This window comes from Eleutherodactylus coqui, chromosome 8 (genome assembly GCF_035609145.1).
Source record: "Eleutherodactylus coqui strain aEleCoq1 chromosome 8, aEleCoq1.hap1, whole genome shotgun sequence".
Taxonomy (NCBI): domain Eukaryota; kingdom Metazoa; phylum Chordata; class Amphibia; order Anura; family Eleutherodactylidae; genus Eleutherodactylus; species Eleutherodactylus coqui.
In genome coordinates this window covers 39,802,101-39,874,189 of record NC_089844.1, presented here as the reverse complement: position 1 = coordinate 39,874,189, position 72,089 = coordinate 39,802,101, and the positions used below count along the sequence as shown (strand labels likewise).

At 45.9% G+C, this 72,089-nt stretch overlaps 1 protein-coding gene across 1 annotated transcript; it reads right to left on the bottom strand.

Moving 5' to 3' along the window:
• Positions 1-20,545: 20,545 nt before the first annotated feature.
• Positions 20,546-58,296, bottom strand: LOC136577468 (C-X-C chemokine receptor type 2-like). The gene is made up of 3 exons (XM_066577368.1): positions 58,254-58,296; positions 24,799-24,880; positions 20,546-21,877 (listed from the first exon to the last, which is right to left on the bottom strand). Exon 3 carries the CDS (start codon positions 21,860-21,862, stop codon positions 20,807-20,809), a length of 1,056 nt encoding a protein of 351 aa, XP_066433465.1. The 5' UTR covers positions 21,863-21,877; positions 24,799-24,880; positions 58,254-58,296; the 3' UTR covers positions 20,546-20,806.
• Positions 58,297-72,089: the final 13,793 nt, after the last annotated feature.

The following is a 72,089-nucleotide window of genomic DNA, read 5'->3' as shown; positions in this document are numbered from 1 at the left end:
TAGTGAGATATCATGTGCGGTACTTTAACTTGTCTTTGGCAGTCTCATAGCATTGAATGGAGTGGCAGTGTAGTGGCCCAGCATTAATGGGGCCCCTCTATGATGTTCTATGTCTGCCTCATGTCATTGTCTTGTCAGTGTTTTGTTTGTGAACCTGATTTACGTGGATTGAATGGTTGCAGGTCTGAGAGGGATAATGTCTACTATGTTCTGTCCTGTCTAGAAAATGTATCATATTCAGTGTATCATTTGTGGTCATGTGATTATGAGATATGTATGCGTTTGCAAGAATGCAAGGTGAGTGGAGTCACTCTAGTCTGGTCACATCTGTCAGTGAGGGAGGAAGAGTGAAGTCTGACAGAGAGTGAGCCACACAGACACCAGACAGATCGATCTGTGTGGGGAGCATGGAGGAAGCCGAGCAACTTCCTTACGCTCAGCCTGGCCCCTTTGACCCAGGAGACCTCAGTGCTTCTTCTGAGCACAGAGAGAAGGACAAACTGCTTCATAGTGAGAAGAAGAGTGAGAGTGAGTGAGTGTTTGCCGGTGGAGAGAGAGAGTTTGCCAGGAGAGGAATGTCACAGATAACTTGGACTGTGGACTATCCAAATGCCCTCAGAATCCTCCTGTTACTTTATCCAAAAATGGCAGCAGGAACGTTCAGGTGCAGTAAAACAGGTATCAAAATCTTTATTCCATCTTCAGTAATCACGCAACGTTTCGGCCGTTACAAACAGCTTTTGTCAAGCATGTTACATAAAACCACAACCCGCCTTATATAGTTTAAAACAAGGAGATTGCAAGTTCAACATTGGTTAATGAGTTGTAGTTCCTCCTACCATTTAATTAGCTATCAGCTGCGCCGTAGCCACTCCTATGTCCAATCAAGAATACTCCTGGGATCCAGAGACCTCCTCCCCGATCAGGCACGTCACCACCGAAGTCCCTGTCTCCGTTGACAGCGTCTCCATGGGAGCAGCGCTCACGCCGGCCTCCCGATGACGTCATCACGCTCCCGACATTCCTTCCAACAATCACATAAGCACGTCGTATCCAGGCAACCGCTGCACCTATCAGAATCCTCCTGGTTACGCCACTGTGATTTGTTTTACTGTACAAAGACTGTTTATGTGGATCTAAGTTCAAGCATTTTCAGTAAATGAATAGAATCGACCGTTCCCGATTCTTGTTCAAAAAGTTATCCTGTGTGTGGACTACTTTATTACATCTGAGAGATCCACGGCAGAGGATGGGATGGTGGCGTCACAAGTGACAACCAGGCTTACGGTAATCCCTGGTAACAACCTCTGTGATCTCCCCCAGCAGTAATGTGGTCGGGTCCCGAGCTACCCTCAGGGGAGGAGATGGTAGAGGCCCGTGACAAGGCCTTCCTCTACCCTGCTGTCTCCTCGGCTGTGGGCCTGATCCTCTGATGCTATAGGGTGGAGCTTTGGCATCACAAACAGGATGATTCCTCCGCGCCTTTGCTTAAAAAATGGAGAAGAAATGCCTCTGCCATTATTAGCCATGGAATATATGCCCGTGCCTGAGAAAATTGAAAGTTAAGTTGTTTTCGGTTTCAAGCCGTCAGAGCTCTTTAAGAAGTCCAGGACAAGATCCCTCCAACCCTCTGAGTTTTCTAAAAATTCTAGGACAAGATCCCTCAAACCCTCTGAGCCTAAGGAAATGAAAAAAGGGACAAGGTTGTGGTTCTTCTGAGCCTACAAGAATTAGAAGAACAAGGTTGTGGTTCCTTTGAGCCTGATGACAAACTGGAGAGACAAAACCAAGTCACCTGCAAAGATGCACAGTAAAAGTAAGGACTCTTACTCTTACTCTATGACTCTTTAATTAATCAAAAGTTGTATGAGTCCCAGATGCATTATTGTCTAGAAAGAAATTGTCTGTTATTGTTGGACAAGGTGGAACTGCACAGTTTACACTTTGCATCAGAAAATATGGAAGGTTCTGGGGAATCACAAAATGGTGCCCAGCCTTCTTCATCCCAAGAGATAGTCCAGCTCATGAAACTTTCCCACCATGACGTTCCTGCTATGGTTGTGATAAAAGTAAGTGGAGACACCCTCACCACGGAACAGCAGCAGAGTGCTGAAGATCGCCCCGAGGACGAGCTATTGGGCTGGTGAGTGAGACATCTGAAACCACCCAGCAGAACAGCGAGAGCACCCGTGCAGGCGAGATGGCGACAAGAGTGGTGAGAGCCCTTCCTGCTAGATATATGCCACCCAGGCCATAATTTTACTGGGGTGACAAACCAGAGGTACTGGAGCTACTACCTCATATTTCCTCCGCTTCACCTCCACCTGAGGAGAGAATTGAAGAACTGCAGAACCAGCTTCTGAGATCAGATGGGAGGACTTGACTGTGCCAGTCATTGCCACCAATTCCACTTCTACTACCTCCTCAAGGACTTTCACTTTCCTCTTACCTGCCACAAGGGACCCGTTAGCAGGGAGACTTGTCTGGAGAAATACCTCTGCAGATTTTTCCGCGGCCAGGAAAATGGACTTAACCCCCAAAATGTATTGTACCCATGACAAATTTGTTTCCTCACACTATCCACCGTGGATCCTAGTCCTCTCTTCTGCTTTTTGCCCTTTATTGCCTAGAACAGTGATGGAGAACCTATGGCACGCGTGCCAGATGCGGCACACAGAGCCCTCCCAGCTGCCACGGGCGCTGATGGCTGCTCATCATGGTAGTGAATACAATCTAGGTTGCCACGGCTCCCCTGCTAGTATTCACTCAGCGGCGCTGATCCCAGGGGTACACTGTGACGTCAGTGTGCACCTGTGATGCTCTTCATCTTACACCTCCTCGTTGGTTCTGCGAGAGCAGAGGAGAAGAGGCGTCGAGACACACACAGTATGTCACTGTCTGCATCTGGGAGCTGCACCGAGGGGGAGGGGGTAAGTATATGGATCTAAGGGGGGCACTATTACCTCTGGGGCTGATATAGGGGATACTTTTAGTAATAGTGTCCCCTAAATCAGCCCCAGTAGTAATAGCATTACTACTAGGGCAGCTGTGGAGGTCACTCTTACTACTGGGTCTACTGTGGGGGTCACTATTACTACTGGGGCCACTGTGGGGGTCACTATTACTACTGGGGCCGCTGTGGGAGGGGGGCACTATTACTGCTGGGGCTGCTGTGGGGGGGGGGGTCACTATTACTGCTGGGGCCGCTGTAGGGGGGTGTCACTATTACTATTGGGGCCACTGTTGGGGGAGTCACTATTACTGCTGGGGCTGCTGTGGGGGGTCACTATAACTGCTTAATCTACTGTGGGGGTCACTATTACGACTGGGGCTGTTGTGGGAGTCAACATTACTGTTGAGGCCATTGTGGGGGTCACTACTACTGCTGAGGCCACACACTCTGCACCCCACAGTATCCCCCACACTCTGCACCCCACAGTATACCCCACACTCTGCACCCCACAGTATCCCCCATACCCTGCACCCCACAGTATCCCCCACACCCCATACACCCTAATATCTATACATACACAGATGCAGACTGATGAGGAGCTTGTACAACTTTACATATACTACCCTATTTATGTAAAAGATGGCCAAACCATGGCAAGCACTGCTACCTTTTGTGTCACCCAAATTTCCTCAGTGTAAGCCTTTCGGTCATCCCTATTACAGAGTGTATGCTCTTGTGTCACCCCTATTTTGTCAGACTAAGCTTTTGGTTGACTCCCATTTCTTCATTGATTGTGAGCTCCTATGTCACCCATATTTCTCCATAGATTGTAAGCTCTTGTGTCCCCTTATTTTGTCATAGATTGCAAGCACTTGTGTCATCCCTGTGTTAGCCCTATTTTGTCAGACTATAAACTCTTGGTTCACCCATATTTTGTCATAGACTGTAAACTCTTGTGTCATCCCTGTTTCTTCTTTGAAAATGTAAATGTACCTTTACACGGTACGACTGTCAGGTGGATAAATGATTGACGATGAGCTGATCGCTCAGTGTAAATAGCAGCCATTCATTATTGAACGGCCGCTATGTTAAGTGAATGGAGTGGAGCAAGGGGAGAGTGAGGAGAGAAATCTTCTCCAGCCTCCCCGCTGTGAGTCGTCAACACTAGCTCCGTGCAGCAGCACCAGAGCTAGTATGTGCAGGGACGAGTGTCGGACACCGCTTGCCTGACACTCATCCCATATAAATGGGCCTTAGGTCTTTCCACCATGGATGGAGATTATTTGCCACATGACTGCAATCACCTGTCCCTGGTGCCTATATAGGAAAAGGGTACTAAAATACAATGTCAGAGGTTCTCGCATATTTGGTGTCATGGGGATAACAGGCACAAGTTTCTGCAGTGTGGAAACCACATACAAGGAACACAAAGCCTTTACAATATACAGGGACACATACAGACATTATATCAGCACTTTTGTGTCACACACTGTTTCAACGTAATGCCTAACCGCAGGTTTTTGATGAATGAGGGTAGACTGCTGGGACCCCCACACATCCTGACAATGGTGGTCCTGTAGAGATGAATGAAGCAGCAGTGTGCATGCTCGGCTGTTGCTCCATTCATATAGTTGAACATGGGACCCCCATTCTTGTGATTAGTAGTGGTCCTAGCATTCGGACCCCACCAATCAGACACTTATCTTCTTTACTATGGATATCTCATATCTTATATCCCTGAGATAACCCTTTAAAGGGGTCTCTACTGTTACAAACAAGCATTGGCATGTTTTGCTAATACACCCTATAAGTAGTGTTGAGTGAACCAAAACATTCATACCCTGTTATCACTTAAACTTTGCTCAAACGTCGGTTCAGCGCAAACCCAAACCTCAGGCCGTTCATCTCAACCGAACCCATAAAGAAGAAGGGAAAAGAGGAAGGAAAAATAATCTTTTTCCTTGTTCTTCTTTTTCCTTCCTCTTCCTCTTCTTCTTTTCCCCTTTCTTCTTTTTCCTTCCAATTTTACTTTTTCCTTCTTCTTTTACTTTGTCCTTTTTTCTTCTTTTTCTTAATTAACTTTGCATTTAAAACAGCTCAAGAGTACTAAGATACCCTCCTAGGTGACCTCCAAATGTGATATACGGAGCTTTTATGGCTCTTAGACCATGTTATGCACCAGTTTTAGGGGGATTGGTGAACTAATTCGGACTGAACAGAACTTTTTATAGTAATTCAGCGAACCAGTTGAACCAAACTTTTCAAAAGTTTGCTCCTCACTATCTACAAGGTTATAATGATCCACTTGGTTACTGTAGAACACCCATAATCAAACCCAACTCTTCTCTCCACTAGGGGGCACAAGTGTCTGTAAGTGGAGCATCGGAGAATCTTAGGAAAATGTTCCAGATCCTTCATGTTGTTGGTTTAGTAAAGAAAAATGGTAACTTTAGAATCACTTTAATTCTTCATGTTGTATCACAATAAAACCAAAGTCGCCCCCACGATCTGGGGACCTTTGTGAAAAGTCAGCGGATTAAGTGCCTCTCTCAGGCCTCTTACAGGACTCTCTGGGCTCAGGTCCATCAGCGATTAGCATTGTTGGCAAGACAAGAAGCAAAGTCTTGAAAGGCAGAGTGTTCGAGGCAGATAGATCTCTCCTCACAGCAATCTCTATCCAGGATGGAAAGGAAGACGACAGAGGAGAACACAAGGAGACGAGGGGGAGACTTCTGATAGGGAAAGAGGGGAAGTGGAAGGACTGATAACAAAGCCAACTTTATGATATGCCCTTTGGATAGAGGGGTAGGTACTAGGTATATGTCCTGAGTATACTAGGCAGGGTATACATGTGTATTGCAGACCCCTTCCCACCTAATAAAAGGATCTCCTGTAAGTGTGGGTCCCTGAGATGCCATCAATATACTGTTGTGAGGTTACTAAGTATCAAATGTTGGGTGACCACCTCATAGCTGCTATTCCAGTTACCTTAGAAGTTGTCACTCAGCTTTGCATAGATCCAGAATGGTATATTATATGTGTATCTATTACTGCTGTGTCTATGTAAGCATCGGGAATCAGGAACTAGTTACTACATTATTTATTGCGCAACCAAACGTCCTGGAACTGTTTGTATACTTAACTTTTAAAAAACTTCTGGCATGACATAATGACACTTCAGAAGTTTTGATCGGTGGGGGTCCAGAAACAAGACCCTCGCCAGTTACTGAAATGAATGGTCTGACTGCAGTCTGCAGCATTATATTTCCATCCCAAAAAATGAAAAAATTAATGGAATGGAGGCACAATGAAGCCTTTCTGTTTGCTTTCCGTTTTTTTTTTTTTTAACTTCATTGAAATCAATGGGAAAAAACAGATCCGTTTTTTTCTATTTTGTTTCAGTTACTCTCCTCCAAAAATGGAGCAGAGAGACAAAAACTGATCTGAGCCTTAACGCAGGCATGAAAGCAGCCAAAGGCCTCGTTCATACAAGCATAGGCGTAATCACGCTCGCCAAAGGAGGACCTGATTGAGCTCTGAATGGAGCCCTATCCCATCCACTGGCGAGCGGATACACGCTCCTTACTAATCTTTTCTCCGCTACCTGCGCCATCTTTGAACAGTTGGGGCATTCTAATGAGTAGGCGGACCAGCCTAATTAGTCTCCGGTGTTATTGATTAACACCACAAAATTGTGCTGGGTCCATTTGCGCGCAACACAAACATCTATGAAGCCTCGGGGGTGCAAATGCAGCCCAAAATAAATCGTGTCACGTATTTTTGCTGGCGGTGAAAATTTGCACCGGAAATTGGCCAATGGGGGTTTAATGGTTGTGGTTTCTGTGTCCGATTTCCTGCACTCAAAAGACTGTGCAGTAGCGCTCGTGTGAAGGAGGCCTAAGGGCAGACACCCACTGGCGTTTTTTTCTCCACTGTGCTGCGAGAGTAAGTGAAAACTCTCGCAGCGCAGTGCGAGAAAAAACACAGGATCACGCCGGGATATCGCCAGTCTTTTCAATGGGGCCAGCGGCAGTAGTGCTAGCCCCATTGAAAAGATATGGAGAATACAGCGGACTTCTGCCACAGCTGTCACAGCTGTGACAGCTGTGACACAAGTGCAGCATGCGATCCCATTGCTTTGAACGATGGATGAGAACCATTCGCTATTCATCTAATGCAGCATAAAAATCACTGTCGGCTCATTCGCTTATCATTCGGTTTAAACAGCGCTCATTCAGTCTCTCTCATTCGCTTATATATAGGGACTGGACTCTTCCCGTTTGAATGAGCCTACAATGTATTAGCCCTTCTAAATAGTCTGCAGGAGAGCGAAGCAACTAGCGGTAACGCCACTCGCCCGTTAGCTCATTCAAACAAGAATTGGTTCATCTAAAAGGATCCTTAGACTGGGTTCACCTGAATTACCGCGGAATTTCCGTGCAGACTTTCTGAACGGAAATTCCGCCTGCAATTTTTATCCCGGGATAATACAGCAAAGTGGACGAGATTTGCAGGCGATCCACTCCAGCCAAGCTGCACGGAAAGTGACATGCGGCGCGGAAATCAAAGCTGTGGCTTGTCAATTGTATTACCGTTCCCGCGGCGGCCTCTCTATGGGGAGCTCTGGCCACAGTGGAATAAGCAGCTTGAAAACCCGCGCCAAATCCTGTGGGATTTCAAGCTGCAGAAATTTCGCAAAGTTTCCATGCGTTCCCAATGCTGACATTCCGCAAGATTTCCGCCCGTGTGAACCAGCCTTACTGTAAAACAGCTTTCATAAATGAAGCCCGATCTGCGGCGAAACTCAGCAAGTTCCCAGCATCAGAGCAAAGAGCAACGTAAACCAACTGCAGGCGGCCAGGACTAGATCAGCGTCCGGGGTTATATAAAAGTATCTGATGATCCCCCTTCACATTCTGCAAGACGAGCTGAGAGGATGGGAGAAAAGTAAAGTTGCTTTTGTTTCCAGAGTTGAACTAATCCCATTATCTGCACCGCTTACATAATTGTAACAGTTTTCTGCTTTCTTTTCTTTTTCCTTCTTTCCGGGGGAGAGAGAGAAGCAGGATATTTAGTAAATTGGAAATGATTGTAATGAAGACAGGTATAACAGCGCCACCTGCTGGTGACAATCCGACATTACGCCGCTTTTATTGAAGATAAAAGAGTTGCACATCTCCGCGAAAATAATGGGGGTTTGGTACAGTGTTAACCAGTAGAGCAAAGTGTGATTGTTCTCAGTGAGAAACCAAGTACTCTTGTAGATAGGATACCTTTAGATGGCTAACAAAAATACATGATGTTACAGCGAGCTTTTGGGTTCTTATTATTGACCCTTTATCAGACTCAAAAAATGAAACTGGTTTGGATGGGGCGCATATATAATATACAAATGCAGAGATTGATTGAAATGCAGATGTGCCCCATCCAAACCAGTTTCACTTTAGCCTGATGAAGGATGGATAGAAGACCCGAAAACTTGCTGAACATCATGTATTTTTGTTAGCCATAATGTAATAAACAGAGGGATATTCACCCCTCTGAAGACGCTGGGATCCAGCGCTGCAGCCTGCTGCAGTGTTTGTTGGGACAGATGAAATCCTACTGTCAAAGCCCTAAACTAAGCCATAGCTGCAATAAAAAAAACCCACATACAACACCTTAGAAGCTGTCCGGCTCCGGACGGTCTTCTCCACCGATCCCTGGCAGTTGTCTTCAGCATCTCTTCTGGCCAGGGATTAGAAAATCTCCGCCTTCAGAAAGTGCTGCTTCTAATTGGCTGAGTGCCTCAACTCAGACAATCAGAGCCAGCACTCGATGAATCATTCACAGCCAATGAATGGCTGTGATTGGTTCATCGAGCGTTGGCTCTGATTGGCTGAGCTCCAATGTACATAACGTCCCTGACAGCATATATGGTGCAAACAAAATTCTCTCCTTATTCCTTCATATAAGCGACGCTTCGACCGCTATGGATCTTTATCAAGCTTTACCACTGTGATACCACTGTGACGATTCTGATTGGCTGAGCGTCACAGCACTCAGCCAATCAGAGGCAGTGTTTCCTGGAGGCGGGGATTTTCCAATCTTTGACCAGAAGAGATGATGTAGAGCAGTGCTGGGGACAGGGAGAAGTTGGGCCGGAGCCGGACAGCACTTATTAGGTGATGTATTCTTTTTTTTTAAAAATTCTGCAGCTAGGGCTTATGTTTGGGGTAGGGCTTATATTTTAAGCCCCCACTCCCCCCAAAAAATCGTTCCAAGTGGTGCTACAAAGTCGCGCAACTTTGTAGCGTCACAAAATTATGGTATTGCCACGAGAAAATGCAGCGATATTGCACGGACCACCGATGCAACATTGTTGCGATTTTCTCACGGTGATATCGTGTCACCCGTGTGAAAGAGGCCATAACAGCAGGCGACCAGTTCCAGCACTAAGGCCTCTTTCATACGGGTGACAGCGATATCGCTGCTATGTACACACGATTTTGTAGCATCAGTGATGCTTTTTTCCTGGGAAGATGTAGCATCCCGTCGCTGCTACCCGCAATTTTGTCAGGAGAAAGTTAATAAGTCTTTCTAATTATAAAATCGCATCACACGAAAATTGCAAGTTCGCGCTATACGATACGATAAACAAGGAGGCTCCATAAGGAAACATGGGCTACAAGAAAGAGCGCAAAAATTGTATCACTGAGCAGAGGAAAAACATCTCCTGGTCAGATGGATCCAGATTTCTGTTGCTGATGGAAGGTCAGGATTTGTTACAAGCAGCATGCACCGATGACCCCTTTCTGTCAGCTAGTCAGGACATGCCAACACCTCCATCTAATCTTACAACTACAAGACACTACCTGTCCACAGGGGCCGATATTCCAGCAGAACAATCTTATCATCTAGTGGAATCTACGCCACGATGAACTGTTGCGATTTCGAAGGCCAACGGAGGTCTAATGCTCTACTAGATGGCGGTCTCTAATAAAGGGACCATTTAGTGTACTCTCGTATCTGTTTTCTTGATCCAATGCACAAATTGATTAAATTAACGTTTTCGTACACAGCTCCTATTTTGAGGAAAATGTCTCCATGGTTACAGGCTACAAACTAATCCTGAGCAGTTTGATCCTGCTGTCCTATGTCATTCTTTTTCATCTGTCTCCACTAGACACATAGGTCTGCATAGGAGCTGTATACACAAAACGGTAGATGTTTTTTTTTTTATCATTAAAGCTGTATGGAAAGTTGCTAAATTTTACTTTTTTTAATATATCGGAGCAGCCTGGTAATTCTTGGCATCGCTCTCATCTCAGGACAAGCTGATGGGTTTTATCTCCTCCACCGGAGTATCGTTGTGGTTTTCTCCAATGACTCACTGCGGAAGTAAGTTTAGATACATTATGGGAGCCGTCCTTAGACGGGGGACACTTTAATTACATGGAATCACAAAGCCATACTTCTCCGCGTGTTCTCGGACCGCTCTCAGGTACCGGCTTGCTGAAAGGATTGACCTTGTTTTCAACTTTGATAAAATTCCCAAACTTTGTAAAGCTTCTTTCTTTCCAAAAAACGTCAAAGATCACTTGGCTGTTCCTACAGAGGAATTATCTATCACTTGTAATGGGGCTCAAGTCAGCAAGGCAGGATTAGAGGGGTGATGAAATCCACTGTGCGGCTCTTTGTATGGTTGTTTGTATTATGTTTGCTGAGGTCCTTCAGCAGCATGGTGCATTTTAGGAGAGGACTGTGGTGACCTATCCTCTCATGTGATGATGTTAGTGCTGACCAATGCCGGCCTCCGGTTAGATGGCACCTTGTGCAGAAAAATTTTTGACACCCGTTGTCATAAAAAAAATTAAAAACGTGTAGCACTGATACAGAACACCTATGACAATACTTATCCCTGTTCTGCCTATGCTTATGAAGAAAGCGGCAAGATAAGCAGCAGATCCACACCGAAACCGCTCAGTGAATAAATACGGTACCAGAACCAAACTAATAACATAAATACAGCACTGACTAACCTTATAATATAAATACAACATGGACAGACCTCAGTACATAGATACAACACTAGAGCCAAGTTCATAACATAAATACAGCACCAGAACTGAGCTAATAACATAAATACAGTAGCAAAACAGCAATTGTTTTGCAGGGGGTACCAATGGGCTGATTGGCATGCCATGGAATACGGGAAGAGACAGAGGAGGAGGAGGATTTATGCAGTTCCACGAGACGCTTCCACAAGGAGGAAGAAGGGACCATGGGGGCTATGCTGGATCGGCATGACATCCAATTGGTGAGCACTGCGCAATTCTTATTGTGCCCCATTACCAACCCTTAGCCACTTTTTAAAAGTCTCAAAAAATCCCTTTAAGATGTTACATAGTGCAAGGAGCAGGATCCTCAGTAACACAAACACAGCGTATTTCAGGAGAGGAGAATAGTGGTCTTGAGGGACAAGAAGGTGAGAGACATTGCAGAAATGCTGCAGATTTATTGCAGAATTTCCACTGTGGATCTAAAGCAAAACTGCAGGTTAGTATTGTGTAGTGGCCCAAAGTTAACGGGGCCCCTCTATAAGTATGCGTGTGGTTGTCTCATGTCATTGTATTGTCAATGCCTTCCATGTGTGTGCATTTGATATGTATTGCACCTCTGCAACACTGAATGGGTTAACGTCTGGGTTATGTCTGAAAAATGTGTTGTGGGAATAATATCATATTCCAGAAGATTTCACCAGTCTGCTCCAAATTGGTTATAATGAGAAGCTTCATGCATGAAAATGTATTTGAGTCTGACTCATGTTATCAGTCACTCTCTAATACCCTTCTGATTTATTTTTAATATCACAATACGGATATAGTTGGCATCCATTACATGTCCACCACCAACATCATAACAACTATGATTGGCTTAGTATGTAATGACTCTATGATTAACATACGTTAACGCTCCATGTATATGCCGTTACCAAACATGTAATTCTTATATACCCAAGTAGCATAGACTTTATCAATATTCCTGCCTGGACCAAAGGAATGCAATAATAGATAAGAAGTCCCGTTCCCCCCCCCCCCCCCCCCTTGTGAGCCAGTGCACGGAACCATGCGTAGGGATCAACAGCACAGAATCCAACACACCAGTGTACAATATTGAACCAGTTAACCATTTAACTGCTAGCTATATTCTATCAAGGTAGATATATGAATATATATATATATATATATATATAGTGGCAAGTTAGGGTCTGCTTGCCACAGGATTGCCCACTTTGTGATACTGGAATGGCCACCTCACACAAAATATGCTCCAGCAACAGAAGCTTTTCTTCTAATCTGGCTGCTGCCAGCCTTTATTTACAGCATACAACTACGTGAAGTATATACAGTCCACAAAAGCATGGAGTTCATAACCCACAGGGCTCTGTCACTAACCCCTCCTGGGGCATCCGGAGGGCATCTCTTCCTCTGTCAGACGATGTGACAGACCCAACTGGTCCACACTGGACCTGAGCTTGCAGCCTGTCCTGCACTGCCAAGCTGTAACTTCCCCCTGAGTTTGTTGGAAACTGAGCTTTTATCTAGTTCCTGCTCCATCCCTTGGTGTTAACCCTAGCACCAGAAGTCCTGTCTGCAGCCCTCTACAGGCCCTTCTGAGTACTGTACTACTACAATATATATATATGTTTACCCAGGCTGATGTATGAAACACATTTATATTATTACTACGGCAGTCCCTGCTTTTTGTTTCTTTAGAGCAGCCAGGCATACATCTAGCCAGATACTTACAAATACCTTAGTGGCAAGTGCTGGTATTCCTACACGACTTCCCCAGATCCCCCAACTGACATTCCCATAACATGCATAAACAAAAAGTATCATAGGAAGGCACTGCAAGAAGGGAGGGTTGATCAAAAGCAGATTCAATTTCAGAGACAGTAGTCAAAGGCAAAGCATCATCATACATAACAGGGACAGCTTTGTCAATAGTCTTTGGGAAAAAATCCTTGAACCTGTAAAGGTAGATATATATATATATATATATATATATATATATATATATATATATATTTATATATATATATATATATATATATATATATATAATGTGTGGCCTAGGTTGATGTAAGAACTACATTTATATTATTACTACAACAAATGTATCTTGTTGTGTGTCACAAGATCGTGTTCTATATATCTGTTTTGCAAGCTGTAGTGTGGGGGAGTCGTCTTCTTGCACGGGAGAGAGTTGGTCTTGCCAGAGTTTGAGTTGAAGACTTGGGAAGAGAGAGCATTTTTGCGAGTAAGAGACACTGTGCCTCATATTACGAGGATCCCCAAGATGGAAGAGGTTGAGCGATGGCCTAATATCTGCCCTGGGAGCAAATCACCCAGGCCTTCTCAGTACTAATTTGGAGGACTGAGAGAGAGAATGAGTGGAACCGCCAGGCAGCGCTGAGTGTAACAACTAACTGTGAGTGTGTACCGGTAGACAGCTGGAAAGAGAGTAAGGAGTGTTGCCGGGAGCAGAACCCCACAGATAACTGGGACTGTGGATTTGTCTTCAATCCTGTGAATCCTCCCTGTCACACCACTATTGTGTTCGCACCAGTGTCCTGCTGGCTGATGTAAAGTTTGTGAACTGTTGACCATTTATTCAAGTAAACGAACTCTACCGACCATTCCCGTTTTGCTCAGAAAGTTATCTCAGTGTGTGGACTACTTTATTCCAATGTCTGGATCCACTAGAGAAGACGGAACGGTGACGTCACGAGTGACAAAACGGACTCTAAGGTAAACTGCGGATTGGATTTTTCTATGAAACTCCCCCAGCAGTAACTTGGTTGGGTCCCATGCTTCCCCGAGGGGAGAGGATGGTAGAGCCCCGTGACAAGGCCTCAATCTACCCCGCTATGTCCTCGGCTGTACAGCAATGCAATGCAATGTATTTTTCTCACTAAATGCATCAGAACCACAGGCAAAGATCGCTCGTTTATAGCTTCTATATCGGTCCGAATTTCTCAAATCGATATGGCACTCGCTCGTGTTATTACGCTATTATTGTATTGTCAGAAGTTGCTGTATTTTTTACTTCTCTCCTTTGCTTCTTGTTGGATAATCCTGCTGCCCCATCCTGGAACTCAAAAAGTTTGCTGCTCCATTGTGTATTTTTTCATGGTTCCTCACGAGTCATAAACCACTGTTAGCCAAGCTTATTCTGCATCACTTATGGCAAACAGTCAATGTTGACATCACAGACGTCAGGCACTGAAATATCTATAGGGGTTGCAGGGGTCGCAATTGTGACCCAGCAACTAAGCCAGGGGATCCCAGAGGCCCCCCTCATGCTAAGGCTGCCTAATGCTACACCTAGGTCCTATACACAGCACGCCAGATAAGAGCACTGCACACGTTCTTCTGCATGGTGATTGATTGTTAAAACTTCATCCCAGCTCCATTTGTTAGCCATTAAAAGGTATCATGTCTAAAAGATTACTTGGTTTCTCTTACTGAGAACAATCACCTTTAAATTCTGCAGAAACGTGTGGTGTCTAGAAGTAGTTGTCATGGCAGTCTGGGCCAGGTACACGTAAAAAACTAAAGTAAATGATACTAATCAGATAAGATGTCACTAATCTGGAGGTAACTGCACTGTAATCACTATCACTGTGCAGAACTGGTATCTGACCATTATATGCTAAGTTTACTATTAGAAGTACACTAGAGCCAAGCAGTATCTGAGCCTAACATGGTATGAAAGTTATCTTATGTAGTCTTCAATGTGTATTTATAGTATATTTTTGCTCTTTTCTCGAGGCTTGTGCTGCATTCATGAATCGCTTAAAAAGCCAGCCAGTGATGCTGCTAAAAGTGATGGTCGAGGCACGGCCATGAAGTGAAGTTGCCGGGGCGGTCCCCAAGCTGATCTTTTGCACCCGAGCCTACAAGCCTTTAGCAACGACCCTGAAAGTCAGGATTGTGGTACATAAACTTCATCACTAAGCAGCAACTTCCTCATTGTACACATATTTATGTTATTAGCTCCAGCCTTACTCTTCATCAGTTGAAATGCACACTCATTGTCAAAATTCCGCAAGCAAACTTAAAAGGAGGCTTTAGTTCCCTGTTGTACCGCCTCTAGCTTGGATACAAGATGTGATACAGGCAGGCATGGAGGCTATAGTACCTTGTTGAGCCGCCTCTAGTTTGGATACAAGATGTGATATGGGGGGGCATGTAGGTTCTAGTACCCTGTTGGGCCGCCTCTAGCTTGGATACAAGATGTGATATGGGCTGGCATGGAGGCTCTAGTGCCCTGTTGGGCCGCCTCTAGCTTGGATACAAGCTGTGAAACGGGCAGGCATGGAGGCATACAGGTTCCGTATCATATCCTGTGGCATATCGCTCCACGTTTGCTGTAACTGAAATTATAAATCGGGCAAAGTAGTAGGCTGTTAAATTTGACATCCTAGATGGTCCCATACATGTTCTATTGACGATAAATCTGCCGACTAGAAAGGCGCCAGAAGTGTGGCAAAGTTGTGGAGACATTCCTGTGACCCCCATTGTGTTTGCAGTCAAGCATGGCTTTTAGAAGTCGACATGAGAGGAACATATGTGGTTGCAGTATGTGCTGAACGTATCGCTGAGCTGTCATTGTCCCTCGTACCACTACAAGGGGTGACCGACTGTCATATGTGATGGCCCACAAGACCATCACACAAGCAGAGGGGACTGTGTGCTGCCCCTTAACAAAGGCAGGATTGAGGTGGTCAACCCAAGGTCTCCAGACACAAACACGGCTGTCGTCTGTACCCAAACTAAACCTGGCTGTCAGGTTGTGTTGCTGGGATCTGTTGTTCTACATGGATTTCCAGCAGCATAGCTGTGGGATAATTGAGCTGGCTGGGTGTGGAGTTTCTCCAGCCAGCCAATCCCTGCTGGTCTGTTGCACATATATACCAGCTCCTCCAATTACAGGATGCTGGTCATTTTATCCATTTTGTCTTATTCCCACTCAGAGCTGGATGTTATGCTTATTAGTCTGAAGTGTTTCTCTCTCCTTCCCTAAGGATGGTCTGGACACCTGTATTCCTGTCTGCATCTTATGCAGACCCCCTCTCCTCTTCCCTTTGTCAGGTGCGGCCTCCAGAGATTTGATGTCTTGTGTGTGTTCAGGTGGGTGATGCCTGACATGGTTCCCTCACTAGGGTGTCTGACTCTTTCCACTTGGTGTGAGGACACTTGGACTAGCTATGGTTTGCTATCTATATGCATGTGAGTTCTGGGTGGGGTTCCTGTTCTGTGTGGTATGCATTACCTGGTGTGTTGACATCAACAGTGACGTGTTTTGTGTGTCTGTGCTGATGGCCAGACATTAAGTGTGAACAGCCCTGTTCTGTGTGTAGGTTTGAGCAGTGACATGTTTTGTGCATTTCTCCATGTACCTCTGGGGATAGCCAGGTCCGAGGTGAAGACCGTGGGGCCATCCTTGTTGGGACGCCTACCCTGCTCTTTGGCAGGGGTTCCCCACTTTCCCTGATTAGTAAGGGACAAGTTTCCTTCTATCTTTGCCTAGAAAGGTGTAATCTGTCCTTGCCAATACTGTGAGTGTTGTTGCGATCTTGTTAGGACAACATCTTGCGTCTGTGCTGAGGCATGGTGCGCCCGGCGGATGTAACACTGACTTCATTGATGAAGACAACCCGGTTCCACTCTGTAGCAATTCAGTTTCGTAGTAAATAACACCACTTTAAAAGTAAGTGATGGTGGTTGTCAAAGGCCGTACACGTAATGAGTGCCATGAGACCAAATGTCCTTCAGCCAAGCACCTGGAAATGGTTCTGACAGACACATTGGTATAACGATGGTGCCACCTGTCTGAATAGCAAACAAACAAAATAGCTGTCAGAGAATCAGACACTCCACTCTACCAGTGGTCTGTCGGGGGGTCCTGGGCCCGGTCACCTTGTGTGCCCTCACACATTCACTAGTCCCAACACCTCCTAACAGTCTGGTCAGACGCTCCTCTCTACTGGTGGTCTGTCGGGGGGTCCTGAGCCCGGTCACCTTGTGTGCCCTCACACATTCACTGGTCCCAACACCCCCTAACAGTCTGGTCAGACTCTCCTTTCTACTCATGGACTGTAGGGGGCGTCCTGAGCCCGGTCATCTTGTGTGACCTCACATATCAACTGGTCCCAACACCTCCTAACAGTCTGGAAAGAATGGCCCGATGGGGGACAATTCATCGATACGACCATCCAGCTTCTCCCATCCCAATAATGCGCCCCTCTCAGACTCTAGTAACGGTGTGAAATCTCTTCTCTGAGTCGTAGAGGCGTCTAGTGGTCAACAAGCTCTACACAAGCGGAAGAAGACGTTACTACACACAAGGAGCCTCCGAGAGCCTCTTATAGCTAAGGGAGGAACCACTTTTAAAGTCTTAGGTGGCAAGACCATTCATCTAATCATATCACAACTCTCATCATTTACAGATCTGCCTAAGATGAAACTGCATGCCAGGTTTTACAGCAAAATGACAACTTCTAGTGTAGTACCCCAGAGTTAGGGTCTCACAACATTTCTATAGCTACCTCATGTCGAATGTGTATGTGTATGTGTATGCATACGTGAACTAATATTTAGTTATGTTAATTGGCCTTGAAAGGGTCACAAAGGGTTAATGTCTGGTGTCTTTACTAACTAACTCTGCATGGCTATGCAGAATACACCCTAATCCACTCTATTACCTATCAATCGCCCCTAGCTAGGACTAGGATTGGGTAGGAGGATTCCCCTTAACTCAGGATTGGTTAGTGGGGAGGATATAAAAGACAGGCATGGGTGGGGTTAGGAGGAGAGTGAGTGTGCTTGAGTAAAGAGGAAGCATCTAGCTTCCACTAGCCTAGCTAGGCTAGTCTAGTGCCATCCAGGGCAGGTCTGGAGAAGAGGAGCTCAGACATGGAGGAAGCCTAGTAGTGGAGTAAGCAGGAGAAGAGTGCAGGAGGCCAGAGAGGAGTCTTTTTCAACCCTGCCAGGAGGAATCTGAGACAGGGCAGACCACGTGGAGCCTGGCAAGAAAGCAGACATCGCAACTGTAAGTTAAAGGGGTTGTCCCGAGGCAGCAAGTGGGTCTGTACACTTCTGCATGGCCATAATAATGCACTTTGTAATGTACATTGTGCATTAATTATGAGCCATGCAGAAGTTATAAAAAGTTTTATACTTACCTGTTCCGTTGCTGGCGTCCTCGTCTCCATGGTGCCGACTAATTTTCGCCCTCCGATGGCCAAATTAGCCGCGCTTGCGCAGTCCGGGTCTTCTGCAGTCTTCTATGGGGCTCCGTGTAGCTCCGTGTAGCTCCGCCCCGTCACGTGCCGATTCCAGCCAATCAGGAGGCTGGAATCGGCAGTGGACCGCACAGAAGAGCTGCGGTCCACGGAGGAAGAGGCCATCTTCAGCGGTGAGTAGAGAAGTCACCGGAGCGCGGGGATTCAGGTAAGCGCTCCGGTGAGCTTTCTTTACCTCCCTGCATCGGGGTTGTCTCGCGCCGAACGGGGGGGGGGTTGAAAAAAAAAAAAACCCGTTTCGGCGCGGGACAACCCCTTTAACTTGTTCCTGCAGTCAGAAGTTAGTGTGTCCACAAGAGAGTCTGTACTATTCTGCCCATTCCACCACAAATAACTTCCTCGCACAGCAACCACTCAACTCAGCCTGGCAGCTTCACCTTTTAGGAGAGAACCAAAGTGTAAATGTATTGCAGTGTATATGCGTAAGAAGTCGTTGGAAGTTTCTACTGCCTGCTAAACTGCCAAGTGTGAATATTATATTTAATCTGCGAGTTCCAGTAAGCTGAGTGCCTTCGCTTTTACTGATGCTTCCATGAACCTGTCTCTTTAATTTGTCATCGCAAAGACACCCTTATTCAAAGGCACTGGCGTCACACCGAACCTACACTAATTACTCCTGCCAAGAAATCCCTATTGCAATCCCACCTATAGCACGAGCCACCATTTTAGGCAGAGTAGCAACCACCGTGAGATGGTCATAGTTTGTGAACCCACTTGGGCTATGCCTGCCAACTCCAGCTTGATGTACTAGGTGCTTAATTTTTTTTTTGCAAAGAGTGTATGTTCTCCGTGTACTGCCCACATTGAGGGGATCGTCCAACAGTTATCTGTGTGATTTTCACTCCCAGCAACTCTCTCTCCCTCTACCAGTCAACACTCACTCTCACTTTCTCCTCTTCTCGCTAGGCACTGAGGATTCCTGGGTAGAATGGGCCCAGGCCAAGCACAAGGAAGTCGCTCTGCCTCCTCCATACTCCCCACACACAGACCGATCTGTCCAGTGTCTGCGTGGCTCACACCCTGACTCACTCCTGACAACTCTCCTTCCCCGCTTTGAATTCTTGCAAACACATATACATATAACATTATCACATGAAAACAAATTATGCATTTCCAGACAGAACAGAACATACCAGACATTAACCCATTTAGTCCTGCAACCATGCAATCCACATAAATCTGATGCACTCCATAAACATGACACTGGCAAGACAATGGCACGAGACAGACATATAACATTATGGGGGGGCCCTATTAACTCTTGGCCACTACACCTGACGAAAGTTCCCTATCTACACAAGCCCCTTTCTATTTTCCGGAATAGCATTGCTAGGCCTATATGTCTCCTCACACCTACTAGTGGTATACATAAGGAGAAACAGTTTGGATATTGACTTATAAGAAAATGACCTTCCTATAGGTAGTTCTGCAGATCCTTGGTTCCATTGCATATTGCGCATTACATATGAGAGTGACTGTTCCTAGAACTGCAGCCGAACTCATGCTGTGAACTGCTAAGAAGTTATCTCTACAGAAGGAAGTGTCAGTTGTTATCAGGCTCAGTGATCAGCGTGAGAACTGCTAGATTTCAGGATTACTTTTAAAATAAAGATAGTGCCATGGAAACTTGTTTTTAAAAAAAATCACCAAAAATGTAAAAAAAATTATTAATATAGAAACTTGATGTAAACAATATGTCACTTTCTAACAAAACATTCACTTGAAGTTGAAAAAAAAGTGGCAGGTGTTTAAAAGGTAATGTTTTAAAGGAATTTTTTGGTTATGAAAAAATTTTGAAAAATCCCAGATATGAAAAGGTGTTTGTGTGCTGTTTTTGCACAGCTATTTAAGGGTATAAATTGCGCAGCCGTTACCTTTTTACTCTGTCCTACCTTTATGAAGTTTCTCTGCATCACTGTTTTCCAAGATGGCTGCTGCATCCCTGCTAATATACAGCTTGAAACTACATTTCGCACAATTCCCCTCTCTGTACTTTGTTCCTGTGCGCTTCCCCGCTAAGTGCTGACCTGCTATTGGATAGCAATTCGGTCCCGAGAGCTGAAGAGAAAGAAAGCCATCCCTGGGGGTTCCTACTGGGCAAGTCTGACCTTTAACACTGGAATGCCTACAGGTCGAGCACCCTGTGAATAAAGACTTCTGAAGTTCCAGGAGAAGGCAATGGTTTATAGAGCTACGGGCAAAAATATTCAAAGTAGAACCTTATTACAAACTTTAGTAACATTTGATTAGCTTTATTTGGCAGCAACTTTGTGTAGCTGGAATACCCTTGTAAAGATAAAAGCACGCTGTAAGGCTCCATGTAATAGGACTGCAGGAATTCCCACCAATTACACCAAACTACCATTACCTTTAAAAAAATATTACACATTGACCTTAACAGTCCCTTAACATTTGCTCTTTTTACTTTAGTCCAAAATTTGTGGTCTTTTCTCCCTAAAGCAAGAAGTGAATGTAGATGCACGAATGCATTGGCAGCACTAGATTGTGGTGGACGTATGTGCCGAAGAGGACATGACAGAGAGACTCCGGCCATAACTAGACAGTCTTTCCTTGCTGATCATACCCCTATTGGCAAGAATAGTCAGGAAATTGTGTCGAAATTTATGTCCTATGAATGCATACAGAATTGGGTTAAGGCAGCTGTGGGTGAACCCAACAACTTCAGTGGTATACAGAGCAGTTTCCAAATGATTTCTTAGCGAGCACGTTTCGTTGATATGTTTTGTCCTCATGAGAGAGTCCACGATGGAGGTGATGTTGTGGGGAAGCCAGCAGATCAGGAAGACAAAAAACACAGCGAGGATGACCTTCATAGCTCGGTGCTTCTGGCTATTTTTGGCCTGAAAAAGGGTCTTAATGATGAAGCCATAACAGAAGAGCATAACGAGCAATGGGAGAAAGAATCCCATCAAGTGGCGTCCAATCCTAATGTTGATCATCAACTGCTCTGTATCTTCCCCCAGGTTCTCATGGCAAACAGCTGCTCTGTTTGGTATTACAAACACATCTCTAAACCAAATGGTTGGAATAGACAAACCAAAGGAAATGGTCCAGATGCCAATGGTGATAAACTTTACCCAATGCTTCTTCTTTGTAAAGAATTCGGTGGCATGGACAATTGCCAGGTAGCGGTCTATGCTTATGGCAGCCAACAAGAAAATGCCACTGTAAAAGTTGACTTCTTGTAGTATGGAAACAATTTTGCACATGGTGATGCCGAACACCCACTCATTGACTCTGTATGCAGCCCAGAAGGGTAACGTTATGGAAAAAAGGAGGTCAGCAATGGCCAGATTCAGGAGGTAAATATCTGTGGATGACCTCTTCAGTTTGTTGTAGCAAACTACAAGAATCACAAGGCTGTTGCCAACTATATTGAGTAAGAAAACAGTGGAATAAATCACAAGAACGACATATTTGTTGGCAGGTAATGAAACGGGGCATGGCGCTGTATCGGGAGATGGGACGTAGGTGTTGGCATCTGTGAACTCGTAGAAGTCATAACTGTCAAAGTTAATATGTATGCTTGCCATGTTTGTCTTTTGAGCCTGTGGGAAAAAGAAGAGTAAAAAATATTTTATATAAACCCATTAAATGAGCTTCTCCGCATCCTAAGGTTCTTTGAACAGGAATTTGCATGGTGGGCGAAATCAAACGTCAACATTTTAAGACTAAATTACCACCTACATAAACGGAAATACCAGTGAGAAAAAGCAAAAAGGAGCAGCTGGTCAGAAACCAGTCCAGTACTCCATCTTTGTCTTGACACATCTGGCCGCAGCCATGTCATAGTCTTAACTTCTCATATTCTGTGGTCAGCAATAGTGTTAAGACCTGAAGGAAGCTATAGATGTAGAATAAAGTTTGAATATTCTGACTTGGCCTTAGAGCTCTTGTGATGCCCAAACACAAAAAGACCAACTGAGCAGGATTACTTTGTCTATACAGGTGAACAAGTAAGAAGGGACAGTTGACCCAAAGGCTCCAAAGCTGCAGGTTATCTTAAAGTAACCTATAGTTTTTTGCCTTCAAAATTTCCCTTGAGATCAACATTAAAAGACATCATATTTCTCCTAAACCCAGCATCCTGAATTCTCAGCAGGACTATGATTCAAAATTGTGTATTAGCTGGATGACGCATTCTAATGATTTTGAACGTCCTTAATGCTGATGTAATGATTAGTGACCATGGAGCTGAAAATTTTTAAAAAGTAGGAGATGCAATTTTTTCCTAAATGGTGAGCTTGAGGGTAAGAAAAGGGGTTGACAATTAAGACATTAATAGCAAATCTGATCGTTCATGGTTCGACTTGTGGAATCCATGCCAATCATTGGCACAAAGTGTCAACAGCAATAGGAAAGTATTGGGTCCCTGGAGCTGTTGTCGAGTGCACTCAATCTTTTTGCCACATGGCTACATGGTCAGATCATTTCAGTCAACAAGTGATCATGCAGTTTACAAAAAAGGTGAAAGGGCGCAGTTCCATACTAGTTATTGGTAGAGGAGTCACAGCAGTTAGACGCCATAATAATCCATCAATGTCATAATAAAAAAAAATTCTCCCTAGAAGGCCCTGGCAGCTTACTAATAATGCCTATTTTATTTTTAACCCATTTTTAATAAAGTTTTCTACATTTATAACAAACCAACATGTCAAAAGTACAGCGTATAAAATGCTTTATACAATGGGTATAGGTGGTTTCACTTGCACTGGGGATTCCGTTTTCCTGCTCCGTTCAGGAAGCAGGAAAGGTGGATCCCAACAGCTGGTCGTTTCAGTCTCTGAATGGAACCGAACAGCGCTAGGTGGACTCCATTGACTATAATGGGGTTCGCCTACTTTCTGCCCAGCTGCCTTGTTTTGGGACTGATGAAAAAGCACTGCATGCATTTGCCCAACAGTACCACCTTGCCGGGATTTTATAATCCTCCCTAGTCAGTGAGGACAAGGTATACCATGAGAAATAACACAGTCCTATAATATTAGTAAAGAGATGTAGATAGAACTCTTGCATTAGGGCACAACCCTCCAAAAAAACCTATTGAAGAACCAGTTAGGTGGAAGGAATTTTGGGGGGGGGACGAAATTAAAAACAAGCAAAAAATGTGTTTCAAGGAACAAAGCTTCTTTCACAGTTTGGCTGGGTTAAGCCGCCTGCACACGAGCGGAAATCCCGCCGCCGGATTTCCCGCGGGATTTCCACCGCTGAAAGTTTGCATAGGAGTGCATTAAAATACGCACTCCTATGCAGACGGCAGCGGTTTGGCTGCGCAAAATCTCGCGTGGCAAACAAACCGCGGCATGTCCTAATTTTCTGCGGGGCACGCACTCACCCGGCCGCCGGCTCTGGTCTGCGCATGCGCCGGCTGCGCGGCAGCCGGCACATGAAAGAGCCGGGGCCGCCAGGCGCGGGTGAGTACGCGCTCGTCCCTGCAGGCGCTCGGGTCGGATCGCGCGGCGAGAATTCTCGCTGCCGGATCCGACCCGCTCGTCTGCAGGCGGCCTTAAAGTATGTACCACAACTTTTTCTGAACCTTCTCTAGCTCCAGGTCGTGGCATTTTTTTGTGGCCTGGACTGATCCAGAGACAGATCAATTAATTTACAGATGGAAGGGGCAGCAGAGACGCTTGTTCTGCTGGGGTTGTATCTGGCCGGGAGCAGAGGATATAAGATAGCATCATGTTTACAAGTAACCAGTTCACCTTCCCATTTACTAAAAAAAGGGGCTATAATACGTGTGCAATAATGATGCGGGAGCCCCTCTTCTTAGGCCTCATGTCCACAGGGAAAATCAGATCCGCTGCGGATTTGTAACGCGGATTTGGGCTGCGGATGCAGTGCGGATGCACTGTAATTCTCTTTTATTTTTCATGCAGGAGATCAATTGAGCTATGTGCTCTATGAGCTCCCGCATGCGTGATCCGCACTAAAATGGAGCATGTCCATTTTTTTTCATGCTCCAGAAATTTTTTATTTATCATCCGCGGGTATTTATCTACCCGCAGATGGTCAATGCATTCCTATGGGGCACGGATCCGCGTGCGGGAAAAACGCTGCAGATTTTAATTCTTATTTTCCCCGTGGACATGAGGCCTTAGAGCTCTGCATTATTGGGTTATTCTATTATTGCTACTGGAAATGTATGGATAAACGGAGGTGTCATCATTCCCCTAGTCAGTAGGGTGTGTGCCAATATGAACTGACAAAGTTGGCACAATGGAACAGTGCCAGACTTTGTAAGAGCACACCCTAGTGACAGGGGGAATGGTTACACCCAGTTGTCAATTTATTAATACATTTCCAGAGGGAATAAGTGGAACAGTACTACTGAGAGATCTAAGAAAAGGTCCACTAGCATTGCTATTTCATGGGGAATTCAAGTATCAACTAGAATAGAACTGTCAGGAGAGATGACTGGATCTGCTTAATTCAATTTGATATCTCCTTCCATCAAAGTTGTACTCACAAGGCTCCAGGAAGCAGGGGTCCGGGCTGCTGTATGCAGGGTCTTCACACTGAAGGGGTGGATTAACTGCCTCTAAGAACGCCTGTAAAGAAAAAAGTTGACTCCACTGAATTTCTAAAATTAAAGGTAAAGGAATTCACCAGTGACTGATTATCTGTCTCCCAAATTCAGTGGGAAAGTTATAGATTTTGGGGTCTTTCCCGTTATCCCTGGAGGCAGAAGACAAGTCACACATGGCTGGCTGAGAATGAATCTTTATATATAAAGCTGAAAGCCCTCACTGACTCACTGACTCACTGACTCGCCAAAAGTTCTCCAACTTCCCGATGTCGTAGAAACTAGAGATGAGCGAACACCAAAATGTTCGGGTGTTCGTTATTCGTAACGAACTTCCCGTGATGCTCGAGGGTTCGTTTCGAACAACGAACCCCATTGAAGTCAATGGGCGACCAGAACATTTTTGTATTTCGCCGATGCTCGCTAAGGTTTTCATGTGTGAAAATCTGGGCAATTCAGGAAAGTGATGGGAATGACACAGTGACGGATAGGGCAGGCGAGGGGCTACATGTTGGGCTGCATCCTAAGTTCACAGGTCCCACTATTAAGCCACAATAGCGGCAAGAGTGGGCCCCCCCCCCCCCCTCCCAACAACTTTTACTTCTGAAAAGCGCTCATTAGCATGGCATACCTTTGCTAAGCACCACACTACCTCCAACAAAGCACAATCACTGCCTGCATGACACTCCACTGACACTTCTCCTGGGTTACATGCTGACCAACCGCCCCCCCCCTCCCCCCCACAGCGCACACCAAAGTGTCCCTGGGCAGCCTTCAGCTGCCCTCATGCCACACCACGCTCATGTCTATTTAGAATTGCGTCTGCCATGACGAGGGACCGCAGGCACACACTGCAGAGGTTGGCACGGCTAGGCAGCGACCCTCTTTAAAAGTGGCGGAGCGATAGCCCACAATGCTGTACAGAAGCAATGAGAAATAGAATCCTGTGCCACCGCCATCAGGAGCTGCACACGTGGGCATAGCAATGGGGAACCTATGTGCCACACACTATTCATTCTGTCAAGGTGTCTGCATGCCCCAGTCAGACCGGGCTTTTTAATTCATAGACACAGGCAGGTACAACTCCCTATTGTGAAGTCCCTGTCGACCCACAGCATGGGTGGCTCCCTGGAACCCACCGGTGGTACACAGAAATATCCCATTGCATTGCCCAACACAGCTGAGGTAGTAATGTCGTGCTTAATGCAGGTGGGCTTCGGCCCACACTGCATGCCCCAGTCTGACTGGGGTTCTTTATAAGTGTACAGATGTAGTAAAAACTCCGTGTGCACCTACAGCATGGGTGGGTGCCAGGAAGCCACCGGCGGTACATAGAAATATCCCATTGCATTGCCCAACACAGCTGAGGTAGTAATGTTGTGCTTAACCCTTTCCAATCCAATTTGTATATGGTTTTCCTAGGGGGCTTACTCTTTTTCTGCCGTTATACAACGGCGCTATATGCTGGCTAAAGCCAGTACTGCATGAGCTGACACGTAGGATAGGCTCCGACAGCAGAGAGGCTGGCAATATACAGTAAGAGAACCCCGACGGACGTCTACCAACAACGGAGCTGTACAGCCTTAAACCCTAATGTCTTCACAGGTCACACAGTGGACTGGAAAGGGTTAATGCAGGTGGGTTTCGGCCCACACTGCATGCCCCAGTCAGACTGGGGTTCTTTACAAGTGGACACATGTAGGTTAAACTCCCTGTGGACCCACTGCCTGGGTGGGTGCCAGGAAGCCACCGGCGGTACATAGAAATATCCCATTGCATTGCCCAACACAGCTGAGGTAGTAATGTTGTGCGTAATACAGGTGGGCTTCGGCCCACACTGCATGCCCCAGTCAGACTGGGGTTCTTTAGAAGTGTACAGATGTATTAAAAACTCCGTGTGCACCTACAGCATGGGTGGCTCCCTGGAACCCACCGGCGGTACACAAAAATATCCCATTGCATTGCCCAACACAGCTGAGGTAGTAATGTCGTGCTTAATGCAGGTGGGCTTCGGCCCACACTGCATACCCCAGTCAGACTGGGGTTCTTTACAAGTGGACACATGTAGGTTAAACTCCCTGTGGACCCACTGCCTGGGTGGGTGCCAGGAAGCCACCGGCGGTACATAGAAATATCCCATTGCATTGCCCAACACAGCTGAGGTAGTAATGTTGTGCGTAATACAGGTGGGCTTCGGCCCACACTGCATGCCCCAGTCAGACTGGGGTTCTTTAGAAGTGTACAGATGTATTAAAAACTCCGTGTGCACCTACAGCATGGGTGGCTCCCTGGAACCCACCGGCGGTACACAAAAATATCCCATTGCATTGCCCAACACAGCTGAGGTAGTAATGTCGTGCTTAATGCAGGTGGGCTTCGGCCCACACTGCATACCCCAGTCAGACTGGGGTTCTTTACAAGTGGACACATGTAGGTTAAACTCCCTGTGGACCCACTGCCTGGGTGGGTGCCAGGAAGCCACCGGCGGTACATAGAAATATCCCATTGCATTGCCCAACACAGCTGAGGTAGTAATGTTGTGCGTAATACAGGTGGGCTTCGGCCCACACTGCATGCCCCAGTCAGACTGGGGTTCTTTAGAAGTGTACAGATGTATTAAAAACTCCGTGTGCACCTACAGCATGGGTGGCTCCCTGGAACCCACCGGCGGTACACAAAAATATCCCATTGCATTGCCCAACACAGCTGAGGTAGTAATGTCGTGCTTAATGCAGGTGGGCTTCGGCCCACACTGCATACCCCAGTCAGACTGGGGTTCTTTACAAGTGGACACATGTAGGTTAAACTCCCTGTGGACCCACTGCCTGGGTGGGTGCCAGGAAGCCACCGGCGGTACATAGAAATATCCCATTGCATTGCCCAACACAGCTGAGGTAGTAATGTTGTGCGTAATACAGGTGGGCTTCGGCCCACACTGCATGCCCCAGTCAGACTGGGGTTCTTTAGAAGTGTACAGATGTATTAAAAACTCTGTGTGCACCTACAGCATGGGTGGCTCCCTGGAACCCACCGGCGGTACACAAAAATATCCCATTGCATTGCCCAACACAGCTGAGGTTACGTCAGCTGTAATGCAGGTGGGCTAAAAATTAATTTGATTACACTGTAGGCGAGGGCCCACAAAAATTGCTGTATCAACAGTACTAATGTACATCCCAAAAATTGGCCATGGCCAGCCAAGAGGGCAGGTGAAACACATTAATCGCTTTGGTTAATGTGGCTTAAGTGGTAACTAGGCCTGGAGGCAGCCCAGTGTAACGAAAAATTGGTTCAAGTTAAAGTTCCAATGCTTTTAAGCGCATTGAAACTTTTAAAAATTGTTCTGAAAAATTATTTGACTGAGCCTTGTGGCCCTAAGAAAAATTGCCCGTTCAGCGTGATTACGTGAGGTTTCAGGAGGAGGAGCAGGAGGAGGAGGAGGAGGAATATTAGACACAGATTGATGAAGCAGAAATGTCCCCGTTTTGGATGGTGAGAGAGAACGTAGCTTCCATCCGTGGGTGCAGCCTACGTATTGCTTACGTATCGCTGCTGTCCGCTGGTGGAGAACAGAAGTCTGGGGAAATCCAGCCTTTGTTCATCTTGATGAGTGTTAGCCTGTCGGCACTGTCGGTTGACAAGCGGCTACGCTTATCTGTGATGATTCCCCCAGCCGCACTAAACACCCTTTCCGACAAGACGCTAGCCGCAGGACAAGCAAGCACCTCCAGGGCATACAGCGCGAGTTCAGGCCACGTGTCCAGCTTCGACACCCAGTAGTTGTAGGGGGCAGAGGCGTCACCAAGGATGGTCGTGCGATCCGCTACGTACTCCCTCACCATCCTTTTACAGTGCTCCCGCCGACTCAGCCGTGACTGGGGAGCGGTGACACAGTCTTGGTGGGGAGCCATAAAGCTGGCCAGGCCCTTAAAGACTGTTGCACTGCCTGGGATGTACATGCTGCTCGATCTACGCACATCCCCTGCTACCTTGCCCTCGGTACTGCGCCTTCTGCCACTAGCGCTGTCGGCTGGGAATTTTACCATCAGCTTGTCCGCAAGGGTGCTGTGGTATAGCAACACTCTCGAACCCCTTTCCTCTTCGGGAATCAGAGTGGGCAGGTTCTCCTTATACCGTGGATCGAGCAGTGTGTACACCCAGTAATCCGTCGTGGCCAGAATGCGTGCAACGCGAGGGTCACGAGAAAGGCATCCTAACATGAAGTCAGCCATGTGTGCCAGGGTACCAGTACGCAACACATGGCTGTCCTCACTAGGAAGATCACTTTCAGGATCCTCCTCCTCCTCCTCCTCCTCCTCAGGCCATACACGCTGAAAGGATGACAGGCAATCAGCCGGTGTACCGTCAGCAGCGGCCCAAGCTGTCTCTTCCCCCTCCTCCTCATCCTCCTCATGCTCCTCCTCCTCCTCCTGTACGCGCTGAGAAATAGACAGGAGGGTGCCCTGACTATCCAGCGGCATACTGTCTTCCCCCGCCCCCGTTTCCGAGCGCAAAGCAGCTGCCTTTATGGTTTGCAGGGAATTTCTCAAGATGCATAGCAGAGGAATGGTGACGCTAATGATTGTAGCATCGCCGCTCACCACCTGGGTAGACTCCTCAAAATTACCAAGGACATGGCAGATATCTGCCAACCAGGCCCACTCTTCTGAAAGGAATTGAGGAGGCTGACTCCCACTGCGCCGCCCATGTTGGAGTTGGTATTCGACTATAGCTCTCCGTTGTTCATAGAGCCTGGCCAACATGTGGAGCGTAGAGTTCCACCGTGTGGGCACGTCGCACAGCAGTCGGTGCACTGGCAGCTTAAAGTGATGTTGCAGGGTGCGCAGGGTGGCAGCGTCCGTGTGGGACTTGCGGAAATGTGCGCAGAGCCGGCACGCCTTTACGAGCAGGTCTGACAAGCGTGGGTAGCTTTTCAGAAAGCGCTGAACCACCAAATTAAAGACGTGGGCCAGGCATGGCACGTGCGTGAGGCTGCCGAGCTGCAGAGCCGCCACCAGGTTACGGCCGTTGTCACACACGACCATGCCCGGTTGGAGGCTCAGCGGCGCAAGCCAGCGGTCGGTCTGCTGTGTCAGACCCTGCAGCAGTTCGTGGGCCGTGTGCCTCTTATCGCCTAAGCTGAGTAGTTTCAGCACGGCCTGCTGACGCTTGCCCACCGCTGTGCTGCCACACCGCGCGACACCGACTGCTGGCGACATGCTGCTGCTAACACATCTTGATTGTGAGACAGAGGAGGAGGAGGAGGGTGCTTTAGTGGAGGAAGCATACACCTCCGCAGATACCAGCACCGAGCTGGGGCCCGCAATTCTGGGGGTGGGTAGGACGTGAGCGGTCCCAGGCTCTGACTCTGTCCCAGCCTCCACTAAATTCACCCAATGTGCCGTCAGGGAGATGTAGTGGCCCTGCCCGCCTGTGCTTGTCCACGTGTCCGTAGTTAAGTGGACCGTGGCAGTAACCGCGTTGGTGAGGGCGCGCACAATGTTGCGGGAGACGTGGTCGTGCAGGGCTGGGACGGCACATCGGGAAAAGTAGTGGCGACTGGGAACTGAGTAGCGCGGGGCCGCCGCCTCCATGATACTTTTGAAGGACTCCGTTTCCACAACCCTATACGGCAGCATCTCAAGGCTGATGAATTTTGCGATGCGGACGGTTAACGTTTGAGCGTGCGGGTGCGTGGCGGCGTACTTGCGCTTGCGCTCGAACACTTGCGCAAGCGACGGCTGAACGGTGCGCTGAACTACACTGCTGGATGGGGCCGAGGACAGCGGAGATGAGGGTGTGGGTGCAGGCCATGAGGCGGTAGTGCCTGTGTCCTGAGAGGGGGGTTGCATCTCAGTGGCAGGTTGGGGCACAGGGGGAGAGGCAGGGGTGCAAACCGGAGGCGGTGAACGGCCTTTGTCCCACCTTGCGGGGTGCTTGGCCATCATATGTCTGCGCATGGTGGTGGTGGTGAGGCTGTTGGTGTTGGCTCCCCGGCTGAGCTTTGCGCGACAAAGGTTGCACACCACTGTTCGTCGGTCGTCAGGCGTCTCTGTGAAAAACTGCCAGACCTTAGAGCACCTCGGCCTCCGCAGGGTGGCATGGCGCGAGGGGGCGCTTTGGGAAACACTTGGTGGATTATTCGGTCTGGCCCTGCCTCTACCCCTGGCCACTGCACTGCCTCTTGCAACCTGCCCTGCTGATGCCCTTGACTCCCCCTCTGAAGACCTGTCCTCCTGAGTAAGCGTTGCACACCAGGTGGGGTCAGTCACCTCATCGTCCTGCTGCTCTTCCTCCGAATCCTCTGTGCGCTGCTCCCTGGGACTTACTGCCCTTACTACTACCTCACTGCAAGACAACTGTGTCTGATCGTCATCGTCCTCCTCACCCACAGAAAGTTGTTGAGACAGTTGGCGGAAGTCCCCAGCCTCTTCCCCCGGACCCCGGGAACTTTCGAATGGTTGGGCATCAGTGACGATAAACTCCTCTGGTGGGAGAGGAACCGCTGCTGCCCAATCTAAGCAGGGGCCCGAGAACAGTTCCTGGGAGTGCTCCCGCTCCTGAGCAGGTGTTATTGTAGTGGAGTGAGGAGGCTGGGAGGAAGGAGGAGCAGCAGACAGAGGATTCGGATTGGCAGCAGTGGACGGCGCAGAACTGCGGGTAGACGATAGGTTGCTCGAAGCACTTTCTGCCATCCAGGACAGGACCTGCTCACACTGCTCATTTTCTAATAACCGTCTCCCGCGTGGACCCATTAATTGGGCGATGAATGTGGGGACGCCAGAAACGTGCCTCTCTCCTAATCGCGCAGCAGTCGGCTGCGACACACCTGGATCAGGAGCTTGGCCTGTGCCCACACCCTGACTTGGCCCTCCGCGTCCTCGGCCGCGTCCACGTCCTCTAGGCCTACCCCTACCCCTCAGCATGCTGTATTACCAGTGATTTGATTTCACAGGCAGGAAATAAATTGGCGCAAGACTGCAGGCCAAATATAATTTTTGCCCTTTTTGGAAAACGAAAGGCCCCACTGCCTCTAGTGAATGAATTATCTAAGTTTAATAACTGTGCTGTGTCCCTGCTTATGTGTCACAGAACGTGAGGGTAGCAGAGTTATTATAACTCTGGCAGAGCAGGTATTTTTTTTCCCAATTAAGGAAAGCAAATGGCGAAGCCAGCAGTAAAGCGTAGCTGGGTGCGTATGATTTAGCACTGTTCTTCACGCAGCTCACACGTCTCCACCGCCCGTAAGGACGGACAGAGGCTGGACAAATAGATTTGTTTTCAGTTTTTTCCCACCAAAAGGCAGCACTGCGTATATTCTATGAACATGAGAAGTTTAATAACTGTGCTGTGTCCCTGCTTATGTGTCACAGAACGTGAGGGTAGCAGAGTTATTATAACTCTGGCAGAGCAGGTATTTTTTTTCCCAATTAAGGAAAGCAAATGGCGAAGCCAGCAGTAAAGCGTAGCTGGGTGCGTATGATTTAGCACTGTTCTTCACGCAGCTCACACGTCTCCACCGCCCGTAAGGACGGACAGAGGCTGGACAAATAGATTTGTTTTCAGTTTTTTCCCACCAAAAGGCAGCACTGCGTATATTCTATGAACATGAGAAGTTTAATAACTGTGCTGTGTCCCTGCTTATGTGTCACAGAACGTGAGGGTAGCAGAGTTATTATAACTCTGGCAGAGCAGGTATTTTTTTTCCCAATTAAGGAAAGCAAATGGCGAAGCCAGCAGTAAAGCGTAGCTGGGTGCGTATGATTTAGCACTGTTCTTCACGCAGCTCACACGTCTCCACCGCCCGTAAGGACGGACAGAGGCTGGACAAATAGATTTGTTTTCAGTTTTTTCCCACCAAAAGGCAGCACTGCGTATATTCTATGAACATGAGAAGTTTAATAACTGTGCTGTGTCCCTGCTTATGTGTCACAGAACGTGAGGGTAGCAGAGTTATTATAACTCTGGCAGAGCAGGTATTTTTTTTCCCAATTAAGGAAAGCAAATGGCGAAGCCAGCAGTAAAGCGTAGCTGGGTGCGTATGATTTAGCACTGTTCTTCACGCAGCTCACACGTCTCCACCGCCCGTAAGGACGGACAGAGGCTGGACAAATAGATTTGTTTTCAGTTTTTTCCCACCAACAGGCAGCACTGCGTATATTCTATGAATAATAACTGTGTTGTGGCCCTGCCTATACAATTCTTTCCCTGCAGTATCAATGGAGGGTGGAATGCTCTGCAGAGGCGATTTTGAGAAGCCCAAAAAAAATGCAGCACAGCTAACAGCAGCCTGGACAGTACTGCACACGGATAAATATGGCCCTAGAAAGGACCGTTGAGGTTCTTGAAGGCTACACTCACTCCTAACACTCTCCCTGCCTATGCAGCACTTCTGTCCCTAATGCCAGGTGCAACGGTCTGCAGAGGCGATTTTGAGAAAAAAAAAATCCCACTGCTAACAGCAGCCAACACACAGCTATCAGTGGCCCTAATAAGGACCTTTGGGGGGTCTTGAAGCCTACACTAACTACCAATTCTTTCCCTACAGCAGCTCCGGTATAAACAGCACTGTCCCTCATCTAACTCACACCGCATCTGAGGCGAGCCGCGGGAGGGGCCGACTTTTATATTAGGCGAACACCTGATCTCGCCAGCCACTCACAGCAGGGGGGTGGTATAGGGCTTAAAGGAGATGTCCCGCGCCGAAACGGGTTTTTTTTTTTTTTTAAACCCCCCCCCCGTTCGGCGCGAGACAACCCCGATGCAGGGGTTAAAAAAACCACCCGCACAGCGCTTACCTGAATCCCGGCGGTCCGGCGTCTTCATACTCACCTGCTGAAGATGGCCGCCGGGATCCTCTGTCTTCGTGGACCGCAGCTCTTCTGTGCGGTCCACTGCCGATTCCAGCCTCCTGATTGGCTGGAATCGGCACGTGACGGGGCGGAGCTACACGGAGCCGCTCTCTGGCACGAGCGGCTCCATAGAAGACTGCTGAAGACCCGGACTGCGCAAGCGCGGCTAATTTGGCCATCGGAGGCCAAAAATTAGTCGGCACCATGAAGACGAGGACGCTAGCAACGGAGCAGGTAAGTAAAAAACTTTTTATAACTTCTGTATGGCTCATAATTAATGCACAATGTACATTACAAAGTGCATTAATATGGCCATACAGAAGTGTATAGACCCACTTGCTGCCTCGGGACAACCCCTTTAAACGTTGCAGGGGGAAGTTGTAATGCCTTCCCTGTCTTTCAATTGGCCAGAAAAGCGCGCTAACGTCTCAGGGAAGGAAGTGAAAGTAACCAGAACACCGCATGGTGTTCGTTACGAATAACGAACATCCCGAACACCCTAATATTCGCACGAATATCAAGCTCGGACGAACGCGTTCGCTCATCTCTAGTAGAAACATGAAATTTGGTGCAAGCATAGATTATCTTCAAAATAGAAAAAGAAATTGGGTCCCAACTCGATTATTCAATTCTAGCGCAAAAGAATTGGCGTCGAAATTTAACGTACATAATCTAAATCACTCACTTCCCAATGTCATAGAAACGGGAAATTTGGCACGAGCATTGATTATGTCATAAATAAGAAAAGCTAATGGGTCCCAACTTCATTATTCAATTCTATGCACAAAAGAATTAGCGTCCAAATTTTACGTACAGAATCTAATTTTCTCACTTTCCAGTGTCATAGAAACAGGAAATTTGGCACGAGCATTGATTATGTCATAAATAGGAAAAGCGAATGCGTTCCAACTCAATTATTCAATTCTAGCGCAAAAGAATTGGCGTCGAAATTTTACGTGCGGAATGTAATTTTCTCACTTTCCGGTGTCATAGAAACGGGAAATTTGGCACGAGCATTGATTATGTCATAAATAGGAAAAGCTAATGGGTCCCAACTCGATTATTCAATTCTCTGCGCAAAAGAATTAGCGTCCAAATTTTACGTGTGGAGTGTAATTTTCTCACTTTCCGGTGTCATAGAAACGGGAAATTTGGCGCGAGCATTGATTATGTCATAAATAGGAAAAGCTAATGGGTCCCAATTCTATTATTCAATTCTAGTGCAAAAGAATTGGCGTCGAGATTTTACGTGCGGAATGTAATTTTTTCACTTTCCGGTGTCATAAAAACAGGAAATTTGGCACGAGCATTGATTATGTCATAAATAGTAAAAGTTAATAGGTCCCAACTCCATTATTCAATTCTATGCGCAAAAGAATTAGTGTCCAAATTTTACGTACGGAATCTCATTTTCTCACTTTCTGGTGTCATAGAAACGGGAAATTTGGCACGAGCATTGATTATGTCATAAATAGGAAAAGCTAATGGGTCCCAACTCGATTATTCAATTCTATGTGCAAAAGGATTAACGTCAAAATTTTACATGCGGAATGTAATTTTTTCACTTTCCGGTGTCATAGAAACAGGAAATTTGGCACGAGCATTGATTATGTCATAAATAGTAAAAGCTAATTGGTCCCAACTCCATTATTCAATTCTATGCGCAAAAGAATTAGCGTCCAAATTTTACGTACGGAATGTAATTTTCTCACTTTCCGGTGTCATAGAAACGTGAAATTTGGCACGAGTATTGATTATGTCATAAATAGGAAAAGCTAATGGGTCCCAATTCCATTATTCAATTCTTTGCGCAAAAGAATTAGCATCCAAATTTTACGTGCGGAATGTAATTTTCTCACTTTCCGGTGTCATAGAAACGGGAAATTTGGCACGAGCATTGATTATGTCATAAATAGGAAAAGCGAATGGGTCCCAACTCGATTATTCAATTCTATGCTCAAAAGAATTAGCGTTCAAATTTTACATGCGGTATGTAATTTTCTCACTTTCCGGTGTCATAGAAACGGGAAATTCGGCACGAGCATTGATTATGTCATAAATAGGAAAAGCTAATGGGTCCCAACTCCATTATTCAATTCTATGCGCAAAAGAATTAGCGTCCAAATTTTACGTACATAATCCAAATCTCTCACTTCCCAATGTCATAGAAACATGAAATTTGGCACATAAATATGAAAAGTTAATAGGTCCCAACTCGATTATTCAATTCTAAGCGCAAAAGAATTGGCGTCCAAATTTTATGTACGTAATCTAATTCTCTCACTTCCTGATGTCATTTTATATGAAGGAAACGTCGCATGGTTACCTCCACGTGGTGTTTCCTGGGTAACGCAAAGAACTATGCAAAATGGTGAACATATGTTTTTCCTCAGTATCTCTAAAGTAACCACGACTTCATAAGATTTTCCGTGTGAACACCAGATAAACACCAGTACCAAATTAACTCGGGCGAAGCCGGGTATATCAGCTAGTTAAAATATAAAACAGTCTAGACTCACCCCTTTCACTTTCTAAAATGTGTGGGATAACACGACTCTGGTTCCGCCACTCACTTCTGGGTAGCACGATCACATGACTTTAGCACATGATTGCTGCGGCCAATCACTGGCCTCAGCTGTACCAACGTTAAAGTCGGGGATTGGCCACAGGGATTTTGCTACACTAAAGTTTGCGGGGAACAGGAACAGGGCAGTAGAGGGAGCGAAAGAGGGTTTTTGAAAATGTTCTTGCATAAAGGGCGCATTATTACTGAGGGGGGTATTCATGAGCACTATTAAGCACGGCATTATTACTGAACAATATGCAGGGGCATGTGGTGATATTATTACTAAACTGTGCCACTATTACTAAGGGGGAGCATTCAGAAGCATTATTAAGCAGGGGCATTAGTGATAAACAATAGCATGTGGGGTGATTTTTGAGTGGGGGCATGCAGTGACAATTATTCCTGAGGGGGACATTATTCCTGAGGGGGGCATATTATTACTATAAGGGGGTCACTGAGAGGGGCTATTTATGTGAGAGGGTCACTAACAGGCACTATTGCTGTGAAAGGACACAAAGACCATGGCTTACCATAAAACGGGCATGGTCTAACATAAAAAAAGTTTCTACATTGCATGCCGCCACAATTGTCCCTCTTTTCATTGTTCAGGTTGCCCTGTTTATCAGTTACAGGCACAAAGACAATGTTAGTGTAGTACCCCAGAGTTGGGGTTCCACAGCATTGCTATTATTACCTCATAACTTTACATGGTCAAGCAAGTGTTAGTGTCTGGTGTTTCTACTACCTAGCACTGCATGACTTTGCAGACTACACTCTAACCTGCTCTCACACCAGTCAGTCACCCCTAACTAGATTGAGGATTGGCTAGTTAGCTTTCCCTTAGCTCAGGATTGGTAGACAAGAAAAGTATAAAAAGTGAAGAGTGGGTGTGGTTGGTCTGTCTAGTCCTGGAGCCTAACCATGGAAGATGTCTAGTCCTGGAGTTAGCTGAGAGGAGAGCCAGAGATAGAGACCAGGGAGGAACAAGGTGAACATCCTAACAAAGTCTTCTAAAGAGGAGAACATTTATAATAGTCAGTGGGATGGGGAGCTAGACTATCTAAGTGTGAGTACCTAAAGCAAAGTTGTGTTGGAGTGTTAGCAGTGCAGAGATAGGGAGAAAGGACAGCAGAGACTAGAAAAGAAAGGAGATCAAGTCAGCAAGTCTTTAATGTAACAGTCAAAACCAAGGAGGAAAAATCTGGAAGTTAATGTTATTAGAATCATAGAGCGGTAGAGTTGGAAGGGACCCCCAGGGACATCGGGTCCAACCTCCTGCTCAGTGCAGGATTCACTAAATCATCTGAGACAGATATTTGTCCAGCCTCTGTTTGAAGACTTCTATTTAAGGAGAACTCCCCACCTCCCGTGGTAACCTGTTCTACTCACTGATCACCCTCACTGTCAGAAAGTTTTTCCTAATATTTAATTTGTGTCTCATCCCTTTCAGTTTCATCCCATGCTTCTAGTCATTCCTTGTACAAATCAGAATTGGGCTGATCCCTCTGCACTGTGACAGCCCTTCAGATATTTGTAGGCAGCTATTAAGTCTCCTCTCAGCCTTCTTTTTTGCAAGCGAAACTTTCCCAGATCCTTTAACCGCTCCTCATAGGACATGATTTGCAGACCGCTCACCATCTTGGTAACTCTTCTCTGAACTTGCTCCAGTTTGTCTATGTATTTTTTAAAGTGGGGTGCCCAGAACTGGACACAGTATTCCAGATAAGGTCTGACTAAGGAAGTGTAGAGAGGGATAATGACCTCACATGATCTAGACTCTATGCTTCTCTTAATACATCCCAGAATTGTGTTTGCCTTTTTTGCTGCTGCATCACATTGTTGACTCATGTTCAGTCTATGATCTATTAGTATACCCAAGTCTTTTTCACATGTGCTGCTGCTGAGCCCAATTCCTCCCATTATGTATGCGCTTTTTACATTTTTCTTGCCCAGATGCAGGAATTTGCATTTCTCCTTGTTAAATACCATTCTGTTAATCGCCGCCCACTGTGCAAGCTTTTCTAGATCTTTTTGAATACTCTCTCTCTCTCTTCCCTAGTGTTAGCTATCCCTCCTAGTTTTGTGTCATCGGCAAATTTGATTAGTTTCCCATCAATTCCCTCCCCTAGATCATTTATAAAAATGTTGAACAACACTGGGCCTAGGACAGAGCCTTGTGGTACCCCACTTGATACATTCTTCCACTTGGATGTGCAGCCATTTATGACCACTCTTTGAATACAATCACTCAGCCAGTTGTGAATTTCCCTGACAGGAACAAGGTCTAGAAGTGTGTGCTAAGCTCATCAAGGTGTGCCAGTGTAATTTCAATTCGTCATCTACCTCAGTTAAATGCAATGTAATTCAGTAGTCAAATACCCTCTCTCCCTGCAGTAAAGAGTTAAATTTGTTTTCATCATCTGAAAGTCTACTCCCTGGAGTGATTCCCACCACCTACAACAACTGCACTGAACTACCACACTACACTACAGTAGAGTCAGGACTACTACTACTATTTTTAGTTTTGTCCGGCATGGGTCCCTACCCATATACAGACTGGCATGACGACAAATCAACATCTTACCCTATCCAACTCTGCGGGTAGCAGGCTACAACAACTACCTATTTTATTTATCATTTTTACTACCGGTGCAGCTCGACCGAACAGACCACTATTACTGCCATCTGCCATGAGGAGCACTAAAGCCACAGTGCCTACCATCTCATTTGTGCCCCGCTGCTTAAATGCCTCCTAGTTCTGGGTCATTACTAGAGATGAGCGAGCACGCTCGATTAAGGCTGATGCTTGAGCGAGCATCGGTCTTCTCGAGTAACTGATTACTCGTCCGAGATATCTCTCCCCTCCCCCCACAGCCTCCCCCCCCCCCCCGCGCGCATTTGCTCGGACAATCAGTAATCAGTTACTCGAGAAGACTGATGCTCGCTCATCTCTAGTCACTACATTAGAGCTTCCTGTGAGTATTTAGAGGGGGGGGGGGGGGAAGCAGATTGGGATACACTGCACTCGAACCAAAGTGCTCGAGTTTGACTGGCAGTGTCCTATAAATCACATGAATCCTGAGCAGACATTGTAGTGTGGGATCACATTGTGTAATTATTGGTTGTACTAATGTGAACACTTCATGACAACATGCCGGTTAAAGCTTTTGCAATATTTTTGCTCAGGGTATTTCCAGAAATTATAATATAGTAATACTGCATGATGGGATCCAGTCACGTCTACTAAAGAAAATATAGCCACATACATAGCCAATTAACATGTGGACAATGCTGTGCATAGTTATTGGATATATACAGTGTGGCCATGGCAAGATAGGCCGAAACCACAATCTTATGAAAGCGGTCTGTAAGAAAATCTGTCTTTGTTGCCCATAGCAACCAATCACAGCGAAGCTTATATCGCGCTTGCCAGCATGCATTTTACCCATGGATTAGAGGCGTTTTTCATGCAAAAACGCCTCACATTACTTTTGCGAAATTGCGATCCTCAGGCATCCACACACATCAGAGGATCGCAAGTGTTTCCCATTGATTTCAATGGGAAATATAACATCGCATTCACATACGCATCAAATGGCGTGCGAGAGCCATGTAATGTTTTAAAGTTCCCATTGAAAACAATAGGCGAGGCATTTGAGAAAACGCCAAAAGATAGAACATGCTGCGATTTGGTTTTTTTCACACCATCGCTGTGAAGGGGGAAAAAAGGCTTATGTGAATAACTCCATTCATAAGAATGGAGTGCATATTCGTGTGAAATTTGTGCGTCTCGTACATGTGAATATAGCCTTAAAGTTGTTTTACCACCAAACACATTTAGATATATGATTGTGGGGGGTCCTACTGCTGGGATCCCCACTGGTCCTGAGAATGGCTCCCCAAATGGCCCATGTGAATAGAGCAGCAGTACGCGTGCTTGACCATCGCTCCATTCACTCTATGGATTGAGGGAGATTGACTACAGCAGGGGTGCAAAACATTTTTAGCAGGGAGATAGATCGCATCCTGAGGAAGGACATAGGCTACATTTTAACCTGAAATTTTATAGCGTTTGGTATTTGGTGATGCACAGGTGCACTTCCGCTCCAACACCGGTGCCACGCCGTGTGGCGAGGCGGAGGAGAAGTGGGTGCGCATCATAAGCTATGCCTACACAATCGGGCAGACACATGAGGGCAGACGTTGCCACACGTATGTGATTATTAAGTACAGTGGAGCGGAGGGGAAAGTGGTGCACATCATAAACTAGACACGTGAGGGAAGAGGTCATTGCCACACGTATGCGATTATTAAGCTAGTACGGATACTCGGCGTTGCCTGGAATTAAAACTTGAACAAAAGACACATTAACATTGCAACCAATCACAGCGCAGCTTTCATTTTACCTCAGCAGTGTAAGAAATACCAACCAATCACAGCGCAGTTTTCATTTTACCTCAGCTATGTAAAAAAATTACACACCTGGGGATAAATATTGTAAGAGTCTTTATTATGACTGGAATAGCAAAAGGAGAAAGTGTGTTAATTCCACGCATTCCGATAAAACCGACGGATTTGCCTTTTCAATGCAAAAGGCTGCAATTCCCTCTAAAAATAGCATTTGGGATGGCGACTAATAAGCCTCAAGGGCATACACTTAAGATAGCAGGTGTACATTTAGAAAAAACATGTTTTTCTCATGGGCAACTGTATGTTGCGGCTCCTGTGCATACAGCCCACAAAACTGTAATATCCTAGCAAAAAATGACAAGACCAAAAACGTACAGAACGGCGCTGACAGCAGATTGCAGTTACAGTCCTTTCACTAGTTCAATTTTTTACATTTCAAAAAACAGCAAAACACAGATTAAATTAAAAAAATACAAATTCCACGTGGACAAAGTCGCGAGTAACAAGCTAGTTTATGGTATATCCTAAGTATATGCCATAATAAATCAGAGTAAGTTCCACTTCCAGGACTCCCACCGATTGGGAGAATGGGAGTCACCTCCCTCCCCAAATCAGCACTCCAGAGAGGAGACAATGCCTGTAGCTCTCTCCCTTGTAGATGATGGATGTCGAGGTAATGGCCCGGCATTCCATAAGTTCTATAAACCACATTGGAGAGTGCTGCATGCATATACAATGCCTTTAATTCCTATACTGGAGTGCCAAACGAGGCAAGAGACTTTATTCTCAGACATGGCTACACAGTAAACCCTTAGCACATGTCCTCATATATAAGGATGGTGACCAGACGTCCTGATTTAGCCGGGACTGTCCCTTTTTGGAACCCTGTGTCCTGCTTTCTGCCGGGACACCAGTGGGACAGCTATTTGTCCCGCTTTCGGATTGTCGGGTCTACTACTATTGCTGGGGCTACTGTGGAGTGTCACTACTATTGCTGGTACTACTGTGGGGTGTCACTATTACTGCTGGGGCTACTGTGGGGGATCACTATTATTGCTGGGGCTACTGTGGAGGGTCACTATTAATGCTGGGGCTGGTACAGGGAAGCGCTAATGCTGCTGGGGTACTGTGGGGGTCACTATAATTGCTGCAGCTGATATAGGGGAGTGCTAATACTACTGGGCCACTGTGTGGGTCACTATTATTGCTGGCGCTGGTATAGGGGGGGGGGCGCTAATTCTACTAGGGCTACTGTGGGGTCACTATTATTGCTGGGGCTGGTATAGGGGGGGGGGCGCTAATTCTACTAGGGCTACTGTGGGGTCACTATTATTGCTGGGGCTGGTATAAGAGACACTATTACTAGTGAGGCCACTGTGCACATGGCAGCATACCTCAAACTGACTTAGGGTATGTTTACATATGGCGGAAATGTTGCTGAATGTCCACAGTGTAAATTTTCGCAGCAAATTTCGCATCCATAAAAACAGTCAAAATCTGTACCATTGGTGCAGATTTTGACGAGAAATCAGCTACAGATACGCAGCACCGCTCACCTCCTCTAAGGGCTTCCTATTGTCAGCGCTCCCCAGAGGTCCTCTGTAGTGGAAAGGGTCAGTTCTTTGGGCGCAGAAAGATGGCAGGGTAAACCCTTCCTTGGTCACTTGTTTGACACATACACTCCACTTTTCTCTGTTCAGTTACTCTCATAACTCCAATTACTCAGTTCCTTTTGGGGTCTTTACTGCGGTGGTAGATGAACAGAACAACCATGTGCTCACCACTGACGGCTCCAGTAATAAAAATGTACACTTTATTAACATATATGCACTCAAAAACCAACAAAGACACTTTCAAATAAAGAAATAAACATCATAATCATCTGGACCAATACTGAACAAGAACTAATTAAATTTCATGAGATCCAACGTATTCCAACCCCCCATAAACCTGACATTAAGCTACTCATATACTGAAATCAACTTTTTGGACACCACCATAAATATTTCAAACAACTCAATATAGCAATCCCTATACTGAAAACCTATTGATCGGCCTACATCCCTCAGGTGGGACAGTTCCAATTCTAAACATGTCAAAAAGTCAATTGTCTACAGCCAGGCCATCAAATACAACGGGTTCTGCTCCAACCCAACAGACCGAGAGGAACATTTGTACCATCTTATTAGGACATTTATAAATCAGGGCTACCATCCCGCCTCAATTGATGACCAAATCCCCAGAGTCACCAGGATACCCAGGAATCAACTATTCCGATACACAGAGAAGGAAGAAAAGGCTGTGTGCCTCTAGTAGTGACCTACAATCCACAGCTAGAGGTACTAAGGAAGACATCAAAGAAACTGTATCATACCCGACACAAGAATGAAAACCATATTCCCAGACCCTCCCCTTCTGTGTTACAGGCAACCTCCTAATTTGAGGAACCTTATAATCAGAAGTGCATTGCCCTCTGACACACAAAAAGGAACTTATCCCTGTAATGTAAGGAGCTGTAAGACCTGCGCACATGTACGGACCACAGACAGGACACACAGCAGGACTATAAGATCCCGGGGACAGTCACATGTCACGTGTACCTGATCATGTGCAGGGAATGTCCTGTTGGGGGGGGGGGGGGGGGCTTTATGTTAGGGAAACAGGACGAAAACTGAAAGTGAGGATGAGGTCTCATCTCCACACAATTAGAGAGAAAAAGACAGAATTACCTGTGGCCTAGATCTTCTCTAGTCACGGAGACGACATAGAACATATGAAAGTTATTATACTGGAAGGCACTTTCAAATCACAAAGCCATAGAAGAATTTGGGAATATAAATTTCTTACAACTTTTGACACTTTCAGTAGTGGGTTAAATTCTTCAAGAGGATTCATGCGTGACTGGGAAGTATGAGACATCTGTAGCACGTATACCACTCTGGCCTGGTGACCTCCTAACACTAATTCATGGACCATAAAGCCTTCACATCTTTATCAGTGACTATTTAAGTGCAAATTAATTACATCATGTCCGTGCCTTCATAACTATGTGTAGATATATATTCATGCCTCTTTGGATCTATTTCATTATGCCTGAGAAAGGACCCTGAGATGTTCGAAAGCTCGCAATAACATCATGTATTTTTGTTAGCCATTAAAAGATTACTTGGTTTCTCTTGCTGGGAACAATCAAATGGTTGGTATTTCTTACACTGCTGAGGTAAAATGAAAGCTGCGCTGTGATTGGTTGCTATGGGCAACACAGATTTTCTTTACAATCTCAATCCATGTTTATATGTCTTTCGTTCAAGTTTCATTCAGGTATCCCTGCTAGCTTAATGATTGCATACGTGCGGCAACGGCATCTGCCCTCACATGGCTGCCCGTTTGTGTAGGCATAGCTTATGATGTGCACCCCCTTCCCCTCGCAGCGCCGGTGGTGGAGCAGAAGTGCGCCTGTGCATCACCAAATAAATCTGTCTTATCGCACTCCCTAGAGAACTCTATACATTCTTAGTATAACACTTGGCCTATGTCCTTCCATCGCTTCAGCACTTTAGCCGTGAAAAGGTAACAGACGGACGGTTTAACTTTCGCATTTATAATATTACTATGGATTTTTGGATTTTACCTTTCCATCGTGCCCTCTGATATTTTGCCAGGCACAATCGGGCAGTGGGTTGTGCTACTGTACCCATTATACTGTGCCAGACCAGCGTCAGAGGCTCTGAACAGAGAATCCAACGCAGATGTGAACAGAGCTTAAAAAGAATAAAGGATTCTGTTGAGATGTCTTTCAGGCTCTAAAGAGTTAATGTTTTTTTTTGTTTTGTTTTGGTTTTTTTAAGTGGAAGGCGGCCTAAATAGGACGCATTACCCCATAGACACAGCCATTGCACAAAGCAGATGAATTCCTGACACAAATGAGGAAACGCGCTGTTGCAAAACACAAGGGGTTAATTTCCTATGAGGTGTTTGCGGTGACATCTTTCGCAGTTTGCTTGTTTATAAGAATTATTTTGTGTAATCAAAGTCTGCAGCGATGAAATGATTCACTCCGGGCCGAACGTGATTCCTTCCTGTACTGATTACAGGTATAGGCAGCTGGAATAAGACATGTGGCAACTCTGCAAATCATCTTTATTTAAAGAGTTTTTAGTTTTTTTAGGTTTTTCTACAGAAAAACCTTTTTTTCAAAGATTATAAAGAGATTTTTTTCAAAAGGTGAGATTAACAAAATCAGCAATTCTGGAAGGTATTTTTTATTTTTATTAGCGTTCACCGCGCAGTATGAATAATATGGTAAATTAATTCTGAAGGCCAGTATGATTACACCAGTACCAAATTTATTTAGGATTTTTTTTGCAACTTTTCACATTTAAAAAAAAAATGAATTTTTTGCTTATCGTTGTATTTCAAAGACCTCACATTTTTCTTTTTTTGTCAGCGGTGTTATGTGTGGTTTTTTGGGCTTTTTTTTGCGGGATGAGTTGTATGTTTTAATGGTACCATTTGTTTATTCATGCAGCAGTTTGGTCACTTTCTATTCTGTTTTTTGTAAGGCAAGGTCGGCTAAATCGGCTATTTCCACCATGTTTTTTGTATTCTTTTTCATGGCGCGCACTGTTAAATCATATACTAACTTTTTTCTTCGGGTCATTACAAATGCAGCGATACCACAAGTGTGAAGGTGGGGTTCCGACATTTATTTTTATTTTTGTCCTACTAGGGCACTTGAATATCATCATATTTATCATTCTTCTAATACACTACTCCACTTTAATATAATAGTGCATTACAAAGCCTATGAGGTTAAGCCAGAGGCGGAGCCTCATAGGCCACCGTAACTGGCAGAACCGGAGGCTATATGCAAGCCTCTGCGTGCCATAGCAACCCATCGGGGCTTTTTACATGCCACGGTCGCTCTGACCGTGGCATGTAAATTGTCAATTACCAAGAATTGAAGATTTCTTCAGTCCCCACCATTAGAGCAAGTGCCCAGCTGTCATCTGACAGCCAAATACCCGCTCCAGGGTTCTAATGCAAAATAAAGCCCCTTAACGGCTGTTGTCAAAAGACGTATGAGTGGTCGTTACGAGGTTAAGCAGAACTTTGTGTCACCATGGCTACAGACTAAACTGTGTAGTCTGATCCAGGAGTCACATGTTCCTCTCTTCTGTCTGCCTCCTCTACTGTCTATAGTTTATCAAGATGTTCGGGTATGCTCACATGTGGCAGACCTGTTGCAGAATTTTGTGACTGAGAATGGGGAATGGGGTGGTTGCTGTAGCAGCTGCATGGATACCTGCAAGCCCCATTCAGATAAATGGGACGGTCAAGGAAGTTTTTGCAACAAATCTGCTGCGAGTAAACAAGTCCTTTGAGTTCTGGGGTTGCAATCTTCCCTCGTCCTGCCCTGCTGCCTTCCTACAGTGCAGCTTGGTTGGAGATGCTCTGCACTGCTAATATCAGAACTGAAGTCCTTTGCGCAATACTCCACAGTGATGGAGTAAGGTCTTCTTCTCTATTACAGAACATGTTTATGACTTAAATCCTAGCTTATGAAAATCCCCCCTTTGGGGAAGTGAGTGAGACATATGGGTGAGTCAAGAAGCAGTTCAGGACCCCCACACCAGACTCTTAGTCCATTGCTGCGGGACAACCGATGAAGTGACTGGACATAAGAGCAAGTGAGAAGAAGAGCTCTCAGTTATATCATCGTGGTAACTGCAATAGTTAGTATGTCAAATCTACCAAACTTTACAGGAGAGACACAAACATTCCCATTTTGCCCCCATCATCTTGATTTGTCCTATAGAAAGCGAGATAATTTGATGGTTTCTCATTGACATACAACATATTGCAGTTGGTGTAGTTCACTAGATTGGCCACCAGGGTACAATAAACCAAAGCTAGTTTGTTTTTTTTGTTTTTTTTGGGGGGGGGAGGGGGTGATGTACGACCTATTCCAGTTACCACAATGATATAAGGAGCTGCTGCTCCGACAAATGTGCAGGGGGAGACAGGTCTGACTTGATAACGTGTATGGTGATGTGTTACTGTCTCACCTGCCAATAAGAGTTTGTGTTTAGGGGTCCCTCAGTACAGGTAGATTTAAAAATGGTGCACACGTTGTGGTAAGCAGAAACAGTTTTTTTGTGGAAGCTGAGTCAGCGATAGTCACCTTAAAGGAGATGTCCCGAGGCAGCAAGTGGGGTTATACACTTCTGTATGGCCATAATAATGCACTTTGTAATATACATTGTGCATTAATTATGAGCCATACAGAAGTTATAAAAAGTTTTATACTTACCTGCTCCGTTGCTAGCGTCCTGGTCTCCATGGTGCCGACTAATTTTTGGCCTCCGATGGCCAAATTAGCCGCGCTTGCGCAGTCCGGGTCTTCTGCTGTTCTCTATGGGGCTCCGTGTAGCTCCGTGTAGCTCCGCCCCGTCACGTGCCGATTCCAGCCAATCAGGAGGCTGGAATCGGCAGTGGACCGCACAGAAGAGCTGCGGTCCACGAAGATAGAGGATCCCGGCGGCCATCTTCAGCGGTAAGTATTGAAGTCACCGGACCGCCGGGATTCAGGTAAGCGCTGTGCGGGTGGTTTTTTTAACCCCTGCATCGGGGTTGTCTCGCGCCGAACGGGGGGGGGGGTTTAAAAAAAAAAAAACCCGTTTCGGCGCGGGACATCTCCTTTAAGTTGGCACACAGTTGTAGAGCATTGCAACACAGTTTCAATACTTGGCATTGCTAAATCTATACTTGGCAACACTGTCTCGGCTTGTGAGCCCATGCAGGCTCAACCTACTTGGTCCTTGTAAAGCCACCCTATCAACAGTAGTCCCATGCAAACACGGGACCCGACAGGGTGCTGAGCGAGAAATCACTTTGTAGTTGCTAGCCACTTTGTTTCAGCTCACTTCTCGCTCATTGTAAACCGGCATCCGTTCATCTTTAAATGACAGCCTGTTCACAGTGAATAAAGACTGGCAGTCAGAAGATGTAACTGGCGCGCTCCACCTCCATTCACTGAATGACTATCGCTCCTGTATGAAAGCATAGGAGTGACAATTGACAGGACGACTGTTTGACGTTTTTGCGCTCGACAGTCTTGTGACCCTTAGGCAGGTGGGGTACACGCTCATATGAGAAGTCGCAGGCCTTCAGGTTTGTAGTGGTGGTAGAGAAGAGATGACGACTAGAGATGAGCGAGCGTACTCGTCCGAGCTTGATACTCGTTCGAGTATTAGGGTGTTCAAGATGCTCTTTACTCGAGACGAGTACCACGCGATGTTCGACTCCATTACATTTCCTTCCCTGAGAAATTTGCGCGCTTTTCTGGCCAATAGAAGCACAGGGAAGGCATTACAACATCCTGCTGTGACATTCCAGCCCCATCCCACCCCCCTGCAGTGAGTGGCTGTGGAGATCAGATGACACCCGATTTAAATCAGCCCCGCCCGCGGCTCGCCACAGATGCATGCTGAGAGAGATCAGGAAAAGTTCTGTCCTGCTGTAGCTGCTAAAGGGAGAGTGTTATGAGTGATTTTAGGCTTCAAGAACCCCAACGGGGTCTTAGGGCCACATCTGACCGTGTGCAGTACTGTTGAGGCTGCTTTTAGCAGTGTTGCACAATTTATTTTTTTTTGTATATCGGGCGTGCAGACCATAGCGTCCTCAGTCTGCAGTCATTTTACAGAGTATAGGGGCAGTACTGGTGAGGCAGGGTCAGTGGTACAGGGAAAGAGGTATACTGGCTATATAGGCAGTGGGCTTTTTCCCAAAAAGTGTAAAAATATACTATATTTGGCCTGCCTGTGACGGTCTTCAGTTTACTGCGTGTCTGCTGGGGGTAGTAGTCGCTGATTAATACCCAGCCTTGCGCATAATTGTTTCCTGGCTCTGCTGTGCGTTCCGTACGCGAAGTCAGCCTCCAACAGGGAATTCGAAATACAGTGTATATCAGAGGCAGTGGGCTTTTTCCCAAAAAGTTTTAAAATATACTATATTTGGCCTGCCTGTCACTGTCTTCAGTTTACAGCGTCTCTGCTGGGGGGAGTAGTCGGTGATTAATACCCAGCCTTGCGCATAATTGTTTCCTGGCTTTGCTGTTCGTTCCGTACGCGAAGTCAGCCTCCAACCACAGGCCAACAAGCGGCACATTTAATTACAGCGTTCTGTTTCTGCTCTACTCGTAATACACCATGCTGAGGGGTAGGGGTAGGCCTAGAGAACGTGGAAGGTCCACTTAACAACGGACACGTGGACAAGCACAAGTGGGCAGGGCCACTATATCTCCTTGACGGCACATTGGGTGAATTTAGTGGATGCTGGGACCGAGTCAGAGCCTGGGACCGCTCACATCCTACCCACCCCCAGAATTGCGGGCCCCAGCTCGGTGCTGGTATCTGCAGCGGTGTATGCTTCCTCCACTAAACCACCCTCCTCCTCCTCCTCATCCTCCTCCTCATCCTATGCAACCTCTGTCTCGCAATCAAGATGTGTCAGCAGCAGCACGTCGCCAGCAGTCGGTGTCACGCGGCGTGGCAGCACAGCGGTGGCCAAGCGTCAGCAGGCCGTGCTGAAACTACTCAGCTTAGGAGAGAAGAGGCACACGGCCCACGAACTGCTGTAGGGTCTGACAGAGCAGACCGACCGCTGGCTTTCGCCGCTGAGCCTCCAACCGGGCATGGTCATGTGTGACAACGGCCGTAACCTGGTGGCGGCTCTGCAGCTCGGCAGCCTCACGCACGTGCCATGCCTGGCCCACGTCTTTAATTTGGTGGTTCAGCGGTTTCTGAAAAGCTACCCACACTTGTCAGACCTGCTCGGAAAGGTGCGCCAGGTCAGCGCACATTTCCGCAAGTCCAACACGGACGCTGCCACAATGCGGACTCTGCAACATTGGTTTAATCTGTCAGTGCACCGACTGCTGTGCGACGTGCCCACACGGTGGAACTCTACGCTCCACATGTTGGCCAGGCTCTATAAGCAGCGTAGAGCTATAGTGGAATACCAACTCCAACATGGGCGGCGAAGTGGGAGTCAGCCTCCTCAATTCTTTACAGAAGAGTGGGCCTGGTTGGCAGACATCTGCTAGGTCCTTGGAAACTTTGAGGAGTCTACCCAGATGGTGAGCGGCGATGCTGCAATCATTAGCGTCACCATTCCTCTGCTATGCCTCTTGAGAAGTTCCCTGCAAAGCATAAAGGCAGATGCTTTGCGCTCGGAAACGGAGGCGGGGGAAGACAGTATGTCGCTGGATAGTCAGAGCACCCTCATGTCTATATCTTAGCGCGTTGAGGAGGAGGGCAAGGAGCATGAGGAGGAGGGATAAGAGACAGCTTGGCCCACTGCTGAGGGGACAGATGCTGCTTGCCTGTCATCGTTTCAGAGTGCATGACCTGAGGAGGAGGAGGAGGAGGATCCTGAAAGTGATCTTCCTAGTGAGGACAGCCATGTGTTACGTACAGGTACCCTGGAACACATGGCTGACTTCATGTTAGGATGCCTTTCTTGTGACCCTCGCGTTACATGCATTCTGGCCACTACGGATTACTGGGTGTACACACTGCTCGACCCACGGTATAAGGAGAACCTTTCCACTCTCATACCCGAAGAGGAAAGGGGTTCGAGAGTGATGCTATACCACAGGACCCTGGCGGACAAACTGATGGTAAAATTCCCATCCGACAGCGCTAGTGGTAGAAGGCGCAGTTCTGAGGGCCAGGTAGCAGGGGAGGCGCGGAGATCAGGCAGCATGTACAGCGCAGGCAGGGGAACACTCTCCAAGGCCTTTGACAGCTTTATTGCTCCCCAACAAGACTGTGTCCCCGCTCCCCAGTCAAGGCTGAGTCAGCGGGAGCACTGTAAAAGGATGGTGAGGGAGTACGTAGCCGATCGCACGACCGTCCTCCGTGACGCCTCTGCTCCCTACAACTACTGGGTGTTGAAGCTGGACACGTGGCCTGAACTAGCGCTGTATGCCCTGGAGGTGCTTGCTTGTCCTGCGGCTAGCGTCTTGTCGGAGAGGGTGTTTAGTGCGGCTGGGGGAATCATCACGGATAAGCGTACCCGCCTGTCAACTGACAGTGCTGACAGGCTTACACTCATAAAGATGAACAAAGCCTGGATTTCCCCAGACTTCTCTTCTCCACCAGTAGGCTGCACCCGCGGATGGAAGCATCGTTCTCTATCACCATAAAAAACGGGGACCTTTTAGCTCCACACGGAGTTGTACCTGCCTGTGTCTACTTATAAAGAACCCCAGTCTGACTGGGGCATGCAGTGTGGGCTGAAGCCCACCTGTATTTAATCTGACATTAGCTCTACTATCTGGGGCACTGCATTGGGACAAACTACAGGAGCAATACAGCGCTAATGAGACGTGCACAGCTACGCTAGCATTGGAGTCCGCTGTAGGCACACGATTGCTGAGGGTTTGTGCAGAGGCCTATGTCCTGGGTGCAGTGAAAGTCCGCTTCCAGCCTAGGATTGCTGAATTTGTGGGCCGAGGCCTATGCCGTGGGCGCGGTGCAAGTCTGCCATGTTTGGCCACTCAGATCAATTTTTTGTTCATGTCTTGGGTTTCCTAGGACCCCCCTATGCTGTTGGTGCAAACTTAGTTCCCATTGCGGTGTTTGACCTGTCTGGCACAAAGACACTGACTGACTTGGGTAGGGGGCAGTGCGCTGACGGCTTTCCCCTTGCAGTGTGGATTGAGCTATGCGACACCTTGACAGAATGAATACTGTGTGGCACATGGATTCCCCATTGCTATGCCCTCGTGTGCAGCTCCTGATGGAGGTGGCACAGGATTGGATTTCTCATTGCTTCTGTACAGCATTGTGGGCTATCGCCCCGCACCTTTTAAAGAGGGTCGCTGCCTGGCCCTGCCAACCCTCTGCAGTGTGTGCCTGCGGTTCCTTCTCATGGCAGATGCACTTATAAATAGACATATGGGTGGTGTGACTATGAGGCCAGCGTGTGGCATGAGGGCAGCTGAAGGCTGCGCAGGGACACTTTGGTGTGCGCTGTGGACACTGGGTCGTGCGGGGGGGGGGGGGGGTTGGGCAGCATGTAACCCAGGAGAAGTGGCAGCGGAGTGTCATGCAGGCAGTGATTGTGCTTTGTTGGAAGTAGTGTGGTGCTTAGCTAAGGTATGCCTTGCTAATGAGGGTTTTTCAGAAGTAAAAATTGTTGGGACGGGGGGGGGGGGGCCCACTCTTGCCGCTATTGGGGCTTAATAGTGGGACCTGGGAACTTGAGATGCAGCCCAACATGTAACCCCTCGCCTGCCCTATCCGTTTCTGTGTCGTTCCCATCGCTTTCTTGAATTGCCCAGATTTTCACAAATGAAAACCTTAGCGAGCATCGACGATATACAAAAATGCTCGAGTCGCCCATTGACTTCAATGGGGTTCGTTACTCGAAACGAGCCCTCGAGCATCGTGGAAAGTTCGACTCGAGTAACGAGCACCCGAGCATTTTGGTGCTCGTTCATCTCTAATGACGACCAGGCTGAAGATCAAGCCTTGGCAAGAAAGCGCAGAGCATGGAAGAAGTGAGAGTCTCCCTCTCCGTAGACCAGCCTGCCATTTTGCATACCAATTTTAAAAAAAATTCAAATGAGAAGTGGGTCATGTGATTGCCCTAATTTGTGTCTGCTTTCCTCAACCCTTAAAGGAGGTCCGTTTGCCCTACTAGATCATATGAATGCCATATAGCGGGGCCTGACATTCCTCTATGGGCCACTTGGTAAGATTTGAGCCATCTAAGCATTATATTTGATCATCCTGCTGGGGAAACGCCTGGCTGGTGGCAGTGTCCAGCCAAAAGATCAGTTGTTTGCCAGGGCTGCTGGGAGCTGGACTTGAGGTGAACCATGGTGATCTCCACCGCAGTTCCAAACTTAATGGGGCTGTCTAAAGACCATACTCTTTGTTTTTGACGTCTCCAAAAGTAAAAAAAGAGTGCTCCCTAGTGCAAGGGACCTCTGATGATGAGAATGGAACAGTAGGCAGAGTAGGAAAGCATATATACGGATATATGGGTTCCGTGGATGGCACAATACGCTGAAGAGTTGATAAACAGCTGCAACCTGCCCTGCATGGATTGGTGTAGAACACCTCTGCGTAGTGAGGGGGAGAAGAAGCCTGTTACATGAGGACCAGAGGAGATGATTCTTGGGTGAAGCATTATTTAGGAATGTGTTTCAGGGTTCTTCCACAGGGGCGTCGGCGTTTTTAAGTTTGCTCGCCGGCGACGTAAAAACATGTGAACAGGCGCATAAATCTAATGTTTGTGCGCCCGTTCAGACGGCCCCAGCCTGATGCATATACACTGAGCCCGCAATGCCATTGGGCGGGGGAGATAGTTTAGCTCTGCTAAGCTGTCTCCCTCTTCCCTCCCCGATGCTCGACAAGGGGAGGAGGCGGGACGGGAGCTAATGTACTAAGGTAGCGGCTGTATTCCGGCCGGTAAAGATAGTTTCAGGACTATCTTTTCTGCCTGACGTAAAAGCAACTGGGTGCTATATTCGCCGTCTGGGCGCTTTTACACCGCGGGAATATGCCCATCTGATCTCATGCACTGGAATCCAAAGCATCAGATGGCAGTGTATATCAGCCGGCCACGAAAACAGCGGCCGATATACGCTTGTGTAACTAAAGCCTTAGTGTCAGATTGACACCTTCGTCAGGCCAATACAACACAGCACAAGTAGTATTTAACCCTTAAAGGGGTTGTCCCGCGGCAGCAAGTGGGTCTATACACTTCTGTATGGCCATATTAATGCACTTTGTAATGTACATTGTGCATTAATTATGAGCCATACAGAAGTTATAAAAAATGTTTCACTTACCTGCTCCGTTGCTGGCGTCCTCGTCTCCATGGTGCCGACTAATTTTCGGCCTCTAATGGCCAAATTAGCCGCGCTTGCGCAGTCCGGGTCTTCTGCTGTCTTCAATGGGGCCGCTCGTGCAGAATGCCGGCTCCGTGTAGCTCCGCCCCGTCACGTGCCGATTCCAGCCAATCAGGAGGCTGGAATCGGCAATGGACCGCACAGAAGCCCTGCGGTCCACAGAGAGAGAGGATCCCGGCGGCCATCTTCAGCAGTTGAGTATGAAGACGCCGGACCGCCGGGATTCGGGTAAGTACTACCCGGTTTGTTTTTTTAACCCCTGCATCGGGGTTGTCTCGCGCCGAACGGGGGGGGGGGGGTTAAAAATTTTTAAAAAAACGTTTCGGCGCGGGGCAACCCCTTTAAGGACATGGCCTAGTTTGGGCTTAAGGACACAACGATTTTTGGGAAATTTTCATCTTCACTCTTCAAAAGCCATTACTTTTTTATTTTTCCATCAACATCGCAGTATAAGGGCTTGTTTTTTGTTTTTGTGGCGAACCGTAGTTTTTATTGGTGCCATTTTTGGGTGCATAGATTATATAGTAAAACTTTTATTAATTTTTTTATGATAGCAGGGAGAGAAAACATCAATTCTGCCATTGTTGTTTTTTGTTTTTTTTTGTTGGGGGGTTTACAGCATTAATCATGCGGAATATATAACAATACATTTTTTCTGCGGGTCAATACGTTTGCAATTGTACTGAAATTCTTTTTTTTCCTTCACTTTTCCGCAATAAAAACCCTTTTTTGGAGAGAATGTTTTTCTAAATCGCTGAATTCAAAGTCCCATAACTTTCTTATTTTTCTATGGATGGAGCTCTATGGGGGCTTGTTTTTTGCATGATGAGCTGTAGTTTTTATGTGTACCATTTTGGGTTACATATGGCTTTTTTGATAACTTTTGTGTTCTTTGGGAGGGAAAATAAAAAAATGCTTATTTTTCTCAAAGGCTTTTTGCTGTGCAGAATAAAAAGTGCGTTCAATTTGTTGTACAAGTCATTACGGCTACCACAATACCAAATATGTAGGATTTTAACGTGTTGTTTAAGATTTTTTATATACTAATGGAAAAAACAGAAAAAAGGTTTTGTTTTTGTTTTTTTACACTATTTATATCCCTGTAGGGGACGTACCATAACACCTATGATCACTATAATAAAGCATTGCAGGACCTTTGTCCCGCAATGCCTTATCGCTTGTTATAGCGACCATAGGCACCAGCAAAGCAGGATTCTTGTTTCTGGTGTACTGTTACCATAACAACCGTTGGCCCTCCACGATTACATCGCGGGGGTCCAATGATGTCACAGAGGGAGCCCCTCTGCGAGTTCTTTATATGCCGCGATCTACAAAGATAAGGGGTTAACAGCGGCTATAAATACCTGTATAAATAGCTATTTAGACTATAAAAGCGCTCATTATCTCCATTGGCTGCGAAACGCCCAATATGGTCATTTTAAATATATTTACAAGAACTTCTTTGGAGAATGGAGTATTTCTTGAGTGGGCCACATTACACTCGTTACTAACAAAAAAATTATTGTACCTGGACGGCCTTGTTAAAGGGTTTTTCCAGTTACCTAAAAATTGCTTCACAGCCACTCTGTAATTCCTGGCTGCTGCTGACCAAGAGCTGTGACTGCTGCAGCCAATCACTGGCCACAGCAGCGACCTTCTATAGCCAGCGATTGGCTGCACCCGGCACATGTCCTGAACCAGCTTGGTTCCAGGTAAACTGTAGGGGGGTTAAATTGCTAGGCTGATGCCCCTCTCCCTCTCAGTCCTGACTGCACCCGAGGCACCTCACCCCTTAGCCCCCTGTCCCCAAACTAGAGATGGCCAAAGATGTATTTGGGCAGCACAGTGGCTCAATATTGTGTGGAGTTTGTATGTTCTCCATATGGTTACAAAGGTTTTCTTCCACACTCCAAAATATGCTAATAGATTTATATTGTGAGCCGTCATGGGGCCAGAACCCAATGTCAGTGGTGGCAACCTCTGTACAGTGCTGCAGAATAGATGTGTGCTATGTAAATGTGTCAAATCAGAAAAACTATTTGCCTAATAGAAACATGCTGCATAAGGCCTTAGTCAGACGGGCGTTTTTTCGCGCGATTTGCGCATGCGCATGCGTCCCGCGATTTTTTAAAACCATTGCTTTGCAATGGTATCGGACATTTTTTATGCGCTCGTCCGATAAATTATAGAACAGAAATCGCAGATCGCACCTATCTGCGATCTGCGATTCCTGTTCTCTTCTCTATATGCGCTCAATGGGGCCGGCGGCAGCAGCGCCGACCCCATTGAGAACATATAGAAGACAAATCATTCTTCTCTGCCACAGCTGTAACAGCTGTGGCAGAGAAGAACGATGTTTGCCCATTGAATTCAATGGAGCCGGCAATACAACCGTCTCCATTGAAAGCAGTGGGCTGCCGGCGTGCGCGGGATGAATTGTCAGGAAGGGCTTAAATATATAAGCCCTTCCCTGCAATTCATCCAGAAAAGTGTTAAAATAAAAAATATATATATACTCACCTGCTCCCGGCAGCCGGAATTCCGCGCGGCCGTCCTGCAGTGGGTGTGAAGGGGGTGTGAGTCAGACCTGTCCCCTGATTGGCTCAGCGCTGACAATTCATCCCACACTCGCCCGCAGCGCATTGCTTTCAATGGAGCCGGCTGTATTGCCGGCTCCATTGAATGCCATGCGCTGGAGAGCTCTGGCCCGTTTCTAATGAAACGCGGCTAGGAGCAGATTTTCGGGCGATTTTCGGGCACCGGTCACGCGATTTGAGGATGCGCATCCATCATGCGATCCGCAAATCGCGCGAAAAAATGCCCGTCTGACTAAGGCCTAAACAAAAAATATTGTCACCCAAGGGAACTAAAAATATGTGTTTGACAAAAAAGATTAAGTGCTAAAACAATATTACAATAAAAAAAAAAACATTTCCCAGCATACACTGAAAAAATAAACATAATCGGTATTGCCGCATCTGTAAAAGTACGATCTATTGGAATATTGCACTTATATGCTGCACGGTGAACATCAGAAAAAAAATACAGAATGCTAGAATTGCAGTTTTTAATGGTTGTCTGGACTACAGAATGTTACTAATAGCAACTACAGCTCACGCTACAAAACACAAGGCTGACAGTGCCATCCATGGAAATAGGGGACGTTTGGGCGGTTAGAAGATGGCAACAATGTTTTTTGTTTTTTTAGTTTAAAAAAATACATATTTTTTTTTAAAATAGCGCAACCTAAAAAAAAACAAAAAACAATAAAGTGCTCGTTCACATCTGTACTTTTGTTTTCCGTAAAGCTGTACGTCCGTACGAGTAGCCAATCGAAAAAAGTTAAGTTCGATGTGAAGGGCTTCAGTTTGCCTCTGTCCCATTTGATTTCTATCTTGTACACGGATATAATAGTGCACCCCGCCGCGCCGCTTCTGGGAAAGATCGGAAATCAAATGGAAAGGTTTTTTTTACTTTTTACACTACAGTCGATGGGCGACAGAACTGAACGGAAATGTTTGTTTGGTTCCGTTTTTAAATGAACATGTGTAGAAGGTTAGAAAGGCAGAAGAAAGCAAAGCGGATCAGTTACAAAGACATGGAAACAGAAGGAATCGGAAACTTAGAGAAATGGTCTTTTTTTAAAAAAAAAAACACATCTGTCTACTTGATCTGTTAAAAAAAATGGAAACTATTGTATCTATTTGGTTCAAATTTTAAATCTGCCATCAATGAAAATACAGATCCAATAAAATTGGAAAGCAATCTGATGTGAACGAGCCCAAAACTTGCCATCCCACTAATTGTACTGACACACCGAATAAAGCGAGCAGGTCATTTATACTGCATTGTGAACACCGTAAAAACAAAACCTCCAAAAAAAATTGCGCAATTGATTTTTTTTTCTATTTCACCCCATTTACAAACTGTAGTAAAAAAAAAAAACGTATGCGACTGTTGAAAAAAATAAAAAAAGTTACGGCTCTTAACACTTTCCAATCCAATTTTTTTTTTGCTGTTTATACAACGGTGCCATCTGCTGGCTAAAGCCAGTGTGTGTGCACCAGAGAGGCTCCGACAGCGGAGTGGCTGGCAATAGACGGTAAGAATACCCTCTCGGACGTCTTCTGACATTGGAGCTCTACAAGTTTCAATCAGAATGTAGGAAGATGTCAGGCAGTGGATTGGGAAGGGTTAAAGGTGGGGACGAAGAAAACCGCATCGCCGTGAAAAGCGGATGTTGACTTGCTGCTCAAGTCAAAAGGGAAAGAAAGTCCAAATTTAAAAGGTCTGCAGGGTGAGACTGGTCCAGCAGAGGACAGTTCAGTGGGCTGAGGTCCTTGCAGAATAACAAGCCCAAGCCATCATTGTTTACAATGCCATTAAAAGGGGCCACGCACATGGTCTGTATAGCAGGACAGTGGCCCTTTCTCTGGTCCAATCCAACCCTGTGTAATCAAAATTCATAAGTTTCAGTTGCCCTGTGTAGTGTGCCTCTGCTCTGTATACAGTAAAATATATTCTTATATCTAAAAAATTCATCCAATGCTCCAATAAAATTAGAGAAAAAAATTAGTCCGTCTCCAAGGTCTGTATTGCCCATCCCTCCATATAATACTCCTTATATTATGGCCCAAGGTACCTGTTTGATTCTCAGCCTCCAGAAGCTGCTGATTCTACACAAGGCTCTGGAAAGAAGTACTTACAAAGAGGAACTGTCATGTCATCATATTGCTCTTCTTAGAGGAAGTGGAAGGCAGAAGCGTCCCACACCAAGGAAGCAAAGGGCTTTTTCTAGGATCTCTGAGGATGTGGAAATCCTTCTAGTAGCTTGGCATCTTATCACAACTCCTCCAGGTGCTTGCAGGTTGTTGAAATGCACCAAGGGGATGTCAGATAGACAAGTTTCTAGTAAATTGCACAATGCAGCCTAATAGAGCTATATACTGGGTGTATAACTTGTACCAGCGCGTGCATATACACACACTTCCATCCAAAAGCCTGGCATCTGGGTGGAAAGCAGTAAGACCGCATTATAGTCAATTGAGTCCATTCGCTTCTGTCCAAAAGTCAATCTATTTAGCCGCAGGGATTCCCCTTTCATACTCCTTGAATGGAGCAGGAAAGTGGAATTTCCACTTCAGGTGTGAAACCATCCAAACCAGGGTAGCTCCTGTATATAATATGTACAGCTGGTATAAGTTATACATCTCCTGTATATTGTGATATGTCATATGTGCCATGTCCTGGGTATCTACTGAAAGTGATCTTCCTAGTGAGGACAGCCATGTGTTGCGTACAGGTACCCTGGCACACATGGCTGACTTCATGTTAGGATGCCTTTCTCGTAACCCTCGCGTTACATTCATTCTGGCCACTACGGATTACTGGGTGTACACACTGCTCGACCCACGGTATAAGGAGAACCTTTCCACTCTCATACCCGAAGAGGAAAGGGGTTTGAGAATGATGCAATACCACAAGACCCTGGCGGACAAGCTGATGGTAAAATTCCCATCCGACAGCGCTAGTGGCAGAAGGCGCAGTTCCGAGGGCAAGGTAGCAGGGGAGGCACGGAGATCAGGCAGCATGTATAGCACAGGCAGGGGAACACTCTCCACGGCCTTTGCCAGCTTTATGGCTCCCCCGAGCAAGACTGTGTCACCGCTCCCCAGTCAAGGCTGAGTCGGCGGGAGCACTGTAAAAGGATGGTGAGGGAGTACATAGCCAATCACACGACCATCCTCCGTGACGCCTCTGCCCCCTACAACTACTGGGTGTCGAAGCTGGACACGTGGCCTGAACTCGCGCTGTATGCCCTGGAGGTGCTTGCTTGTCCTGCGGCTAGCGTCTTGTCAAAGAGAGTGTTTAGTGTGGCTGGGGGAATCATCACGGATAAGCGTACCCGCCTGTCAACTGACAGTGCCGACAGGCTTACACTCATCAAGATGAGCAAAGCCTGGATTTCCCCAGACTTCTCTTCTCCACCAGCGGACAGCAGCGATACCTAAGCAATACGTAGGCTGCACCCGCGGATGGAAGCATCGTTCTCTATCACCATCCAAAACGGGGACCTTTTAGCTCCACACGGAGTTGTACCTGCCTGTGTCTACTTATAAAGAACCCCGGTCTGACTGGGGCATGCAGTGTGGGCCGAAGCCCACCTGTATTTAATCTGACGTTATCTCTACTATCCGGGGCACTGCATTGGGACAAACTACAGGAGCAATACAGCGCTAATGAGACGTGCACAGCTACGCTAGCATTGGAGTCCGCAGTAGGCCCGCAATTGCTGAGGGTTTGTGCAGAGGCCTATGTCCTGGGTGCAGTGAAAGTCCGCTTCCAGCCTAGCATTGCTGAATCTGTGGGCCGAGGCCTATGCCATGGCCGCGGTGCAAGTCTGCCATGTTTGGCCGCTCAGATCAATTTTTTGTTCATGTCTTGGGTTTCCTAGGACCCACCTATGCTGTTGGTGCAAACTTAGTTCCCATTGCGGTGTTTGACCTGTCTGGCACAAAGACACTGACTGACTTGGGTAGGAGTCAGAGCGCTGAAGGCTTTCCCCTTGCAGTGTGGATTGAGCTATGCGACACCTTGACAGAATGAATAGTGTGTGGCACATAGGTTCCCCATTGCTATGCCCACGTGGATTTCTCATTGCTTCTGTACAGCATTGTGGGCTATCGCCCCGCACCTTTTAAAGAGGGTCGCTGCCTGGCCCTGCCAACCCTCTGCAGTGTGTGCCTGCGGTTCCTTCTCATGGCAGACACACTTATAAATAGACATATGAGTGGTGTGGCTATGAGGCCAGCGTGTGGCATGAGGGCAGCTGAAGGCTGCGCAGGGACACTTTGGTGTGCGCTGTGGACACTGGGTCGTGCGGGGGGGAGGGGTTGGGCAGCATGTAACCCTGGAAAAGTGGCAGCGGAGTGTCATGCAGGCAGTGATTGTGCTTTGTTGGAGGTAGTGTGGTGCTTAGCTAAGGTATGCCTTGCTAATGAGGGTTTTTCAGAAGTAAAAATTGTTGGTGGGGGGGGGGGCACTCTTGCCGCTATTGGGGCTTAATAGTGGGACCTGGGAACTTGAGATGCAGCCCAACATGTAGCCCCTCGTCTGCCCTATCCGTTTCTGTGTCGTTCCCATCACTTTCTTGAATTGCCCAGATTTTCACAAATGACAACCTTAGCGAGCATCAACGATATACAAAAATGCTCGAGTCGCCCATTGACTTCAACGGGGTTCGTTACTCAAAACGAACCCTCGAGCATCGTGGAAAGTTCGACTCGAGTAACGAGCACCCGAGCATTTTGGTGCTCGCTCATCTCTAATGACGACCAGGCTGAAGATCAAGCCTTGGCAAGAAAGCGCAGAGCATGGAAGAAGTGAGAGTCTCCCTCTCCGCAGACCAGCCTGCCATTTTGCATACCAATTAAAAAAAAATTCAAATGAGATGTGGGTCATGTGATTGCCCTAATTTGTGTCCGCTTTCCTCAACCCTTAAAGGAGGTTCGTTTGCCCTACTAGATCATATGAATGCCATATAGCGGGGCCTGACACGCCTCTATGGGCCACTTGGTAAGATTTGAGCCATCTAAGCATTATATTTGATCATCCTGCTGGGGAAACGCCTGGCTGGTGGCAGTGTCCAGCCGAAAGATCAGTTGTTTGCCAGGGCTGCTGGGAGCTGGACTTGAGGTGAACCATGGTGATCTCCACCACAGTTCCAAACTGAATGGGGCTGTCTAAAGACCATACTCTTTGTTTTTGACGTCTCCAAAAGTAAAAAAAGAGTGCTCCCTAGTGCAAGGGACCTCTGATGATGAGAATGGAATAGTAGGCAGAGTAGGAAAGCATATATACGGATATATGGGTTCCGTGGATGGCACAATACACTGAAGAGTTGATAAACAGCTGCAACCTGCCCTGCATGGATTGGTGTAGAACACCTCTGCGTAGTCAGGGGAAGAAGAAGCCTGTTACATGAGGACCAGAGGAGATGATTCTTGGGCGAAGCATTATTTAGGAATGTGTTTCAGGGTTCTTCCACAGGGGCGTCGGCGTTTTTTTTAGTTTGCTCGCCGGCGACGTAAAAACATGTGAACAGTCGTATAAATCTAATGTTTGTGCGCCTGTTCAGACGGCCCCAGCCTGATGCATATACACTGAGCCCGCAATGCCATTGGGCGGGGGAGATAGTTTAGCTCTGCTAAGCTGTCTCCCTCTTCCCTCCCCGATGCTCGACAAGGGGAGGAGGCGGGACGGGAGCTAATGTACTAAGGTAGCGGCTGTATTCCGGCCGGTAAAGATAGTTTCAGGACTATCTTTTCTGCCTGACGTAAAAGCAACCGGTGCTATATTCGCCATCTGGGCGCTTTTACACCGCGGGAATATGCCCATCTGATCTCATGCACTGGAATCCAAAGCATCAGATGGCAGCGTATATCAGCCGGCCACGAAAACAGCGGCCAATATACGCTTGTGTAACTAAAGCCTTAGTGTCAGATTGACACCTTCGTCAGGCCAGTACAACACAGCACAAGTAGTATTTAACCCTTAAGGACATGGCCTAGTTTGGGCTTAAGGACACAACGATTTTTGGGAAATTTTCATCTCCACTCTTCAAAAGCCATTACTTTTTTATTTTTCCATCAACATCGCAGTATAAGGGCTTGTTTTTTTTTTTTTTTGTGGCGAACTGTAGTTTTCATTGGTGCCATTTTTGGGTGCATAGATTATATAGTAAAACTTTTATTAATTTTTTTATGATAGCAGGGAGAGAAAACATCAATTCTGCCATTGTTTTTTTTTTTTTGTTGGGGGGTTTACAGCATTAGTCATGTGGAATATATAACAATACATTTTTTCTGCGGGTCAATACGTTTGCAATTGTACTGAAATTCTTTTTTTTCCTTCACTTTTCCGCAATAAAAACCCTTTTTTGGAGAGAATGTTTTTCTAAATCGCTGAATTCAAAGTCCCATAACTTTCTTATTTTTCTATGGATGGAGCTCTATGAGGGCTTGTTTTTTGCATGATGAGCTGTAGTTTTTATGTGTACCATTTTGGGTTACATATGGCTTTTTTGATAACTTTTGTGTTCTTTGGGAGGGAAAATAAAAAAAACTGAGGCAAAATGCTTATTTTTCTCAAAGGCTTTTTGCTGTGCAGAATAAAAAGTGCGTTCAATTTGTTGTACAAGTCATTACGGCTACCACAATACCAAATATGTAGGATTTTAACGTGTTGTTTAAGATTTTTTATATACTAATGGAAAAAACAGAAAAAAGGTTTTGTTTTTTTTACACTATTTATATCCCTGTAGGGGACGTACCATAACACCTATGATCACTATAATAAAGCATTGCAGGACCTTTGTCCCGCAATGCCTTATCGCTTGTTATAGCGACCATAGGCACCAGCAAAGCAGGATTCTTGTTTCTGGTGTACTGTTACCATGACAACCGTTGGCCCTCCACGATTACATCACGGGGGTCCAATGATGTCACAGAGGGAGCCCCTCTGCGAGTTCTTTATATGCCGCGATCTACAAAGATAAGGGGTTAACAGCGGCTATAAATAACTGTATAAATAGCTATTTAGACTATAAAAGCGCTCATTATCTCCATTGGCTGCGAAACGCCCAATATGGTCATTTTAAATATATTTACAAGAACTTCTTTGGAGAATGGAGTATTTCTTGAGTGGGCCACATTACACTCGTAACTAACAAAAAAATTATTGTACCTGGACGGCCTTGTTAAAGGGTTTTTCCAGTTACCTAAAAATTGCTTCACAGCCACTCTGTAATTCCTGGCTGCTGCTGACCAAGAGCTGTGACTGCTGCAGCCAATCACTGGCCACAGCAGCGACCTTCTATAGCCAGCGATTGGCTGCACCCGGCACATGTCCTGAACCAGCTTGGTTCCAGGTAAACTGTAGGGGGGTTAAATTGCTAGGCTGATGCCCCTCTCCCTCTCAGTCCTGACTGCACCCGAGGCACCTCACCCCCTGTCCCCAAACTAGAGATGACCAAAGATGTATTTGGGCAGCACAGTGGCTCAATATTGTGTGGAGTTTGTATGTTCTCCATATGGTTACAAAGGTTTTCTTCCACACTCCAAAATATGCTAATAGATTTATATTGTGAGCCGTCATGGGGCCAGAACCCAATGTCAGTGGTGGCAACCTCTGTACAGTGCTGCAGAATAGATGTGTGCTATGTAAATGTGTCAAATCAGAAAAACTATTTGCCTAATAGAAACATGCTGCATAAACAAAAATATTGTCACCCAAGGGAACTAAAAATATGTGTTTGACAAAAAAAATTATGCTAAAACAATATTACAATAAAGAAAAAACATTTCCCAGCATACACTGAAAAAATAAACATAATCGGTATTGCCGCATCTGTAAAAGTACGATCTATTGGAATATTGCACTTATATGCTGCACGGTGAACATCAGAAAAAAAATACAGAATGCTAGAATTGCCGTTTTTATGGTTGTCTGGACTACAGAATGTTACTAATAGCAACTACAGAAATGCCCTTCACAGTTAGGATTAAAACATGTAAACTTTATTAACGTGTTAAAATAAGAGACACTAGTGGGCGACAAACATAAATAAGTTTCCAAAAATCCCTCGGGATAGGAATTGATGCAAAGAGTGTAATGACACAAAACCACGTTTTGCTATTGAAGCTAAGGTTGTATGTGTGTATTTTCACTCAATGATAGTTCTAAAAACTGTTTCTGAACAAAGAGGCAGTCCATCATTTGAATATTAGCCAATAGAACTCTGTCGTTCCTAAAGTTCAGTATAAAAGTAGTTACTTATATACGTTCTGGAGAGCGATCTAATGGTACATGGACCAGAAGATAGTAATAACTCCGCTGATGTGAACTATTACACAATCAATTGTATTGGATGCGATGTTGCCCCAATTTATTAGTGTAATAACTCTAGAGAGAAATACAGTAACTACTTGATGTAGAGTGCAGAGGCTCCATTCAGATGGACTACAACAATCCGTAAGGTAAGTAAAGAAGTTTCCTCAATAGGGTGAAAACTCTTATGGAGATTATACTCAATTATAGCGCACTCCTGTGTGCTTGATATGGAGGTGTTTTATATATAACTATTGTGACTCGACGCGTTTCTCCGCAAGATGATAGCGGTTCATCAGGAGTATTGAGTTTGTGATGAACTGGTTCGTTAGTTCATTAGGAGTATAACGTATGTGCTGAAGTGGTTCGTTGATAAACTGAGCTTAACCATTTGTAAGTGGGATATATACAGAGACCGGTCTGTTCTAAAAAAATATACATCCTATGTCAGTATATGTGTCCTAGGGCTAGAGTATGTCAGCTTTGAAATAGGTATGCCAACATGCATTAGCCCGGACCAGATTCAAATTCTTTGAGTACTTGATCACGTATTTGCTACTAGGTATGATCACAAAAGTGAAATGAGGAGAAAAGCCTCTAAAGTAGACTTTGTCTATGAGATATTTAGACAGAGCCCGTATTTCGGTTAGAGTCTTAAGATTAGTATGTAGCCGATCAAGCCTCAAGGTGAGTAAAATGTATGAGCCAGAAGGAAAGTTAAAGCCCCAGAAGCCAATGCGATGAACATGGATTGCTGACAACAAGCATTCCAAATGGCTAGGGCTTTTCAACACTGTGCTCCACAGGTGGGAGTGCAGTGCTCACAGCTCAAGGTAGATGTTAAAGGCTCTTCAATGAACACTGACAAACTACTGGGAGCACACCAAACGAACCAGACTTAAATGTGCTCAATTTAGCTTTTGTATTGACCCAGGACATAGAGATAAATGGTCCATAAGGGTTGTTTTGCAGCTTAATGTATGAGCACAAGAAACATAGTATAAAAGGAGCAGCGCTGGAGGCCATCTTGCGGAGAAACGCGTTGAGTCACAATAGTTATATATAAAACACCTCCATATCAAGCACACAGGAGTGCGCTATAATTGAGTAGAATCTCCATAAGAGTTTTCACCCTATTGAGGAAACTTCTTTACTTACCTTACGGATTGTTGTAGTCCATCTGAATGGAGCCTCTGCACTCTACATCAAGTAGTTACTGTATTTCTCTCTAGAGTTATTACACTAATAAATTGGGGCAACATCGCATCCAATACAATTGATTGTGTAATAGTTCACATCAGCGGAGTTATTACTATCTTCTGGTCCATGTACCATTAGATCGCTCTCCAGAACGTATATAAGTAACTACTTTTATACTGAACTTTAGGAACGACAGAGTTCTATTGGCTAATATTCAAATGATGGACTGCCTCTTTGTTCAGAAACAGTTTTTAGAACTATCATTGAGTGAAAATACACACATACAACCTTAGCTTCAATAGCAAAACGTGGTTTTGTGTCATTACACTCTTTGCATCAATTCCTATCCCGAGGGATTTTTGGAAACTTATTTATGTTTGTCGCCCACTAGTGTCTCTTATTTTAACACGTTAATAAAGTTTACATGTTTTAATCCTAACTGTGAAGGGCATTTCTGTAGCAAAGATATTTTGGGATTTCTCTGCCTCTGTGAATAATAATAGCAACTACAGCTCACGCTGCAAAACACAAGGCTGACAGCGCCATCCATGGAAATAGGGGATGTTTGGGGGGTTAGAAGATGGCAACAATGTTTTTTGTTTTTTTAGTTAAAAATATTTTAAAATAGCGCAACCTAAAAAAAAAAGAAAACAAACAATAAAGTGCTTGTTCACATCTGTACTTTTGTTTTCCGTAAAGCTGTACGTCCGTACGAGTAGCCAATCGAAAAAAGTTTGTTAGATTTACCCTTAAGTTCGATGTGAAGGGCTTCAGTTTGCCTCTGTCCCATTTGATTTCTATCTTGTACACGGATATAATAGTGCACCCCGCCGCGCCGCTTCTGGGAAAGACCGGAAATCAAATGGAAAGGTTTTTTTTACTTTTTACACTACAGTCGATGGGCGACAGAACTGAACGGAAATGTTTGTTTGGTTCCGTTTTTAAATGAACATGTGTAGAAGGTTAGAAAGGCAGAAGAAAGCAAAGCGGATCAGTTACAAAGACATGGAAACAGAAGGAATCGGAAACTTAGAGAAATGGTCTTTTTTTTAAAAAAAAAAAACACGTCTACTTGATCTGTTAAAAAAAAAAAAGAAACTATTGTTTCTATTTGGTTCAAATTTTAAATCTGCCATCAATGAAAATACAGATCCAATAAAATTGGAAAGCAATCTGCTGTGAACGAGCCCAAAACTTGCCATCCCACTAATTGTACTGACACACCGAATAAAGCGAGCAGGTCATTTATACTGCACTGTGAACACCGTAAAAACAAAACCTCCAAAAAAAAAAATTGCGCGATTTTTTTTCTATTTCACCCCATTTACAAATTGTAGTAAAAAAAAAAAAAAAAAAAACCTATACGACTGTTGAAAAAATAAAAAAAGTTACGGCTCTTAAAGTTGGGGACGAAGAAAACCGCATCGCCGTGAAAAGCGGATGTTGACTTGCTGCTCAAGTCAAAAGGGAAAGAAAGTCCAAGTTTAAAAGGTCTGCAGGGTGAGACTGGTCCAGCAGAGGACAGTTCAGTGGGCTGAGGTCCTTGCAGAATAACAAGCCCAAGCCATCATTGTTTACAATGCCATTAAAAGGGGCCACGCACATGGTCTGTATAGCAGGACAGTGGCCCTTTCTCTGGTCCAATCCAACCCTGTGTAATCAAAATTCATAAGTTTCAGTTGCCCTGTGTAGTGTGCCTCTGCTCTGTATACAGTAAAATATATTCTTATATCTAAAAAAATACATTCAATGCTCCAATAAAATTAGAGAAAAAAATTAAAGTCCATCTCCAAGGTCTGTATTGCCCATCCCTCCATATAATACTCCTTATATTATGGCCCAAGGTACCTGTTTGATTCTCAGCCTCCAGAAGCTGCTGATTCTACACAAGGCTCTGGAAAGAAGTACTTACAAAGAGGAACTGTCATGTCATCATATTGCTCTTCTAAGAGGAAGTGGAAGGCAGAAGCGTCCCACACCAAGGAAGCAAAGGGCTTTTTCTAGGATCTCCGAGGATGTGGAAATCCTTCTAGCAGCTTGGCATCTTATCACAACCCCTCCAGGTGCTTGCAGGTTGTTGAAATGCACCAAGGGGATGTCAGATAGACAAGTGTCTAGTAAATTGCACAATGCAGCCTAATAGAGCTATATACTGGGTGTATAACTTGTGTGTACGTACACACACACACACACACACACACACACACACACACACACTATAGTGATATGGAGCATCTTGGTATAACCTGGGCATCTCCTGTATAGTTATATGTAGAGCTGGTATAAGCTATACAGCTCCTGTATATTGTGATATGTGCCATGTCCTGGGTATCTACTGTATATTATATGTACACCTGGTATAAGTTATACATCTTGTATATAGTGATATGGACCCTGCTGGTGCAACCTGGGTATCTCAAGTGTGAGTGGGGGATATTCCATGGCAATTCCGCTCCATGCAGACACTCTGCATGAAAAATTGTGCAGCACTTCTAGCTGCAGCAAACTGCATGAGATCTTGAAAGATCTCATCCACAAGCTGCAGAAATAACCTGCACAATACCCATGGGGAAATTGAGTTGTGGCACGGAATTCAGAGCTGCAGTTCTTTTGCTGTGGCATTCACATGAACCAATATCAGCCTCACCCGTGTGAGACTAGCCCAGGCTCACACTAGTGTATTTGAATTGCTTGTTACATGCATATAATACACAGTACATTAAAAACTAGTGTAACAGCTTGAATTGCTATAAAGTGTATAATGCCTAAGGGAGAAACCCTGTGAAAGCTATGCTGCCATATGCAGAAAGAGTAAAAAGTGTCAGTGGTAAAATGCTACAATACATAGCTTTTACTATATGCTTGTGAGCCTGTCCTAAATCTGGCAATCTGAATAATCTATCTAAAGTATTCATTGATGTAACATGCAATATTGTTGCACTAAAGAAACAAGTCCAGGCCCCTCTTGTACTCTTAGAGTTTGCCTAACCTCATCTTTTAAAAGGCCCACTTAAGATAAACATTACCTAACTTCTCAGAATAAACTTCCTTGTTTACATGAATTCACAGGGGCAGAAAGTCTAAATAGTAATTAATAGCCCTTTACTGTTCTCTATATCTTTAAGAGGCAGGCCTGACGCTTGCTAGTGGCATTAATGGCAGTTATGCAGTGCATTAGGGATCGTCCTGAGGCATTTTTTAACCCTTTCCAATTTGTATCCTGGTTTTCCTAGGGGGCTTACTTTGTCTGCTGTTACACAACAGCGCTATCTGCTGGCTAAAGCCAGTACTGCATGAGGTGACACGTTGGATAGGCTCCAACAGCAGAGAGGCTGGCAATATACAGTAAGAGAACCCCAACAGACAGTGGATTGGAGAGGGTTAAAGCTACTAATACCCCCTCAGCCCTGTGTTGCTTTGGGTCCCCTACCAGGGAACCCAACTGTCCAATTTGGCATGCTGGGGAGGGGGGGGGGGGGGGGGGAGATACTATATAGGAGGGTGATGTCATTTATTTCTTACACAACTTCCTCTCAATTTGCAATACATATTTGCTTGATATTTAATTCAGTCTGTCAGTCTCATCTAGGCTCCCGTATCTCCTGAAGATCTGCCATACTGGTGGTGCATTTTAATATTTTTTTTTTTTAAAAAGGAATTTTTCCCCTTTTGTGTTGGAACACAATCAAAAAGTCTGAATTCTGTTTTCTCTGCTTCAAAAGATGGACAGCATTTGAGCGAGATTAGCCGATGCAGGTGTGAATGAGCCCCAACGTGTATCCTGCATGTCCTACTATTCTTCTCTGCAGCCAGTATCCTATTCTCCATCTTCAAGACTGGTAAGAGGAGGTTGGCTGTGTTATGTACTGGGGCATAGATAACTGCAGATGCAGTGATCTTGCTGTCTGCACCACACTTGCATATATCTTAGCACAGTAGGACTGAGCAGTGTTCTCACCCTCTACTCACATATCAGCAAGTCAACCCCTTGCTCATTTACCATTGGCATGGTGCCCATTAGATATTTGACAGCAGACTTCAAGCTAGGAGGTAGGGAAGCCTAGTGGCTACCAATTATTATTTTTTTTTAAATAGACCCAAACAGTTAAGGCAAGCAGCAGTTCTGCTAGTCACACACACCAGAGTTGTTTAAGACATGAGTAACCATTTAAATAGAAGTTAGAGAGACTGATAAATACTTGCATAGCGGGTTTTAATTGTTATACCGTCAGACTAGGTTACAGCATATAATACCCATCTTCAGGTGCAACATACAAACTTATCAGATATGTTAAGTGTATACAAGTATAAAAGATGCCAGGTATACCATCAGTGGGATAAATGGATTGCCTTTTTTACAGCAGCGGGTAATGGAACATCAGTTGGAGTGAGTGGATTATCCACAACCCTCGCCTCACGGCAGTGTAGCACAGGCTCGTTACCTAGGCCAAGCTGGTATGCCCAGACATACACACACTGATGAGGTTGTAGAGGACTGCTAACTTTCTTCTCACTTTCAGCAACTTCACTCCAAGTTTCTTGCTCTGTGTTGATATTACATCCACCATATTCAACTGCCAAGGAGAACTGGCTCTTGGCAATGAGGGTTGCCAAGCCTCCAGTTTCTGCTGTGACAGTAGTGCACACTTTCCACTTATGCGCTATACTAGATATAATCTCCTTTTCATAGCCAGCCTTCCAGGGGATGATCTTGCACCACTCAACAGGGACCTTCATGTCATTAAGGCTGGTCTTGATGCATACCCATTTACCATAAGATGGTCCCATAGTTACACCAATACCCCCCGGTAGAAAGTTGATGACACTGGGGTGGAAGAACAAGGTCTCAGAGTTCAGATCCTCATGAAAGTTAGCGGTTTTTAGGTATTGAACCCCCAACTGGTCAGCAGGCTTCACAACGCAACAGTAATTCTCAGTGCCAAAGTAGTAGAGTCCATTCCTACAGTTGGGGTGCAGAGCAAATTCTTCTCCCTCTGTATCATTATGCATGTTCTTGGTTCTACGGTAGACACCCTGGCTCTGAAAGATGATATAGAAGTAATCAAATGCAGCCAGGTAGTGGTCTCCTCCTTGGCAGTTGGGATGTAGTGTGTAAATGGCAGCACCTTCATCTGTGTTCATGTTTCTCACACGGCGGTAACAGCTTCCCTTAATCATGTAGAATAGGTTATCTTTATGAGCCACATAATGCTCTCCCCCTCTACAAGAATCGTTCAAGCTGAAGATTTCCAGATTGTCTCCTCTGTTGAAGTTGGTTGATCTCATGTAGCAGCCAAGATCTGATCGGACAATATAGTAGTATCCATGGGCTCCACACAAGTCCACCCCTCTGGTCAGGTTCCTGGGGACAATTTTGCCACCCATGATTGTGATTCTGAAAGAGAAAAAGTCATGATCAAGAGAAGTGTACAGTGCTGCTCCTAACAGGTCTTGGTTGGGTTACTGAGTCTTCAACTTACATTTGCTCCATCTAGAAGCTTGTGATTTTATCAAAAAGGCCAACCATACTAGTTATAGGGGGTATGGAGGTATCAAATGCACCCAAGAGGTTGAGGTCTCTAGTGTGCATTTATAATATTTGTCAGCTGGGCCATTACCCATCCAAACATGGTGCAATTTTAAATACATGTGTGGAGACATTTTTTCTGGGAAACTCTTGGAAAAGGGGAATTGTTGATCCCAGAAGAGTCAGAACGGTCACTTTGAGGGCTTATTCACACATCCGTATACAAGACGGGTTTTCACATCCAGCCAATATACGGTGTCCCTTTCTGCAGGGAGAGGATGCGGGTTGGGAGCAGCGCACTGAGCTCCCGACCGCTGCTACGAAGGGCAGGGGGTGGAGCCAAGTTCTACCCCATCCCACCCCCTCTAATTGCAGATAGTGGCAAGGGGGGCAGGAACGCAGTGCACTGCTCCCAGTCCACCTCCTCCCCCTGCAGAAAGGGACATCGTATATCAGCCAGACATGAAAACCCAGCTGATATACAGACGTGTGAATAAGCCCTGAACTATACTCCCCTCACCTGCAGCCTCTTCAAAACTAGGCACTGATCTTGCCCCAAGATGGGACATGTAGTGGGAATCTGCACATCTGGTGTGAAGTCTATTTTAAGGGGGAATGTGATCTGGGGTCTGTAGTAAAGGGGAGGGGGGGGGGGGGTGTCAGGTATCCATTTAGAGTTCTGGTCAGAGACTGGGGGACATATTGAATATGCTCTGCCTGTTTATAGACACTTGGAAAAGGTGCACGCTCAAAATGATTAAGGTCAGTCTCACAAGAGTTTGTAAAATAAGTGTTTGTTTTTTTTTTTAAACGCAGCCTTTTGGAATTGGTACGCTAGAGCACCCATCTGAGAAGCGCCATTGA

Coding starts and splice junctions, on each gene's coding strand:
- LOC136577468 (XM_066577368.1), bottom strand. CDS start 21,862: ATGGCAAGCATACATATTAACTTTGACAGTTATGACTTCTACGAGTTC.